Genomic DNA, 66,622 nt, shown 5'->3' on the forward strand with positions numbered 1-66,622 from the left:
TGAGGTATTGAGGAGTCAGTACAGAAAATTCAGAAGTAGTGGATCTAAATCCATTGCAGTTGTAACTGAGACACAAGCTCCTTTAAATCAAGAGTTCTTCGATGATGTTGAGAATATTGACATGAACTTCACCCAAGATGTAAGTTTTAATTCATAATTTGTATTGTGTTATATACATCCTTAACTAACCTCAAAGTTTATGCTTCACAGGTCATAGACCAATATGTGCTTTTCACTCGCACATGTCTTGGGAAAGCCAAAGGAAAAAACATGTCTACTACTTTAGTAGTAGGCACTGATTTTTATGTAAGTTTTACTATGATCCTTCATTTGTGATTCTTGTTTTCCTATCATAATTATTGAACTTGTATGTTGCAACTTTTTGTAGGTTGTATTGCATGCCGAGCTTACCCGACTGCATTCAAAGGATCCCAATTTTAAGAGGGAGAAGGGAAAGCCAACATATCCCAAATGGACTTTACCTGAAGGACTCGAACGCTTGGTTAAAGGGCTAGATACGAAAAATACAACTCTGTGGTGGAATGTAGATTTTGTAAATATAGTATACTAGTGTAATTTGCATTTGGTATTCTTATTGCTTTATTAAACTATAAGTTATATTTTTCTTTGAACAGATTGTTCCAATTTGAGAAAGTCGTCGGTGAGCTCCATCCGGACTAGCGTTGTGCGGCAATGAATTTTTTTTTTCGAACACTTCGTGACGATAAGAATATGCTGCTTTATAGAAGACCGTGGCCACTGTCTTCCCATAGGGCGTTAGATTTTTCAACAGATGGTGATAACACAGTCCATGAAATGCATTTGGATACACGGCTTGAACTGCATTCCGAATGCTTTTATGTTGGTCACTCACAATTAATAAATCTTCTGGAGGATTATAACACCGCCGTAGATTGTAGAGAAAATAAGTCCATGACTCATCGTTCTCTATTGGATCGAGGCCAATTGCTAGAGGAAACACTTGATCGTTCTCATCCTTTGTCACAACAACAAATAACATTCCTCTGTTCTTTCCCTTCAAGTGGGTTCCGTCTATTACAATCACCGGTCGAAGATACTGCTCAAAAGCCCGAATACTTTGCCCGAGGGCAACAAACATGTGGCAGAACACTCCCTCACGAGTCGTCTGCAAATCATAAACAATCACTGGATTACGTTGTTTCAATAGATAAAGATACGATGAAAGCCTCACATATGACATATTGAAGTCACCATACGTTCTCTCTATCGCCTGCTGTCTAGTTCTGACTGCGAAGCAATATATCATTTGAACGCCATACTTACTACGCATTTCAGCAATCATCTCCTTTGGCCTCAAAACAACCTTCTCATCGATTAATTTTTTGGCAAAATAATATGCAGCAACCTCGCCAATCACAGACCGTGCTGTAGTAGCACGATTCAAATCCGCCTGACATGTGTGATCCAATGTCAACTTAGTAATTCTCTAAAGAGTTGCAGCCTCTACTGCACATAATCTAAAAGTGCAGTTCTTTCTACCACTCTTGCATATGTACACTGCACGAGAATCTGTAGAACGATCGGTTGCAAACTCTAGATAGTGCTCCAAATGATAAATTCCTAAAGCTATCCTCAACTCTACTTTGGATCGAAATATGACCCCTACTTCGAGCAGTCCGTAGGCTATTGGATGATACTTTTCCCACCCCAACTGTAATATGCTTTCAATGTGCGGAAATGGAATATCTCAATCGTGCGAGCCATGTTCATGCTCAACAAAGCTTGCAGTCTGATAATCCGATGAAAAATATCGCAACTCATTGCGACGATCTTCCACATCGTCTTCAGATGTAGACTCTGCTTCATCTTCCTCATAATCCTCATCGAACACCTCTTCATCATCTTCCTCATGATACGGCATTCTTTGATCAAGATGTACAGCCGAGGTACATCTTCTAATAGTGTTGCGGCTCACATTACTATCGGGGCCGGAAGAACCGCCGTTCTCAATCACATAAACTTCTGGATCCTCTCTAGGATCTGCTAACCATCGAAGCAACTCCATATCCCCCCTCAATAGAACTTTTTCTTTAATACCATTGATGTTTGTGACGTACCATAACGTATATTCGGTCTCTTTTCGATCTCCCAAACCCTCTCTAATAAGATCCACGAGGTTAGCACGATTAATTGTACCAAAATTGATATACGCAACAAAGAATTCCCCATCTATATATGTTGATCGCTCCCAACGACTGCCATGATGTATCATAATACGTCGCCCCGACATCTGAAATTAACAAAATGTAATATGAACAGTCAGAAAACCATTAAAAGTACCTTAAAACATGGACTGCCAACCCCACGATCGCAGCACACCATCATGATCACGATGGCACTCACGATCGTGTCCACCATCGTGGCCACGATCGTGGAAACGATCGTGAGTGCCATCGTGATCATGATGGTGTGCTGCGATCGTGGGGTTGGCAGTTCATGTTTTAAGGTACGATGGTGGACACGATCGTGAGTGCCATTGTGACGACGATGGTGTGCTTCGAACATGTGGGCTAAACCCTAAACCCTAATAACATGACGTCGAAACATAAACTCTAATGTGTGATCTATTTGAAATAAAATAAACAATATTCATGATCAACATATATACTTGCATGAGATCAAAACGTTCAAACAACGAAACAATCATAAAAGCCATTTTTAGAATGTTTTTTCACTTTTTTTTTCATATTTCGTGCTTTTGAGTAGTAGACGGAGGAACAAAACATACATACCTTTATATGAAGCGAGATGAACGAAGGAACGTTCGCCTCTTGATGTGTTCTTCTTCCTTTATGGTTGATCTTTGGATTTCTTTGATTAGGGTTTTGGTTTTAATTCGTGGTTCTTTTTGTTTCTTTCTTTGGTTACAAATGAGAAGCTTAAGTTTTGTTTAAACAACTACAAGCTTCCACAATTATTATCACCAACAACCTCTTCATCATAAAAGTTATTCCTAGTCTCAACCGAAAAGATTCACCAAATCTGCACTTCATTAATGACATTTCGGAGTTCACGGCGGTCGTGACCACGTTCAGGGCCGGTCCTGGCAAAAATGGGGCCCTGGGCGAAACTAAAAAAATGGGCCCTCAATATATTTTTGCGCGCAAAATATTGAAAAATAAAAATATTTCATTACTTATAAAAATGACTTCGTCTAGCGTTTTTACTCGCAAAATCATCTACAACATCGTCCAAATCTTTGTTATCTAAAATCTCTTTTTCTATACATAATATTGCCAAGCCATTCAATCTCTCTTGGCACATTGACGATCTCAAATATGTTTTCAACAACTTTAACTTTGAGAAGCTCCTCTCAGCTGACGCAACAGTAACCGGCATTGTCAACATGATTCTATAAGCAATTGCAGCATTTGGATAACAATCTGCACTTTTCACAAATTCAAGAATTTCAATAGCAGATATTGTCTCATTTGGCAAAGTCACTTGTAATATTTTTAATTCCATAAATAGATCATCTAACTTAACATCAGATAGATTATCATGGGTAAGAGCAGAGTTCAGATTAACACAACAATTTCTCAATTCATCATTATCCAACGACTTTAGAACTTTCGAATCAAATAAAAAACCAAATATATGTTCAAATGATTTCAATTGTTCAAATCTAGATTTTAAAGAACCAATTGCCATGTCCACAATAACTACAAAATATTCAATTCTAAATGACTCCTCCGGTGATAATGAAACCTCAACATTTTCTCCTTCATCAAATTGTTTTTTTCTAGTAATACGACGTTTTGTTGGAAATATTGGCTCTATGTTCATATTAGATGCAATGCTTTTAGCAATATCCAAACTTGAATTAAAACCATCATTTCTATATTTTTCAAAATATGCAATTAAACCTTCTAACTGATTCATGACATAGTTAATGCACATAGATTTTGATTGCAATTTTTTTACTCACCATGTTTACAACAGATAAGATTTCATACCAAATAACCATACCAAGTAGAAATTCAAAATTTTCAATTGATGTAGCTAAACTTTCAGCTTCACTTTTTGACTTTGCATCATCACAAATATCACATAAATTTAATAAAGCATCCCTCAGTTCAACACATTGAAATCTAATTGCTTTAACACTATTAATACGACTTTTCCAACGTGTATTTGACAAAGATTTTACAGTCAACCCTTCAATATTATCGAGTAAAACTTTCCACCTTTTAGTAGAACTTGAAAACAATGTATATATACGTTGTACTATTCCAAAGAAAGAAACTGCTTTCACACAAGAATGTGCCATATCACTTAAAGTTAGATTAAGACTATGGCAAGCACATGGCATGTATAACGCTCTTGGATTAATATCAAGCAATCTTTTTTGAACTCCTTGGTGTTTTCCTTTCATATTAGAACCATTATCATAACCTTGTCCCCTAACATCTTCAATATTAAGATCAAGTGATTTTAGCACATTTTGTAATTCATTAAAAAGTCCTAAACCAGATGTATCATCCACCTTAATAAACTCTAAAAAATACTCTTCTATTTTCACTTTGCTATATGACATATCAACACATCGAATTATCAAAGTCATTTGCTCTTGGTGACTAAAATCTGGTGTACAATCAAGAATTACTGAAAAATAGTTTGCTTCCTGAATTTTCTTAATGATTGTATTTCTAACTTTATCGGCCAAAAGAGAAATTAAATCATTTTGAATTTTGTGACCAAGATAATGATAATGTATTTCCTTATTTTGTATACGTCTTATATGATCTTGCATAACAACATCAAATTCACCAATCATTTCAATCAATCCCAAAAAAATTTCATTATTGTCTTGATAAAGTTTCTCATTAGATCCACGAAAAGCCAAACAATTTTTAGAAAGACATTTAATAGCTGCTATTATTCTAATTAAAACTTGTCTCCAACGATCCTTTTCTTTAGAGATTTCTCGTTGTAAGTCCTTATCAATAGTCTCATTTGTACCTAATCTCATTTTCAATTCATACCAAGAGTTCATATTAGTGATATGTTCTACAGAATTTTCATGCTCTTGAAGCCGTTCACTAAGATGTTTCCAATCTCTATATCCATCAGTTGCTAAACAAGATGTATTTTGTTTATTTTAAAACAATTTACAACAAAAGCAATACACTTTGTCAACATGTTTACTATATACTAACCACTTTCGATCCTTCACCTCACCATTGCTTAACTTTCTAATATAATGAGTATAAGAGAAATGCCTAGAGATGTTGTCTAAAGGAAATACAAGGTTCATTTCTCTTATAGGTCCCTTCTCAACTAAAATATATCGTGCATTATTATCAATATTATCCCAATTTCTCGGATCATAAATATCAACTGGAGGAATAAATCGTTCATCATCTAAAATATTTAGAATATGTTCACTCTCATTCAAGTCATTTCTCTTTTCACTAGAATCTTCAATCTCAAGAAGCGCACCAACATTGTTCGCATTTGAAGTTCCAGCTTTTTCTTTAGAAGTTGTATTCTTAAGAATAAACTTATCCATATCACCCTTCTGTGATTTAGTGAGTTCTTCTATTCTTTTTCTTTTTTTCTTTTTCTCATTTCCACATGCTTGTTTTCTAGGTAACCCCATGTTTCACACAATAACACTCAAAGTAAAATGATAGAATAATAGCATTTGGAGGCTGGAGAAATTGGAGCTTGAGAGTTTGTAATAGGTAGCCCCAAACTTGATAGTCTGCAAATTATAAAAATACAATTAGAAAAAGGCATCCTTATATCTATCGAATCAATACCAAATTAGCATTAAAAAATTAATTTGCAGACTACATCCTATGATCCTAAATTAGTTTACAGAATACATGGTTATTGCTTATGATAGTCTGCGTATTGCGGCTATATCATAAATTCCTCCTAATGCCAATTGCCAAACTAGCATTAAAATAATAGAATAATTTGGCTTGAATTAGATAATGCCAATTAACTAACTTATTCGTCCTAATGCCTCCTAATGCCAGTCTGCCTTTTTTCGTGATGTATCATGTAATTTACCAGAATTTTTCCATGATGACTATATCCTAATATTTGCCGAAGCGGCGAAGTCGAAGATATTAAAAAATGAAAATCAACATTAAAATTTTAAAAGGAACAGAACAATCGAACAAACTTACCAATTACCACAATCCAGATTCCAGAAGACAAATAGACAATGAGGGTACAACAACAATCTTCGCCGCTACGAACCCAAACGAAGACAATCTGTAAATTACAGTGTGAATTTTTTTGCTCAACAACAAGAAGGACAATAATCAAAGAGTAAATTGGTGAGAAGAATTAATTTACCTCATTCTATTTATACAACTATATATGTGATTGATTCTGATTCAACGGTAAAAATTGAGAAATTGAAGAGATTAATACCTTCCCCATGAAATAAAATCGGCGTCTGCAACGGCTTGAAGCAGAAGACGAAGCGTTTTTTTTCCCCGAGAATTACGCCTGGAATTTGAAACAAATGAGATTTAATGTTTGATTTTAGATATCTAACGATTGGTATTTACAAATAACAGATTTTGGGCCTAATTAACAAGCTTAATATTTTTGTTTAATTATGGGCCTATAATAACTAATGAAATATAATAAAAAATTTGGGCCCTCAGATTTTTGGGGCCCTGGGCCGTCGCCCAGGCCCGCCCGCGCCCCAGGGCCGGCTCTGACCACGTTCGAGCCATTTATCGTGAGCTTCCATCGTCCCCTCGGCCCGTCGTGCCCACAGGCGAGGGCAATCGACCGTCGTGGGCACGGTCGCGGGTGTCGACGAGCACGATGGTGCGAAGAAACGACGGGCACGACCGCGCGCTTGCATGGCGGGGGCGGGGTGGGCACGTCGGGGGCCTCGTCGTCCGGGGTGGGCACGATGGGGCCTTGGGGCGGGGTGGGCACGATGGCTCGCATGCCCACGATGGGCACGATGGTCGTGTCCACCATCGTGCCCACGTTGGACACGACGGCTCGCGTGCACACGATGGTCGTGTCCACCATCGTGATCACGATGGACACGACGGTCGTGCCCACGATCGTCGCCATCGTGTCCGCAATCGTGGACACGGGTTTGACTTTGGCTTCAAGTGGTGGGGACCGTAAGGGGTATTTTAGTCCTTTCGCAGATTTTGGTATACAAAAGAGTTAGTTTTAAAGAGGAGCTAAAAAACTTATCTTTTTTAAATTTTGGTATTTGTTTATTAGTTTCCTCAATATGAAATAGTGATTAAAGAGTAAAATTTTTACCCAAAAATAAAAGAATCTCACTTTAGCTAGGACGCCCAAAAAGGAAAGTGTCTCACTTTAACTGAGACAGAGGAAGTATATTTCTATAATACAATGTACTATATTATAGAATATAGTCTTCTTGAATCGTGTTATTAAAAGGAAGTTGATTGAAAAAAGCATATAGTTAATGTATTATACTCCCTCAGTCCCATCAATTTTGAGACAAAAATTTTGGACAAGAAATTTAAGAAACTAGTATTTAATGTGTTAAGTGTGATAGGTGAAAAAATGAAAAGGTGAATAAAGAGTAATTTTTTTTGCCAAATAAGGAATTGTTTGAAGATAGGTAGGACGCCCAAAATAGAAATTGTCTCAAGGTAGGTGGTACGAATGAAGTATTATAATAGGATAAATATCATGAAAACCCTTGAACTATACCCACTTCATCAAAAATACCCTAAAACTTTCAAAATATTCTCTAAATCCTCAAACTATCAGGTTTTTATCAAATACATCATGCATCTATTTTTCGGTTACCAGAAACGTGATGTGGCTCGCCGAATGCCACAATGTAATTTATATTCTATTTTTTTAAAATGACATTTAAAAAACGACTTCGTTTCGTACCATATTATATCGTGTTTATCCATAATTCTAGGTTATTAGCGTGGATTTCAAACACGATAGGAGTGAATTTTAAATTTCAAAGTGAATTTTTTTTAATGATATGGTACGAAACGACGTCTTTTTGCCATTGCATTAAAAAAATAGAATATAAGTCAAATCACGTTTTTGGTGATCGAAAAATAAATGCTGGATATATTTGATAAAAACCTTATAGTTTGAGTGTTTAGAGAACATTTTGAAAGTTGCAGGGTATTTTTGATAAAACGGATATACTTCATGGATTTTCATGATATTTACCTATTACTCCATAATATTATCTCAAGATCAATTTATTAAAAAAAATTAATCGTATAATTTATTTACGACTCGTTCGTTACGGGTAATTACTAATTAGAGTATATACTATACTTATGACATACTAATATCTTTTTTGGTACAAGATGACCATTTATAAATCGAAAGTCAAAAATATTATTCAAATTTGAGTGATTTTAGATACCACATAGAGAGGTACCTAGTATATGTAATTCAAATCATTATTTTATTTTCTTGAAAGATAATACAAATCATTATTAAATTTATATAATCTTAATACATCGTACCAAACAACAGATTATATTTTACGAAACTTCAATGCATTTTACCGAATATAATATTAATATGGCATATGATAAAAGACGCCGCACTCAAATATATCACACAGTATCTCATACCGCGTACCAGACGAACCTCTAATGTATAATGTGTTAAGTAACATAATATAGTAATAATTCCATGATGTTAAGTCATGGCACATGTCACCCATAGAAAAATTGAAAATAAAATAAATAAAAGGGTAAATATCATGAAAACCCCTGAACTATACCCATTTTATCAAAAATACCCCGAAACTTTCGAAATGTTCTCTAAACCCTCAAACTATCAGATTTTTATCAAATATATCCTGCATTTATTTTTCGGTTACCAAAAACGTGGTATGGCTCGCCGGATGCCACAATGTAATTTATATTATATTTTGTTTAAATGACATGAAAAAAACGACTTCGTTACGTACCATATTCTACCGTGTTTATCCCTAATTCTAGGTTATTAGCATGAATTTCAAACACGATAGGAGTCAATTTTAAATTTCAGAGTGAATTTTTTTAAAATAATATGGTACGAAATGACGTCGTTTTTGTCATTGCATTTTAAAAAAACTAAATATAAATTACATTGTGACATCCGGTGAGCCATATCACGTTTTTGGTGATCGGAAAATAAATGCGGAATATATTTGATAAAAATCTGATAGTTTGAGGGTTTAAAGAACATTTTGAAAGTTTCAGGGTATTTTTGATAAAGTGGGTATACTTCAGGGGTTTTTATGATATTTACCCTAAATAAAATAATACTCCCTCCATCCACGAAATGATCCCATATTTCTTTTTTCGTCTGTCCACGAAATGGGTACCCATTTCTTTTTTTGGCAAGTGTACCTCACACAATCTTTAATTAATACTTTCAAAAAGTGGGACCCTCATTCTATTCACACTACACTCAATATATTTCTTAAAACTCGTGTCGTCCACAAATGGGTACTCATTTCGTGGACGGAGGGAGTATAAGAGCATCCGTATTGGGGTTACATTATAGCCTACATGATAGCCTACTTGATGAGGGGGGGACCACATGGTGTAAAGAGGCTGCATTGGTATTACATGATAGCCTACATGATAGTTTTAGTTTTGATTTTTATGTTTTTCACTTAAATTTAATTGCTCAAATTTAAATAACACATTTTACTAATAATTAAAATTCCATTAAAATAAAAAACCTAAAAATTACATAAAAAAAATCAAAACATAATTAAAATTACATAAATTAAAATCCTAGTCTAGATAAGTCCACGACGCTTGAGCATTTCTTGGACCATGTGCTCGTGGGCCATCCTTTGTGCATCGCTCATATGCGTCGTATCCAAACTGAGGAGTTGCATATCGCGCTCCCTCTCCTTGAGCTTGTTCTTTTTGGCATTCTCGGTGGTGATTTTTTTCAAGTTGTGGTCGGACCGCCCCAATGCCTCTTTGTACTCCGATGATTGCTCGGAGCTTGCCGTCTTCCCCTTTCCCTTCGCTTTCACCGCCCTCGCCGCCGCCTTTGCCGCCTTGTTCCCAATCGGCCGGGCACACGAGATCTCCTCGCCCGACACCGAGGTGGTGAAGGCGCCCTCCTCTGTAGTCTTTGTCCTCTTGGAGGAATGCACGTCTCCCTCGAGGTACATTGACTTGAACTTGTGATTGTGCCGGAGAATTTTCCACGCGTTCCAGTAGTTGAAGGAGGCGTTAGTTGCGCTCTGACTTTTGAAAAGAGTTTGGGCCTTGTCCCGGAGCATATCGTCAGAATGGCCGGAAGGCCACCGGCTGCGCGTCTCCACCCAAATACTCTCCCACAGCCGCACCTCTTGGGCCACTCGGGTCCAGTGTCCTTGAATCTGGCGGTGCTTGAGGTTGGCGCCGATGATGGGGTTGACACGGGCGACAATCATCTTCCAGTAATCAGACCCCTTTTGATTTGTCCCACGGATGGCGTCGTTTGTCTCCTCCATCCAAATTTGGACGATGATGTCCGTCTCCTCAAGGGTGTAGGTATGACGGACAGTCTTTTCTCCATCATCCTCCGCCCCCTCCTCCTCCGCCACCGGCGCCTGCCTGTCATGCCAGATCTTGTGGGCGACTTCTTTCCTCCGGCTGTCTTTCTTCGGTTTGGCGGCACTATGGGCTGCCGAAGGCATCTCCTCGCTGGATGGAGGAGCATCCCCTATATAAGTTACATCCCGACAAATCGGGATGATAGTCGTTGGATAGATCGGGGCACCAATTTAGGTCATAGTAAGCTGGGTTGTGTGGATCCATGGAAGGTGTAGAGAGAGGATGAAAAAAGAAGTGAGGAAGATGAAGAGGGTGAAGGAAGAAAGTGAGGAAGAAGAAGAAGAAAAAGAAGAGAGAAAAAAAATCGGTAAAAAAAAAACACGAAAATCGAGGCAGTCAAATTTTGAATTTTCCATTTTTTTTAAATGGCGCGTGTAAAACACGCGCCAATCACCAACGGTCGAAAGGGCTACACGATAGAACGTGTAGCCCTCGTGTAACAGTGGGCTGCATCGATTACACGATAGCAGCCTTACACGAGTAGGCCGCTATCCTGTAAACGTTGCAGATGCTCTAACACTTCATGTAAATATAGATTTGTCTATTTATTATCATGCATTGATGAATATTTTAATTGAGTGCCACTAATGAGAGTAGATATAAGATGAAGGTAGAGTTGTGTATGTGAAAAAGAGAAAAATAAATATTTTAACTGAAAATTGGGTTGAGAAAAAGTCACTGATAAGAATAATCTGACATGTGTACTTGAAAGGTATAATAAGCACCTACGACATATAACAATACAAATGAGCCCGCAGGCTCCCAACTCCACCCACTTCTGCAGACCCACAACGTGTATCGCGCACATTTTATTTTGAATTATAAAAAATAAAATTAATTAAATAATTAAACCACTCTAATATGATATCGAAACACATCTACTCTAAGAAGGCGTTTACTTTGCATGATTGAGTATTTTAATCCTTAATAGTAGGATTTCTCCTATCCAACCCTTTTAATATGATAAGAATAAAATAAAATTAGCTTAAATGATAGAAATAATCAAGGGCTTTGGGATATCTCAAAGTTTCAATCCATCTAAATAAACAATGGATTTGCCCTATTATGTTTATCTATCAAAGTTAATCCTCCAAAATAAGTGTTCCCTAAGATGGAGTGAAAAGGAGGGCTGATAAAGAGTAGAATTATATTTTATAGAAAATGAGGAAAAAGAAAAAAGAAATTTTAAGAGAGATTATTTTTAGAGTTAATATATAAGACTATCCACTTTCATATAGTAAAATTAAAATTTGGTCTATGAAATAAAAACATTAAAAACTGGCCAATTTTTGTGTAAAAAGTCAGAAATACCCCTCCCCTTAAAATATTAAAAACTGGCCAGTCATAAATACTCTCTCTCTACCTACCGTGTTCTCTCTCTATGCTCTATCCCTCCCTCCCTCCCTCCCTCCTTCTTTCTCTCCTCCGGCGAAGTGCCGCCGCCTGGTCTTGTCATCTCCACCCTAGCAGCGCCGAAAACGACGCCGCCGATCCAGAGTCCGTGAGGCGGTGCTATTCGAGGCTTTCGTTCTGGATCTCAATGACTTTCCTGTCGCCGCTCGCGCACCCATGGCTGCCGTTTGGATCGCCACACATGGTGGTGACGCCGCCGCGCCGATCGATCCCCTCTCCGCCGCGCTTGGATAACTTCTTCTTCAATATGTTTCCACCATTTCTGTTGAAGATCTAGGAATCGGTAGTGACGATGGGGACACAGATTTGAAGTGAAGGATTGATGGAGCCATCAACCAAGGACTCTGATTTGACTTATGGAAAGTGTAATTAGGGCTAGGAAGATGAACAATTTGGAACTGCCGAACCAGATCTCAATTAGCTTCCTAGGCGAGTCTCTCTCTCTCTCTCTCTCTCTCGTCCTCCACCCTTTTTGTTTCTCTCTCTCGAGCTCCAGTCGACGCGGCTGCGAGAGGTGGCGTCGCCGCCGCCGCCCCCTCTCATGCTTTTCATGATTCTACCTTGTACTCTTTGAATTTAGTGGAGAATAGTATTCCTGTTGGCTGTTTTGTTTGCATGTGAGAGAATCATAGAGTGCAAATTTATCCACACAAGTATCTTTCTATCTACTTTTATCTAGAAAAGAGTTGGCTGTTATATCGAATTTGATAAGTTAGTGGAGCAGTTTCTCCTTTTTTGCTGATGAAGATTGTGGAGGCGTGGTTTTAAGGTATGGTGGAAGCTGGAATTGCAACAATTAAATATTCACAAAAAAATTGGTTTGTGCAATAATTAAAAAAATATTGATAGAGAAAATTGTTGTAGATTTAATTAAATATTTGAAGTTGAGTACTATCAATCAGATTTATGAATTCATAACTAAATCTATGAATTCATAATTTAATGTTCTTGAATTCACGACCACATTTATGAATTCACAACTTAATGTTTTTAAATTCACAACTAGATTTATGAATTCACAACCAGCTCGATGAATTCACAACTTAATATTCTTGAATTTACAACCAAATCTATAAATTCACAATCAAAATAAATTATAGTTTTAATTGTGAATTCAAGCTTTAAAAACTCAAATTCACAACTACATGAATTCACAACCAAAATAAATTCTGGTTTATTTTGGTTGTGAATTCAACTGAGGTTGTGAATTCACAACCAACATAAATCTGGTTATGAATTAAATTCTGGTTGTGAATTCGTCTGGTTGTGAATTCACAACCAAAAAATTTTGGTTGTGAATTCGACTGGTTGTGAATTAAATTTTGGCTGTGAAATCGACTAGTTGTGAATTCACAAACAAAAAATTCTGGTTGTGAATTCACACTGGTTGTGAATTCAAAATTGCGGGATTTTTTTAAGGGGTGATGTAAAGTGAACATTTTTTTAATTTTTAATGTGAAAGGGTATTTTGGTAACAGTGACCATTTTTTTATATTTTTATCTTAGTGGACAATTTTTAACTTTACAATATGAAAGTGGCCATTTTAAAAATCCACTCTTATTTTTATCCCTTAGTTTATCTAGCAAATTTATCGATCAAAGATAACATATCTTTAGGGTGCGTTCTCTTTGGATGTAAATTTATCATAAGAAAATGAGGGATAAAAAAATATGATTTTTTTAGTATATCCGTATATTTTTTATTCCATGTTCTTTGAGATGAAAAGCATAGGTAATCACATCAACACTCTAAGGAATTATTATCACACCAATCCCCCATGATAATATTATCATAATTGGAGTGAAAATGAGAGAAAATGGGGGCTTTCGATTTTTTTTCATCTTATCCGAGAAAATTATCCTTCTTATAGAATATGTGAAAATAATAATAAAAAATAGTAAAAATATATATTTTCCACCATTTTTTTTTAAAAAAAAAAAACGCACCCCTACAAGTAAATTTTACAAAATAAATATAATTTATGACGTGTGTACTTGTAAAGAATAACAACAAGCACAATGGCATACAACAATACTCCTTCCGTCCCAATAATGAAGACACACTTTCCTCATTGGATTGTCCCAATAATAAAGAAACACTTCTAAACATAGAAATAATTAGGCATTAATTAAAACCCCTAATTATTCTTTAATTGTCCTATAAATTAAAAAACCCTAACTATTATTCCACACAATTGTCCGCATCCTTCTCCAACCTTAATTTCTCATCTCTCACAAACTCTCTCGTCTCAACCACCTGCCGCCCCAGCCTCTTTCGGCGACGAGCGATGCTGGTGACTTCCGCTGGACCTCCGGCGAACAACGCCGCCGTCCTCACCTTCCAGATCGCCGGACCCACCCTCGACATTTCTCACCTTTCCTATTGCTCCGATTAGTTAGCGATAAGGTCGTCGCTCTTGTTGACGCCAACCAGAGCCCTAGGCCCCAAAACCATACGCCAAATCGCGGTCCCTGACTTCAATTTTCTTTGGTGGCGGCGATGATATTCTCTCTCATCTCTAGAATCGTCCTAGAAATCAAATCCGGCAAAGAGAGACGATAGAGATGTCGATTTCGTCAATCAATGTCGCCGCTCGTGCCGTACTCTGTGGCAGAGCCAGCGAAATTGAAGGGCTGTGAAGACGAGGGGCCAAAGGAAGACGAGGGGCGTAATCAAAGCCAGAGGAAATGCGCCAAGTTCAATGTGATGATTTTTCTGGAAAATAAAAAAAAATCATATAGATTTATCAGATTTGATGAACATTTTCTTCTTTATCAGATTTTTCTTTTCGTATATAGATTTACAATTGTATATAAATTTGCTTCAATGAAGTGTGTGGTGGTGGACGGCGGTGGTGGTCGGTGACTTGGCGGCGATTCCACCGGAGAAGAAGAAGACATAAAGTTAATTGCTTATGAGATAGCTTTAAAACAATTTAAAACTTACACTCAACTCTCTACTTTAATTCTTCTAAATTCTCGTGCCAAAATGAAGTATGTCTTCATTATTGGGACGAAGGGAGTACAAATGAGCCACAAGCTCCCAACCAAACTTATCTTTGCATTGCTAACACATCGTGTCCACCGTCCACTGCATACAATTTACTTTAAAATTATAAAAAAAAAAAATTTAAATATTTAAATAATTACAATCACCCTAATACAAGGTTGAAACACGTCTACTCTACGATGATGTAATCAATTATTTAATTATTTTTCTTTTTATAATTTTAAAGTAAACTGTACAAGATAGAGGTTGTTTGTGAATTGAGCCCACAATCCCAACCGCACCCCCTTCTGCGAAACCACAACTTCCACCTAAATTCCATCTTTTTTTCATTTTATAATTGAATCTTGGCTTATACTTCCACTACGTATGCGCTGACTCACTTGCTTTGCTTTACTTCCTACTTGTATTGATCGTGTCGTTCTACAAAAATAAGTAAAGATTTTGGTATTTTGTATAATAAATTGATGGCCCCAATTTTGACCGTGGATGAATTTTTGACAATTTGGGCCACGTGAGTATTGGATCACTTAAATTTGATTCGAAGATTTGAAGATAAGTATTGGAGAGCTTGATTAATTTTTAAAGAAAATTTATGAATTTAAAATTCCTTGCAGCGCTTTTTGTGAGAGTAAAGTCCTTTGTAAAAATCGAATCCAACCAACGTTAACTTGTATTTTCGTAATATCTAAGTATTTTATATAAAAGAACATGGCCGAAAATTATGTAATAAGATAAAAAAATATATATAGCAATAATAACAAGTGATATTATTCAAATGTAAAGGTTTTCATGCATGTGCCCTAGCTCTAGGAGTGCCAAGTAAGTAGTGTTATCATATCGTGGTTCGAATCGACATGATAAAATTTACTAAAAACAAACAAAAACCGAAAGGTGTGAATCTTTGTGTATTTTACCGCAATTATCTATAATTATTTTATTTTTTTGAAGGAAAATTATCCAATTATTTAGTGAAACCAAAACACCGCATGCCAGTAGCAGCTACATAAATTTGGAGGAAAGCGGAAGTGACGAGTAAGGAGTGACGTCCTAACCGAAAACTATTCAAATTCAAAACTTAAATCGTAAGTATTTCCGCACAAATTTCTAGAATCTTCCACCGCCCTAAAGCTAAACCCCCGCGTTGCCGGTCCATATATAAACCGGCTCCAATTTCCCCATTTCTCTTCTTACCAATTTTTCTCAATAAAATCAAATTAAAAAAAAATAAAAGGAAAAACTCGAAAGGCGAAAAAGATGTCTTCATCAAATCCGGACTCGTCTCCGTCTCCTCCGTCTCTGGAGGAGCTGAGCACTAGAGGCGCCACCGCGCTCCTCCTCCCCTGGATCCTGCGAATGGCGACGGCGGCGGACTCCCCTCCCGGCGAGGTGGCGGTGTTCGTCCACCAGCCGACCCGATCGATAACCCTAGTGGAGGGGTCCTTAGACGTGGAGTCGCTCCTCCGCGAGCTCCCGTGGAAGGAGGGGCCGCTGCCGGCGACGAAGGCCTCGATCGAGTCGCTGCCGCTAGTCCGGGTATCGGAGGTGGGGGTGGAGTGCTCGATCTGCCTGGCCGAGTACGACGAGGAATCGGAAGTGAAGGAGATGCCGTGCCGGCATCGGTTTCACTCGGATTGCATAGGTAAGTGGCTGGGAATCCACGGATCGTGCCCGATTTGCCGATTCGGTATGCCGGTGGAGGAAAGGAAAGAGGGGGATGAGAGGGGAGGGTGGAGGATTCATTTGTTTGTGGCGCGGCCCGACCCGGATCCGGATGTGGATATGGATGCGGGTGCGGGCAATTGGGATGATGAGGAGGCCAATGATGACGAGTCGACAGCTCAGAATATGGACATTCATGAAAGCGATTGAATTTTTGTTGTTGTTGATGTAGGGAATTATATTTATTTATTTATTTTAGTGTAGTAAGTGGAAGACGTACATGTACAATCAATATATCAATATATAAAATCTAAACCAATCCTCAAAAATATTTCTCATCAATATCATCACTAATAACCATTAATAACAGTTAATTTAATTATTAATTATATTAAATGTCATTAATGGATAGTTATATATATTTGTTTAAATATTTTTCATATTTAAGTTAGTTAACCAACCTAATTTAGTGTCAATTAAGAGATTTTCTTTTCAATACATAATAATTTATGTAATTTTTTACATATTTTTTTATTTATAGGTAATCAATTTAAATATAAAATTAACACATTTTATGGTAATATTCCCTCCGTCCCACTATAAGTGAAATCTTTTATTTGTTATTATTTAGGTTGAGAAGCTTAATTATTTATCGACTTAATTTGCTCGAACTATTTTTTTCATTTAATACATAAAAAATAATTAAATTTCATAATTCTTGTCCATCTATTTTAGGATAATTATTGGTAGATTTTATTTGTTATTATTTTATCAACATATAAAATTTTAAAAAGGGTTAATTGCATATAATATCACGAACTTTGTCCGAAATCCATTTTCCCCACGATCTTTAAAAATTTCATTTTTTTTATTAAATACTATGAAATTTGTTCAATTTTCCCACGATTTTTTTACCCTAAAATCGAAATTGATGTGGCTCGCCGGCACACGTCATTCCGATAAATTAAACGACGCGTTTCAGTTTGAACATTAAAACTCTCGTTTCAACAATCAGCGTCACCAATGGGCGAAGCACCAGCGCCAACAATCGGCGCACTGGTTTGGAAGGTTGGAAACACGAAGCAATCGCGCTAGCAATTAGCGAGCAATCGACGCCACTAGTTTGGATGGCCTCGACACAAAGACTTCCGCATTGGTTTGGAGAGGAACCCTTCAACAGAGGTGGTGGAAAGGAAAACAATCATTTTTTTCTAGCGCCAAAAGCAATCTTTGATTTCCTTTTGCCCGATAAAAGTGAGAAATTAAGAGTTTTTTTATTATGATTTAATATTATATGTGTTATTTAAAATTCATATAAATTCCACGTCAGTGTTACGTGTAAAATTAAATCCATGTCATTGCTATATAATTTTTCCGGTCATCGAAAAAAAAAATTGTGGTGAAATTGATTAAATATCAAAGTATTTGATAAAAAAAATGAAATTTTTAAAGATCGTGGGAAAAATAAATTTTGGACAAAGTTCATGATATTATATGCAATTAACCCTTTTAAAAATTATTCTATAAATCTATTAAATGTAAAAATATTATAAATAGATATAGTATATGAACACACTCACATTCACATATATATAAATGGATTAAGGTGCAGATAGGCCCCTTAAGTGGAAGCCCTTATAGCGTTTCACTCCTCTTACTCACTGTGTGTGCAATTTAGCCCCCTAAAGTACCAAAAATCGAACATTTAACCCCCTCCGCCCTAACTCCATCAGTCCACCGTTAGTCAATTTTTTTTTAATTCGAAAATGGTCCTCTGATGGATTTGTCTCTATATGCCATGGTCTGCAGCAGATCAAGAGCGCTCATCTGCGCCGCCTCGTCCCTGCTCCCGGCCAGCTCCACCACCCCTGCAATGCCACCGTCTTCCACCATGAATCTCTTTATCTCCTCCACCGCCACTCTGATCAGCGGCGCAATCGCGCGGGCGGCGATCAGCTCGGCTTTGCAGGGCGGGAAGCCGGCGATCAAGCAGACGGCTCTCGCGGCCTCCTCCTGCACCTCCGTCTCTTGAAAATCAAGTAAATTGACAAGAATGTTTAAGAAACCTTAAATCTCGGCGCCAATCTTGACATACTTATCATCTTCTCGAATGACTTGGTTCAAGGCAAAGAGGGCTTCCCTCTTCATTGCCTTGCTCCCGATTTTGAGCCTGGAAACAACGTCGTTGAGGTAGAAACGCACGTCGTAGAAACGCACGTCGTCCTTGGAGGCGGAGGCGGCGAGCCTGGACACAACGAGGGTGTGACTCTACTCTAGCAGGCCGGCGGCATAGATTTCGCGGAAGCTGGTGATGTGGGCGTCGAGCTTCGCCGACAGCATGTCGAGATCACTCTGCATGAGGAGCTTCCCGATGTAGAGGACTTCGAGCACCGCCGCGCGAGGCCGTCGCAGCTTGCGATTGTGCTTAGAATATTCTCCAGCGCCTCAATTTTTGAATTAAAAAAATTGACTAACGGTGGACTGACGGAGTTAGGGCGAAGGGGGTTAAATGTTCGATTTTTGGTATTTTAGGGGCTAAATTGCACACACAGTGAGTAAGAGGAGTGAAACGCTATAAGGACCTCTACTTAAGGGGCCTATCTGCACCTTAACCCTATATAAATTGTGGGTGCGGCTAGAATTCCGCGCCTGAGATCTTACCCAATAGTGTTTAGATTTGTGCTTTAATGGACTCAATCAAAAGTCTTGTTTACTTTTTTTAAAGTCACATTTATTTATTTTTTAAAAAAAATAACTTGATTTGAAGAAAAGTCTTATTTCCATTTTGAAGAAAATTTTATTTATGTAATATAACAATTACTAGACTACCATTGTCAGCAATCACCTCAACCACTCAACCATCCATCTTTTCAATATTTAATTAATTTATCTCTTTTTTATATCACCAATATTCATCACAACCAACCACATATGTTTTGAATGGTTTATCAATGACCACAACCACAATATTTTATAAATTTATTTTGTTCTTAATTTTAATCATACTTCCTCCGTCCCAATTCAATAGGTCATGTTTCCTTATTCGGACGTTCCAATTCAAGTGGTCACTTCCAAAAATGGAAAGTCAACAAATAACAAATATCCTCATATAACTCATTATTTACACCAAATGTCATTATACTTCATAGTGTTCACACATAATTATATTTTCTTTATTCTCTCTCCTACTTTTTGGACACATATATCCTCAACAAAAGTTATTTTATCTCTCCTATTTTATTATAAATTAGGGTTAATTGCCGCTAAATTCAAAAGCTTTTTTAGAATTCGCGATATTCTCACCAACTTCAAAATCGGCGTATAAATACACAAATTGAGAATTCGTTTTTAATGTTCCCAAAATTATTAACTCCGGTGAAATGAGGTGGCAATCACTGAATATGTGTCAAATATATGGCAATTATGTATTACATGTCATTTTTTTATTTGTTTAATAATCTTATTTTAATAAAATATAATAATTTATTAATAAATTAATTTACAAAAAAAATAAAAAAATCCTACCCCCATCCCCAAACACCCGCCAAACATACCCCCTTCCCCAACCCCTCGACCACCTAATCCCCCTCTCCCCTCTCTCATCCCTCTCCTCGATCTGTCGGAACAAGGCGGCAAATGCCACCACCGCGCCGCCGTCGTTCGTCTGCCCAGGCAAACGCCACTGCGCCGCCGTCGTTCGTGGATGCGGCGTCGTTTTTGTGGGATGGAAGGGCTCGGTGGCGGCGGGAGAAGGAGGAGACTAGGAGGGTGAGGTGGCACTTGGAGGTGGTCGGGGAGGCCGGAATCTCTGTGGGAATTCGATTGTGATGAGCTTGATTTTGAAGCCGGAGTCGTGGGCCTTTTTCACTAGGTCGGAAAAGGCAGGGGTGGAGATGATGGTGGCTAGGGTGCGATTTCGAAAACCGCAATTTGGGGCCTAGGGCACGAGCGGCGTTGAGCGGCCCAGTTCTAGGAGGAGCAACAACGGTGAGGAGGCCGCGAGGAGGGGAGGGGCGAGTCGCTCCCCCCTTCTTCTTGTTGCTTGAATCCTTGATTTTCCATTATCGTTGCTCGAATCGTGAGCAACGGCAGCGGGGGTGTTCTGGTCTAGCTGGGGAAACTTAGCGTGAGAGACAAAGAGAGAGGGTGGCGAGAATAGAAAGGAGAGGGTGACCAGAGACGAGGGAGACCGCGATTTGGGGCTTAGAGCACGATTCAGGGAGGGAGCTGCGATTCAGGGCAGTGGCGGCTCCGCCATCCGAGCTTGAAGCTCTCGCCGGCGACCTGGAAATCACAGCCCCAATTTTTCTTTTTCTTTTTCTTTTTTTAATTGTTGTTGGAAATCAAAACGACGTCGTATTGTTTTAAAAAAAATGACGTCGTTTTCTTGCACCGCCGACTATGCCGCGTTGTATTTACGGTAGTCCACGTCACCTTCAATTTGGGGTTTTTTTCTTAGTTTGGGAACATTAAGAACGAATTTTCAATTCATGTATTCATACACCGATTTTGAAGTTGGTGAGAATATCGCGAATTCTCAAAAGTTTTTGAATTTAGCGATAATTAATGATTACTAAATTCTTAGCAACAAAAATGACTGCAACTAACACAGGTAATTGTAGCAAGCAACAAGTAATCGAGTATCGTATCCTCAGGGACTGAAAAATCGAAATCACCCTAGCTATCTCCTAAACAAACTAAAATAGTAGACAGACAAACGCAAGTAGAGGTTGATTTACTTAAACTAAAACTCAAATAAAAGAATAACAAAGCAAATTTCTAAATCAAATAATTAAGGAAAAATAACTGATCCTAGGGTAGTAAGTTCATTAACTAAATCTACGCAATTAATCTATTAATCCTATGTACCAATTTAATCCAGTTTTGATGAGAGATCACTTAATTAATCAATCACTCTCGCTAGAGCAGCAACGATCGTAGATTAGTAAATTCTCTATCTCTGCTAGGTCTCAAGAAAATCTACTAACTCCCAATAGCTCTTAAAAATAGCTCCCTATGATCCACCTATCTCTGCTAGGTCTCAAGGTTAAAATCATATCATACATAGTACAAAGCTCGAAAATACTGATAAAATCCGAAAATCCCGCAAAATCCCGAAAATTCGGAAATTCCCGTCGGGCAATATTCACTACTGCGCGCAACTTTCTTGTTTCGGCCATATCTTCCTTGTCCGAACTCGGATTTCCGAACCGGTTTAGCCTACGAACTCGTATCGAGACGATCTACAACTTTCCTTAAGACCATCAGTCCAAATTCGAACTCCATATTTCTGTAAAAATCATCAAAGTACGACCAAGTAACATATTTCACAAGATAAAATAATTTAAGCACAAAACAATCATTGAACACTCAATTTCCTATCAAATTGACATCAAGAGAACATTAAAAACCATGGAAACATGAGTGTTATCAATTAACCCTATAAATTATTCGTTTCTTAACATCTGTGTCCAAGGCTTGTGGCCTATTGAATCGGGCCAAAAGGAGTAATATTTTTAATTATATTAAATACTAATTAAAAACAATATCAAAATTAAAAGAGAATGATAAAGTTTTTAATAGTGAAAATTAATGTTATATATAGAGAGAATAATAAATTTATATTGTGTGTATAACTATAGCAAGACGTGTGTCTATTTATAGAGGATTAAAAAAAAATTATTTTTTCAATTTTTATTTTGATATAATACACTGTATAAAATATATTCAACATTTAACTTAATATCAAAATAAAATTGAATACATTAATAACAAATTGATACTTGTCACAAAAAGAGTGGAGAATTTAATTAATTGATGAGGTGATGGTTAATCACCCATTAAGTGATCATTGTTATTTGTAGTCTTAAAGCAATGACAAGTCAGTAAGCCAGGTCAAGTCTAGTCCCTTTTGTAAAATATTTTTCAAAAGCTTATAAACTCTTAAATAATTTATACGTTATTTTATGTAATGTATATATAATTGGTTATTTAACATTCATTATTTTTAACTATATGCCATGCTAATTTAGTCATTTTCGTTTGTTATTCGTATCGACCTTAGTATTAGTTTTGTATTTTCATTAATCATTATCCTTTTTTTACTTCTGTTTTTAAAATTTGAAAATTGCATATAAAACTGGACCTACAACAAAGATCTGTTTATACGTTATTCTGTTTTTATAAATCACTAGTACGTTCGCCCGTGCGATGCACGGGGAGCACTGAAATATATAAATATAGAACATATAATAAAAACATAAACAAAAGAAATTTTTTTAATTAAAATTATTCAATAAAAAACATGAATATAAGTACTTAAATTACTCAAAATCAAAAGCAAGTATAAATAAGTAATAAATATCAATTATGTGTCATATAAATATAATTGATTCAAGTCATATTTTTGTATTATTATTAATATCTTCAAAAGAATAATTTTTAACCATTATCACGTTTGATGAAAACATTTTTTTTCTTTCTTGAAATTATAGAATAATGAAAATGGGTATTTTTTTTTTCTTTCAAGTTGACATGGGTAGTTTTCATTATTAATACAATATTAAACTGATTAGCCCCAATAACTATATCAAAATATATTTCTAAACCGTAGCTTTTTTTTATCGTTCCTACTCAGCTTCTTGTTCTCCATATTAACGCCGCGTTCCTTTTCTTATTCTTTTTCTTCTTTGGTCCTTTGCTTCTTCTCCTAAATGTTTCTTCTCGTGCTTTTCTTCTTCTTACCTCTTATGCTTCTTCCAACTACTTCTTCACATCACTATAGTAATTTTTATAATCTTTAGGCTTCGAAGATGAAAGTTTGAATAGAATATAACTTCAATGAAAGAATAAAAGAAGAATGTCCAGCTGTGCTGCAAATCACATCTAATTTTTTTTTATTCACTCTACATTTTAAAGTTTCCATATTCTCTTTCAACTAATTAAGAAAGAGAAAATAAAGCAGTTGATATATTATTTCAATAAAAATATGTTATTTTAATTATTTTGTCCCTAATGTTCCAACTTACAATAGCTCATATAATTAAACCTCATAAATGTATTTATGGACAATAGGTTTGGAAGAACTTGGTGTCTTTACATGCTCTGGAAAGAACTAAAACTATTAAAACTCACCTTGAAAGCTTCTTCCAGTCATGCCCTAAAATAGATAAATAGAAGTTACATTAGAGAACTACATTTGCAACACTTATATTACTTTGAACTTGGAAATCGGAAGCAAGATTTATTCCAATGCCACTTAATGGAACACCTTACTTTGGAGAAGGTTTTATTGGTATGTCAACACCCTGCCAAACACCAATGAACTAAATAATAAGCAAATGAGTTAATGTCTTGGATTGACAAAATTAACGTTTTAAACATATTTAAGTCTAAAAACTCTAAATCAGTGAGAAAAATAGCTAGATAATTGAACACAAAAACAATTTAGAGCCACAGACTTTGTTCCACCAAATAAATAGATTAATTTAAATCATAAAATTCAGAATCATAGCACTGCCTAACATTGCCTATGATGAACAAATTCTTCCAACCACTAACTTAACAGCTCAAGTTGTATATCTCTCTATCATCACTTCAAAGCTACTCGCAACTTCAGTACTGGAAGCTACAATACTACATCCAACTAAATGAACTCTATAAAAAGACACAGGACTGAATAAATGCAAATAAAAGAGATAAGAGATAGAACGTAATTACCACTCTCAATTTGAGGATACTCCACGCCTAAAAATTTCTCCTTCTTTTGGCTTAAAATTTGGGGCAACCTCTATCAACTTTAAAATATGGGTTAATTTCATATGTGGGATTAGAGAGATGAGAGGCTGTGCTACGGCCTACGGGAATACAGAGACGGTGAGACTGCGAATCGCAAGCTATCTTATCCATGACCTGCAATAAAGACCAAAATTTGTAAGGCCCTTTATGACTGAACAGATGCATGCTTTCCTCTCGTTCGATTCAAAGTTGAAGAAAATAAAAAGAGGGATGAGAAAGAATTTAACCGATAGATTTCTTCTTCTGCGGTTTGGCATCCCGATCATCCCTAGATGCACTAAATCTAGTCTCATGCTCTTTATCTATGCTTCTTCTCCCATTATAACATTAATTGTGCTTCAATTCGATAACAACTGCATGCTAATGCATAAGTGGATGGAGAGCAGTTGGAAAAATTAAATTGATTTCTGAAAAATAATAGTTGCTCCAGAGACATTGTGATAGAACCGTGTGAGAGAGATAAAATTTATATTGTGAGAGAAACGTGAGAGAGAGAGAGAGAGAGAGAGATAAAATTGAAATTCTGAGCGAAACGTGCTAGGGAGGGAGAGAGAAAGCTGTTGTTGTGAAGGAACGTGTGTGGGAGAATTTTACCAAATAACTGCTGCAAACTATATTTTCATATAATATATAGATAGATATATAGATAATAATAAATAGATATAGATTTATTTACAGAATTGCCACAAACTGTGTTTTCATATAATAGATAGATTATCCTTGTTTAAATGTTCGTATGAGAAAGTTTTAAATAAGATCTTCAACCATCCAACAAAGAAGATTTTTGCTATAGTGATGATCTGTAAGAGAGTGGTAGTATTTCTGATGTAATTCGAGTTTTTCCTTTCGAGATACAAAATATTTGTAGTAGAATTGGACATCTACATGTGAGGAGAAATGCACAAGAATAGCTGTGCCCCAGTTCTCTACTTTCCTTTTGAGATACAAAATAGCTGTTGTATGTATATATATTTTTGTGGTTTAGGATTTTATTTATGTATGTTTGATCGATTGATTGGAAATTTAGTATTGGACCTAGCGTGTGTAGGATATTTCCTAAAATTGCACTAATAACTAATAAACACCAAAACCATATACTTGTACAAAGAAAAGCATAACAAACATTCACCATAAAGTAATACTTCATCAATCCTGTAAAAACAAACCTAATTTTCTATATTTCGTTGCATCCACAAAAAATAATACTACTCTTTCATTTATAGACACTACCTCATAACAAATCAATATATATTATTAAGAGAAATAATGTAGTCGGATGGCCATAATGAAGATTGAAAATCAAATTTTGGCGTCTAATCTTCAAACCACAAAGTCTGACTATTAATTAGGCGGTATGCCTAATATACCCTTTTTACTCGGCCGATGGGGACTTTGAGCGCTCGCGCGGTGCTCGTGGGTGAATAGCGCTACCGCTGGGTGATTGCGCGACCGTTGGAAGCTTATGGGTGAGTTGCGCGCTCGCGGGGAAAAGCCAGCGCCCGTTGCACGTATGGCACTGATAGTGCCATAAGTGCCAAGAGGATCATTTTACTTGGTTTTATTTTGAATTTCCGTTGGCACTTGTGGCACTATTTGGCACTTATGGCACTAATAGTGCCACAAGTGCCAAAAGGATCATATTAAACACTTCCCCGTAGGCTTTAGCTGTTCCATTTAGGGTTTAGATGATCCATTTAGAATTTTTGTTTGTTTGTTTGTTTCATGTGCTTCATCTTCTTCACATCATGATTTCTTGATTCTATTGTTGTTGTTTATGTATTTCTGTTGCACGTATGACATTTATGTCACTATTAGTGCCATGAGTACCAAAATGACCATTTTACTTGGTTTTATTTTGGATTTCCGTTGGCACTTATGCACTAATAGTGCCAAAAGTGTTAACGGAAATTCAAAATAAAATCAAGTAAAATCTTGGCACTTATAGCACTATTAGTGCCATAAGTGCCTAACCCGACCCAGCACACAACCCGCGTGCCTGATCCTACCTGGTCCGCCTCATTAAGGGTAAAAACGTCCGAAATCAATAAAATGGCCAAATTTTATGTTTTTTCAATGAGTGGCCATAAATTGTGTTTTATGCTTCATTTTGGCTACTTCAAAATTTTACTCTTATTAAGATATGTTTGCTTTTTATCCTTCTAAATGGAGGGTTAATATAATAAAATATAAAATTATCACTTAAAGTAGGGACCACAATTTTTTTTATATCTTATTTGGTTTGGATGATAATATATTTATTCACTCCTCATAAGGTGGTATAAAATTATACCATTCTCCCTTAAATATAAAACTATCCTTTTTTGAAGGGAAAAGGTGCTCCCCGAAAATTTATACCATCTGCCCGAATTTTTTATTTCATCAAAGCAAATAAGGTATAAGGTGATAAATGGAGCTTATCTGTCCCTTATACCTCAAAGCAAACACACCCTTAATACATAAACTTATTTACCTATTCTATTACATATAACCACCACTTCAATTTAACCTAAACCCTATTATCCACTAAGGTTGGTCCCTTTATCCACTTTAACACTATCCTTATAATATATCACTTTCTCCGTTCACAATAAACTAAACTATAATTACTAAAATTCGTGTCACTCATTCCTATGACTATTTTAACAGAATGTGGGAGTATCCCTGTTCAAAAATCAAAAAATTTATAGAATTTAACTCCCTGTGTAGAAACAGGTCATTTATAGGTGAATGCAGAAAAATCTAAGATAAAAACCGTGTGACATAAACTCATCAAACTCCCTGAAAAGCAAGAAAGATTCATCACGTCCAAGAACTGCTTAAAGCATCACAACAACAATCAATATCTGATACACAATGTAATCAATCACACTCAATAAAAGGAAAAACAAGCCATCAATTCACAAAGTTAGATCACACTGTCAAAGCAACAGAGGATTTCTCTACTTACTCGCATAGTTTCTTCAATAATATAGCATTATCAGCCACCAAAATCTGATGTAGGAATGCTCAGCTTGACTTCAGCGGCAGCGACTTTTAAAGCGAAGCTGGCATCGGACAGGCCTCCCGTGGGAGAAAAAGAGACAGATATTGTCAAGATGATCCTCTTGGAGTAAATAAAGGATTCGTAAAAAAGGCAAACAATAATCTCCTCGACATACAGCAAGAATCAATGCCAAAAATCGCATTGCAGAATTCTGATTAGCTACATAAATATGATTTCAAGAAAGTCATTAGATGGCATTCTAATAGTTAACAGCGCATGAAGCTTCAAAGCATCAAAATCTAAACCGCCGTCTCCCATCAAACCTTACTAATAAGTTCACTATGACGGCTTGCTCAAGAGCACTAGCAAGTCGAACAATCAACAAGCATAACTCAAATTCACTACTAAGGGTAAAAAACCTAATAGATCATTGAAACCAACATAAAGCAGAGCAAGACGAATCATCTTTCAAATTCAAACGGCATCCAATATGAAGCAATGTAGCATTGCAAGAAGACATGACACTTTCCCAACACTCAAGAGCATCAAACATGGATTGAAAATGATTAAACTAATGTGAAAAGTTCCCATATATATTCCTCAATCAACCGGTTTATATATATATATATATATATATAATTTGTCCTTATTCAAATGAGCCTAATTAATGAGCTTATTCAAATCTACAATGTCCAAATGAACTCAACCAGGAAATGGATATGCTCATCATCATTATCATCACAACTAAAGCAACTTTCACCATATAACAATAAGCTACTATAACAAAGAAGAAATAAAGCATATGAAGATTCAAGACTACTTCTTAAGCTTCCGAGACGACCTCCTCGGCCCAAGAACCTCCATTCTCCCCACAGAGCATCCACACCTAGCTCGGAACACCAGCACCGCTCTCCCATTAGGTGGCGCCATCTTCTTGAGCTCGGCCTCGAGCTCCTTATGGTGATCACGAGGCAATTCAAAGAGGCCCTTCTTCAAGGAAGCCTCTGACAAACAAGCACACTTCTTCAAACTCTCCTCTGTTTCCAATTGAATGTCGAATTCTGCAGCCTTAGTTAGGCCTCGACACCCCGGCTTCCCGCACCTATTGTCTGTGCACACGGCGATGGCAACGAGAGCCATCGCCTGCGAACAGAATGCTGAGCCCTAAGCACCCAAACACCATGGGCGCGCGGATGATCTCCTCGCTCACCACGTCGACTACTTCCTCACCTAGTTCGACGGTTTTGTGCGCGAGGATTCGAGCGTAGGGGTAAAACAGGAACCCGCAAGAGGCGACCACAGCGATCAAGATCGCGACATCGATCACGGCGTAGCGGGATTGATCGCAAGCGGGGATGTTTAGCTGATTGAAGGAGATTGAATTTCTCTTACTCTTGTGCAAGTGGTTGTTGATTTGCTTCGATTTCGAACAGGGGTCGGCTGAATTCACGGATTTAGCCATACCTATGTGCTGCTCAACCGAAATCGAGCTATCGAAACAGACCATTTGGATTGGGGGAATTGAGATATCAAGATTGAAACTTTACCGAAACCCCACAACAAAATTGAAATCCAACTTCGATGATTTCACAACACCCACGAATTGGGAAACCGATTCCTTCGCGCGCCGATCAAATCGCAATCAAGGAGCGGGATCGGAATACGAGGATGATTGGATTGTTTGGGATTTTGATGTGAAACACAAGAGAGAGCTAGGAAGTCTTATAAGTGGGAGTCACGATGCACGCGAACTGTTTGATTGATCAATTATATGGGTTTCTTGAATCTGATGAACGATGAAATTCCGTCATGTGAATTGAATGGAAGGTGAGACACGGGTGTGGAAAAATTCGAGTGTATGAGAGAAGAAAAAAAGGAAGGAAATTTTCGAAAAAACAAAATGAGGATGAGAGGAGCAAGTGTCTATTCTTCTCTTGGAGTTTTGTGGGCTGTCATTTAATGGGCTGTTTGGACTAACTTTCATTCTGGTTTTTGGAATGATTGTTAAATGATTAATGTGGTCTGCTTTGTTATGATTTTTGGGCCTACATTAGGTGAATTTGGGACCTGCCGACTTAAGAAATAAAAAATAAAATAAATAAATTTCACCTTCCTTCTTGGTGAGGGGCGTTTATCAGAACAATTGGAAGAGAAAATGGAAAAAAAATAAGTTAATAGTGGTATCTAGGGGTGAGAATTTAGATTCGGTTAATTGGTTGATTTCAAAATTGAATTTGAATTTTTCAAATTCAATTATGCAATCATCCAAAATATTTTGTTTGGTTTGATAATCGGTATATATATTTTGTTTATAAGTTTTGATATTCGGTTATACCTATTAACCGTTCGGATATAATCGATTAATCGAAATTATATATTAATATTTTAACTTTTAATTAAATAATAAATCTAAAAAGCCTGAAGTAAAACTCTTATTTTGATTTGATGGATGAGATATGTAAGATTGATAGGATTTGAAGTGTAATTAAATAATTTATCCAACTTAGACCGATAAACATTACCATCACTCAATTGGATGATTAGGTGTGAGTCAGATTATCAATCATTGATTTAATCATATAAATCAAACTCTTAAGTAGTTAAGGTGCGTGGATTATTTTATAATTATCAATCATGAATATATCATTCAAACCAAACGCTTCCTTACGTTCATGGATATACGTGATGTGGCAATCTTATGTTTTAAAAATAAAGATGTTAACTAACTTATGAGAAATGCATAGAGAGAGCAATTTATACCAAGCTTAATAAGATAGATATGAAATATTCCCGAGCTTCCAAAATTATTCATCTTCTTCATTATGAGGGATGAGTACGAGTGTTAACGAATATTTAAGTTTGTGAACAAACTAATTAATTAATTAATTCTCGATCCCAAAATATACAGGAGGCCATTTATCTACTGTGAGGCAAGTGATCAATCACTTTTTCTATATATATACCTCTTTTTCTAGCTCTAATTACAGCAGAAATTTTCATTGGTCATTTTCTTAAGCTATAGTATTCTTAGATATTCACTGATTCAAATTTACTTGTCTCTGCTCTTGTGTTTTGACTTCGAATAGAGTTCATAACCATTGAAGTTTTATTTTGTTAGAGCCTAAGAAGAAGAAGAGAAGAGGCAGATTGGCTAACAAGTAGAAAAAGTGGATGATTACACTAGCCTCCAAGTAGATAAGTGGTCTTTTGTATGTATATATGTATATATAGAGGAATTAATTAGTTTGAGAATAGCATGAATTATCAACCCAACAAATGATTCTGGTGATGTGTGTAGTTTCGAGTAAAAGTAGAGAGTAAGCTTAACTTGCTGATGGATTTTGCATTTTATCTTGAATATTGGTCAGAGATATTGTCAGAAACATGCGTGTGTATACAAGAATAGCTTAATCTTTTTGGGTGCATATATATGTTTAAGGAGATTTTTGTAGCTCAATATACAATTATAACTTATAAAATCAATACTATAATCTTTTATATATATATCTGATCTACTTTTGTTTTTCTTTATTTCCCAATTACACCTTCAATTCCTGCAACATATATATATATATATATTTAGATTTGTGTGGCGTTCAGTTGGTGCATCCTATCCAAAATAGTAGTATTTTCATACACTATATACATCTATCTATACTTAACAGAAAAAGAGCCTAAGGCAATTTATGGATTGCCTATTTTATCCCTATTATATATTTTATTTTAAGATTATTTTACATATTATATATTTATAAGAATATATTAATTTATTAGATATTACACGTAATCTATGTGATATATATCTATAGCTATTGATAAGGCTTATAGATAAATATATCCATTCAATAAATTATCTAATAAAAGTAATGAATTAATAGATTTTCTAAAATAATAAATTATCAACTAAAAATAATATTAATTACACGCACAATATACGTTCTTTCTGCTAGTAATGATAAAAGAATGATGTCTTCTTCCTCAATTTTAAAGGTTTGGAGGTTACAATTTCGTCTGAGCCCACAAAAATCGTATTTTTTTTTCGCGGCCACGGCTGTGACAGAGGTCTAAGAACATAGGTAACACCTCCAGGGCACCCGCAATCATGCCCACAGTCGTGGGTGAGACCGTGGGTGCCCCCTGGACTGAAACACCAGTGGTAGCGGTCCCACCTGCGGCAGTGGTTGTGACCACGGGAGCTCTGCGTAGTCGACTTGCTTGGCTTTGTTCTCCCTCATTTAAGCTCTGATTCGATTGCTGTTAGCCCTCACAGATTCCTCATGAAATGTACTTCAACCCCATGCTTTCACATTTCTCCAAATTTTCTTTAAATGTTCCTAAAATCACAGCAAAACTACAATCAAGCATCAAATCATCGTAAATTTAATCTAATTATTAGAGCAGAAACATGTATTCACAAGTTAGATACAAAGCAAAATGACAACAATTTCAATTCATGATAGATTGATGCACAATAACCATGTTTGTCACAGGTAATTCCGTCCAAAATGCTTAATTTTAACTGTTATTTGAAACGATGTTTGGGGGAGAACTATTGATTTTCACTATTTTGAATGGCTACAAAAACCACTTCTACAAAATGTTTGATAAGCATATATCAAATTAAAGATTGATAAACACTCATTTTGCATCATTTTTTGTTGATCTTCTTTGCATAATTATTGAGATTATGCACTTGTGTGGTGTCTTTTGATTTGTTTTCATTATTATATGGCTATATCACATTTGAGTGTTTTGGAGCATCTAAAGTCACATGATACTTGGAGGTCGAGAGTACATAGAATGAGACAAAAATTTAAGAAGCTTGGAATAGATCAAAATTCATAGTTCAAATGAGAGAGATATGACCAAATAAAAAATACGCGAATTTGGCGAGAAAGTCCTATTTTGACTCAAACTCTTATTCATTATCTTGATCTACTTAAGGAGTTTCATACCTATAAACACCTCTTCGAAGAAATATACCTTTACAGTTTACCATTTTATATTTCTACCTTTAGAATTTACTATTTATCTAGTTTTCAGAGTTTGGATTCGATTTCTGGAAGATTAAAGGTCATGTTCATCCTGAATTCTTTTTGGGTGTTGTTTATTTATTTAATTCAATTATTGTTCATTCAATTTTCTCTTCTATTTATTTAGTTATGTCTCACCTAGTACTTTTTCTGATTCTAGGTGTTTATATATAGTTGATTGAATTTATGCTATTGACTTGTTGATTCCAGCTTATGATTTACAATTTCCGGTGCCTAATTTTTTCGTGAATGATCTGATGAATAGTTTACATATTTAGTTATTCACTTTGAGACCTAGTGGAGATAACTGTTTAGCCAATTTAGGAATGTATAATATGATTTTAACCTTGATTCCATCTTATGATTTTAACCTTGTAATTTCGATTTATCAATATTTCTAGATACGACACTCGACCTACTACTTGTTATTAATTGCACCATTTAGTTGGGGTAAATATCATATTAAATCATGAACTATATCCGTTTTATCAAAAATACCCTGAACTATAAGAAATGTTCTCTAAACCCTCAACTATCAGGTTAATTTGTATCAAATATATCCTGCGTTCATTTTTCGATCACCAGAAACGTGATGTGGCTCACCGGATGCCACAATGTAATTTATATTTTATTTTTCAAATGACATGGCATAAAACGACATCGTTTCGTACCATGCCATTTAAAAAATTAAATTCCTACGCTGAAAATTTGAACTCTACGCTGAAAATTAAAATCTATGTTTACAATTAAGAATAAATTGAAAGAGAATTCTCAAAACTCTCTATCGGCATTGATCCTAATCTCCCTTAAGCTAGCGCGATCTTGGGATGGCAGTCGAAGGCCTGTAGCTTTGACGGGGAAGGAAAAGCAGAGAGGCAGCGGTTTGGACCGACATTACTACTGCAAAATCGGCAGCTCTGATTCTTGTGGAATATCCAAATGCCAAACATCAAAATCTTCAAGGGCTACGACATAGCCGTGAATGATACACGCATAATCCTCTTCAATTGCCCAAGATTCATGTTGGTGAGGCTAGAAATCATGAGAAAATCCGCAAAGAAGGTGGAGGAAATGAAGGCCTCGTAGAGCTCCAGAATGTTCATCTATGGTGTTTGATCATTTGCCTCAATGAGCGACGAGACGTGGCAGCACAAGTTGCGGGCCTTAAGCGAGATGAGGTTTTTTGACGGGGATGTGGCGCGATGTTCGGGAGTGTTCCTGGTGAAGAAGATCAGGAAGGTGAAGCCGCTGCTCATCGCGACTATTTCAAACTAATTAAGAGTTTTGGGAACTAATTTCAATTAGGGTCTGTTAATTAAAAGCAATTAATTCTTATAGAAGTTATGGGAAAATCACGGTTTAATTCAAATTCCAACGTAGATTTTTATTTTTTAAATGACATGGTACGAAACGACGTTGTTTTATGCCATGTAATTTAAAAAATAAAATATAAATTACACTTTGCATCCGACGAGCCACGTTACATTCCTGGTGACTGAAAAATGTGCACAATATATATTTAATACAAACCTAATAGTTTGAGGGTTTATAGAACATTTCTTTTAATTCAGGGTACTTTTGATAAAATGGGTATAGGTCTGGATTTAATATGATATTTACCCATTTAGTTGTAGTATTTTAGTTATCAAAGATCACAACTATAACTTTAATTAATACTAGCATTTGCACTCGTGCAACACACGAAAAGTATTTTTTATATTTGATTATATATGAAATTGATTATCATTTGATTATTATATAAAAATTCCAAATATAATTAAAAATACTACTCCCTCCGTCCCTGAAATAAGTTCCTCTTTTTTCATTTTGGGACGTCCCCCAAATAAGTTCCTCTTTCCTTCTTTCTATTTTTGGACAACTACCCCACCACTAATAATACTTTATTTATTCTTACTTTTCACTTTTTCACCACTCCCAATACTAATTATAACAATTTTTCACATTTTCACCACTCTCAATACTAATTATAATATATTTTTCTCCACTATCAATACACTTTACCATTTTCCTTAAAACTCGTGCCGTCCCCAAAGAGGAACTTATTTTGGGGACGGAGGGAGTATAATTTAAGATAAATATATTTTAGTTTAATATAAAAATAATAAAGAATAATTCATATTAATAAAAAATGATATTGTGAAAAAAGAAAACAATATAAGTTAAAAGATAATTGAAAAAAAACAGATTTATTCAACAAAAAAAAAGAGGAGAGAGGAGAGAGATTTTTCTTAAGTTTTAAACTTTAAATAAATATAATTTTTATATTTTAAATCTAATATTTACATAACATATATCAAATTAAAGCTCTTGTTATGATCTTTAATTTAATATGCATATAAAATATTTTATAATTACTCGAATTTGCAAATTTAAAAAAAAGAAATAAAATAGAAAAATAAGAAGTTAAAGGAAAAGAAAAAAAAAAGATGTATAGGTTATGAATAAACCGTCAATTTTATTCTAACTACAAAATTGCCACTCAATTTTGAAATTGATTTGAAATCAACTTGAAATTGAAAACTTCCTTTTTAATATAGTATAGATATTTGAATGGATTTTAAAAATAGTCTATTTTTTTTAGCAAACTTAAAAATTACTCACTAAAATAAAAACTTTAAAAAAATACCCACACTTACCATTTTACCATTTAAACACAATCCTAATATATATATATATATATATATATATATATATATATATATATATATATTTTACTCCCCCTACCCTGCCCCCCTCCCCCCAAGCCAAAACAAAAAAGATTTTCTTTTACTTCTGCCACCCCCCCCCCCCCCCCCACCAAACAACCCCCAAGCAAAAAAATAATTTCTTTTACTCCCCCACCTTGTCCACCCCCCCCCCCCCCCTCCCGCGACCACCTACCCCCAAGCAAAAAAAAAATATTACTTCCCCATCCCTACAAAATAATTTATTAATGTTTTGAATTCATAATTAAATTTTCTTGAATTCACAATCAGATCTATGAATTCACAACTTAATTTTCTTGAATTCACCACCAGATTTATAAATTCACAATTTAATGTTTTTGAATTCACGACCACATCTATGAATTCACAACCAGATCTATGAATTCACAACTGAATCATTAGTGTTGGTTGTGAATTTGAGTTTTAAAGCTCGAATTCACAACTAATTATTTTAGTTGTGAATTCGAGAATTCACAACCAGTTTGGTGAATTCACGATTGAATCGCTAGTGTTAGTTGTGAATTCGAGTTTTAAATTTCGAATTCACAACTAACTCTACATATTACTAATTATGAATTCAAGTAGTCGTGAATTTGAATTTTAAAGCTTGAATTTGAGTTTTAAAGCTTTAAAACAATAGACTAACAACTACGAATAGTGTTAGTTGTGAATTTGAGTTTAAAGTTTTAAAACAATAGACTAGCAACTAGTTGTAAATTCGAGCTTTAAAACTCAAATTCACGACTACTTGAATTTACAACTAGCAATAGAGTTGGTTGTGAATTCGAGATTTAAAACTAGAATTCACAACTAACACTAGCAATTCAATCGTGAATTCATCAAATTGGTTGTGAATTTCAAAACAACTAGTTGTGAATTCGAGCTTTAAAACTCGAATTCACAACCAACACTAACGATTCAGTTGTGAATTCATCGAGCTGGTTATGAATTCTAATTTTAGTTGTGAATTCATAAATTTGGTTGTGAATTCATAGATGTAGACGTGAATTCAAAAACATTAAGTTGTGAATTTATAAATCTGATTGTGAAATCAAGAAAATTAAGTTATGAATTCAATAACAACAAAAAAAAATTTGGCTTGAGGGTGGATGGTCGGGGAGAGGGAGAGGGGGGCAGGGGAGGGAGTAAAAGAATTTTTTTTTTTGTTTGGGGGTGGGTGGTAGGGAGGGGGGTCGGGGGTGGGCAGAGGGGAGAGTAAAAAAAAATTAATTATTTTTTGGCTTGGGGGTGGGTGGTCGGGGGTGGGTGGTCGGGGCTGGGGAGTGAAAGATTTTTTTTTTTGTTTAAATTTAGTCTTAGGGGTAGTTTAGTCATTTAACACAAAAGAGTGGGTAATTTTTAAGTTTTTATTTGAGTGGGTAAATTTTAAGTTTATTAAAAGAAAATAGCTACTTTCATATATTGACTCTTGATATTTTATATAAATATTGAATTTAAAATACAAACATTATATCTATTTAGGAATTAAAATTTAAAATAATTATCTCTCAAGTCTCCTCTAGATCTATTTTTTAATTATTTTTTATTTCATTTTTGTTTTTTTCTTTTAACTTGTTTTATTTTTTTAATATCGGTTTTTATTATTATGAATTTTTTCCTATGTTCAACTCAAATATATCAAGTTGAATTATATTTTTTATTATATTTAGAATTCTTTATATGATACCTGAGTTTTGAAATTAAAAGTAAAATAAGAAGCATAGGTTACCATACACGACTCCAACTCATGAATTTCGAGGAACTTTCATTAATCAAATTAAAGACCCTAATTTTCCTGTTGAAGTCAACTACGACTCGCAATAATTCCACAATTGTTGCACTTAAAATAGTATAATACGACTACAAATCCAAATCCAGACAAATAAAATCAGGCCAGCTCCCCATATTAATTTCCAAGATTTCCCACTCAACAATAGAAATTTCCTATATACTTTAACTAATTCCCATTTTGTGACCATTCTAATCAATTTCCACCTTCACCACCTGCACCACACAAGCAGCTTCCTCCACTTTGAATTCTCAAAATCTCTCTCTGTGTCTCTCTCTCCCTCACACACACAAACACACACATGTTTATATACTATATAAGGCTAGCTGATCAGACCTCAAAGTCTTCAAATCATCTCCAACAATTAAACTCAAGTTTTTTTGCTTGATCATATCGTTGCCCTAAAACATGTCTGCAGTCACCAATTTGAACGAGTTCCCACTTCACGAAATATCCACAAACATGAGCACCATCAAATTGTGCCTTCTGATAGTGGGGCTGATCAAGTTCTCGCTGGTGCAAATCCTCCTCCACAGGAGAAGGATCTCCCTCTTCTTTCGATCATCGGAACCCCGCGATCATCGCGATACGAAGAAAACTGCTGCTGCTGATGATGATGATGAGAGCGTGTGTGGAGGAGAAGACGTGGAGATGATCATGACAAGGTTGGGATTTTCTGGGCAAGAGAAGCTCCCTGCGAAGATGGGCGCGGGCGAGATATTCCAGATTTTTGAGGAGAGAGAGCCGAGTTTGGGTGAAGTGAGAGAAGCTTTCGACGTGTTTGATGAGAAGAGAGATGGGTTTATAGATGAGAAGGAGCTGCAAAAGGTTATGTGTGCTCTGGGATTCAAGGAAGGAATGGAGATGGAGAATTGCAGGAGAATGATTGAGGCGGTTGATCAAGATGGAGATGGAAGGATTGGTTTCCATGAGTTTCTCAAATTCATGGAAAATACCTTTGCTTAGATTTTTTTTCTTTTCTTTTTTTGGTTGCAAGAGAAATTGATGATTACCTGTAAAACCTTAGGAGAAGTTGGTGGAATTAATTCTTTCTTTAATCTACTGATTTTTTTATTATCTCAATTTTGGTCCAAGTAAATTAATTTCAATGTAAAAGGATTACTTACTTTCTTTTATTGTAAGTGGAGTTCGGGTCTCATTATTATTATGAGTGGAGTATGTGAACCATACTGCTAAAATTGAAGTGAAAATTATATTGTGGACGGACCAAAATTACAAAAGTGAAAACGATATCGTGGACGAATGTGATATATATTATATTATCAAAATAAGACACTATGTCGCAATCAAGACCTCTATGTCACATAAAGGTGAGAAAATACATCGCATGTGGGCGGAACTTCTATATCACCTACAAGTGGAAAAATATTATACTCTCACTGCACAAAAGGTAAATACATATCATCAAAATAAGTCACTACACCGCACGCAAACGAGACTTCTACACCACACAAATGTGAAAAGAAAAAAATACTATATTCATGCAGACCAAATATCTACATCACATAAAAGTGGAAAAATATTATACTTTCACCGTACGCAAGCGATATCACACAAAAGTAAGAAAGTACTGCATCGCATGCACACGAAATTGAACTTAAGATCTATAACAAAAAAATAGTCTTCAAATATTTCAATTTTGCCATTTTTTTTAGGGATCAATTTTGCCACTTGAATCACGGTGTTATTGACAAAATAATTACTACTTACTTTTGATGAAGGGTAGTGTCGGGGATATGCAATAAAATAATTACTTACTTTTGGTGAAGGGTAATGTTGGGACATGCGCGTGTGAGCTTGATCGTTTGAAAAAAATGTACAAAAACGTGCTTTAAAAAAAAAAAAAAGATTTAGACTATATATCGCCTGTGAGTAGGCATGTGTGTAGGGATGTTAAATTCAACGCTAAACTTATACGTACATTGGACCCATTAGATTGAATAGCCAAAAGATGAATAGAGTTCAAAAAAATTCGTATGATTTTTGTTTTCCAAAAAAAAAAAAAAGAATATTTTGGTAATCTAATAGAATTGGTCGAAAAAAGATTGACTTAAAATTGAGTGAGTTGACCGAACCAATTTTTTTCTCCTTACTTAATTTCAATATATTAATTTTCTTTTAAAAGTTAATAAGACTTTTCTCCGAATGCTGTGGAATGCATTTTTATTTAATATGTAAAATTATACTTATTATTTTACTTTTCTGTCTTCTTAGTCCAATTATTAATATAAAATGTTTAACGTGAAAATTAAAAAGATTATTAGTATTTGATAAGAAAGGAGAATTAGTCCAATCAATTCTAAAAAAAATGTGGTCAATTGAAAGAGTTACGGAGTATTTTATTATGTAGTCAAGATTGAAACAACTCTTACTCCCTCCGTCCCGCGAGTCTTGACACGTTTTCCTTTTTGGGCCGTCCCACGAATCTTGACACGTTTCCTTTTTGGGCAATAATTATTACCTTCTCTCTCCTACTTTATCACCTTTATTATATTCTCTCTCATACTTTATCACTTTTATTAACTTCTCTCTCCTACTTTATCAATTTTATACTTTATTAATTACACACTTAAAACACTAATCTACAACTCCTTAATTCCCGTGCCGAACACAAACGTGTCAAGACTCGCGGGACGGAGGGAGTAACTTTTTGTGTATTTATTTTTCATAATATAAAATCATTAAAAGAAATATATAAGTTAAGCTCTCTAAATCGATTTACTCGACGAATTAGCCCAAATCTCAAATCTCAAAGGTTCCATAACCCATAACGACTCATAAAAATCTATAATTCACTGTTAGGTCGAGGACCCAACTCGGGAACTCTGACTCCCAAATCCTTACATCATCGCAAAAAATAGCGAAATTCGCTAAAGAATGAGCTACACAATTAACTTTTCTACGAACATGATAAAAATTAACTACGCAAACTTCTTTGACGTGAGAGAAAGCCGAGAACAAATCATCACACAGAGCTTCAGAGCTAACCCGTTCGTCATGAACTACGTGAATCGCAAGCACTGGCGGATCCAAAGTTTGCACCATTATCCAAAGTAAAAAGAGAAATCCAGTTTTTAAAATCCTAAATTCTATCGGCCCAACTAAAAAAATCCATCATCTCTTTCTTTTTCTTTCTTTTGATGGAGCACATCATTTAATCAAATCCATTACCTTCTTAATTAAACAAAAAAGTTGCAAGTACACATCACTTTGGAATGCAGAGTTTTACTTTCTACAGAAAAAAAAAAGGAAAAACAGTTCCAAAGCGTGTTCTTTTTTTTTTGTTGTTGAAATAGTTGAAATAAAGGAGGAGAGTGTTTTTAAAAACGACTTACAACAAGAATAAGTTGGAAAATAGCATGGAAAATCAAGCTTTAAATAATTGTTTGATTATTTTCATTAAGAAAGATATATTTCTACAAGTTTCTAATGACGAAGTTATCAAACACTTTGAAGAAATGAAGACTCATCGAAAAATAAATTAAATAGTTATGTAATTTTTTTTGTTTTTTGACAATATTTTAAAATGTATTATTTTTAACATTAAATATATTTTCCTTCTATGTTTATGAAATTATTTTTTGCACCACCCTCAATTTAAAATTCTTGGATCCGCCACTGGTCGCGAGGAGGGAGTCCGAAATAACCATAACTGGACCCAAGTCGTGATGGATACACTGACCAATCCCAATGAGCATAGCATGCAACGTTTATCGTGGTTCTATTTCTAATGTAGTAGTAATATCTTTTGTTTACTTTTTTTTTTTTAATTTATAAAATCTACTGTTTCATGCTCTCTAGTACTGAAATTTTAATATAAGCAGTATAGTTTATCTATTAATTAGCCAAAGCAAGCTAAATTCACCAATAGATACGTACTTTAGTTTTTACTAATAGATTATTCGAATTTATATTTAAATTGTGTATATTCTACAAAAAATATTGTGATCTTCTACTATCATCGGTTACCACATGATTTATAAGGTAGAATATTATGTTGGAAATATGGAAAATATATATGTGGGAGAATTAATTAATTTGGAGAAAGTTTAATTAATAAGTGCACTTGTGTGAGTGGACGTGGAAATGAAAGAAAAAAGGGAACACTTTTTTTATTTTTTAAGCTTTAACTTGCTTTTTCTCATTCACTATACTTCACACATTACAAATGAACATATATAGTATCAAATGTCGGTTTATTAGCCGACTTTAAGAGGTACTAGAATTGTCTAGTATTACAATATTCTAGATAATTCATGCAAGTTGCATTTATAAATTAAATTCTAGATTATTCTACTTAGCTCCTATTTTTATTCTTGATTCTAGATTTTTCTTTTACAAATCAAGTTTTATATTCCAACACTCCCCCTTAAACTTGATTTGTCATTCCGAGCAAAACTCTGATCTTGACGAAATCCTCAAATTTGAGCGGCTTTGTAAAAATATCGGCAACTTGATCATGTGATTTTACATACTCCACTTGAACCTCCTTCTTCTCAATGCATTCTCTGATGTAGTGAAAGCGGGTGTCAATATGCTTGCTTCGATTATGAAACACCGGATTCTTTGAGAGCGCGATTGCCGACTTGTTATCCACACAAATAGTTGTTGGCTCCTTTTGTGGCCATCCGAGCTCTTCTAGTAAACTTCGTAGCCAAACTGCATGGCAAACACTGGATGTAGCAGCCACATATTCAGCTTCACATGTTGACAGTGTGACTATAGGTTGCTTCTTCGACATCCAGGTGAAAGCAGTATCTCCCATGAAAAATACGAATCCGCTTGTACTTTTCCGATCGTCATTGTCTCCGGCCCAGTCACTATCACTATACCCGACAAGATTATATTGATTAGTACTTGAGTAAAATAGGCCGTAGTTGAGCGTACCTTTGAGGTAGCGAAGAATTCTCTTTGCCGCCTTAAAATGCGTAGTGGTTGGATTCTCCATATAGCGACTCACGAGTCCTGTCGCATAAAGAATGTCCGGCCTTGTGCAAGTTAAGTGCCGTAAACTTCCAACCAAGCTCTTGAACAATGTCGGGTCCACTTTTTCTCCTCCATCATTCTTGGATAATTTTATCCCGCATTCCACTGGCGTGTTGATTGCTTTGCAGCCCTCCATTTTGAACTTCTTGAGGATTTCCTTGGCGTATCCTTCTTGTGTGATGAAGATCCCATCTTCGAGTTGCTTGACTTCCACGCCGAGGTAGTATGCCATCAGCCCAATGTCTGTCATCTCAAACTCCTTTGACATGGCCTTCTTGAACTCCTCAATCATCTTTGAATTATTTCCTGTGAAAATCAAATCATCTACATACAAGCACACAATTAATATATCCTCCCCATTGACTTTAACGTAGAGGGCATGCTCGTGAGGGCATTTGGTGAAGCCATTCTCCTCCAAGTACTTATCGATCCTGCTATTCCATGCCCTTGGTGCTTGCTTTAGTCCGTATAGGGCCTTCTTCAACTTCAAGACTTTATCTTCTTGCCCTTTCACCTCGTAGCCCATTGGCTGCTTGATATAGACTTCTTTGTCTATATACCCATTCAAGAAGGCTGACTTGACATCCATTTGATAAATCTTCCATCTATTTTGGGCTGCAAGAGAGAGTATTAGTCTGATAGTTTCTAAGCGAGCGACGGGAGCAAATACCTCATCATAATCAATTCCAGCTCTTTGGCTATATCCTTTTGCGACGAGCCTCGCTTTATATCTTTCCACTTCACCCTTGGAATTCTTCTTAACTTTATACACCCACTTGACACCAATAGCCTTGTGCCCTTTCGGTAGTGTCACGAGCTCCCACGTATCATTCTTCTTTATGGCCTTGATCTCTTCATCCATCGCGACTCGCCAATTTTCACTATCTGCTGCTTCTTCAAAGCTAACAGGCTCACAATCAGCAAATAGGCAAAATAAGGTAAGATCTTCTAACCTTTCAGTATCCTCATATATCTCGCCCAAACTCCTTGCCCGTGGTGTGGCTCTTTCATTTAAGAAAGATGGTGGCGAGTCTTCAGTAACTGGCACAGGTGAAGCTGGTGGAGTTACTGGCTCTTGTTGGACTTCTCCAACTTGCTCTTCTGCTCTTTGTTCTTCTAACTGTGGGATGAAGGTGAAGTCACCGTTGGAGCTGAAATCCCAAACTCCTTCTTCGTCGAACTCCACGTCTCGACTTATCACTGTTTTCTTGGTATTTGGATTATATAACTTATAGCCTTTAGAGTTAGAGTCGTACCCGATAAAGATGAATGCTTCACTTTTATCATCGAGCTTCTTCCTTCTCTCATCTGGTACATGCACGTAGGCTTTACTTCCAAATACCTTTAGGTGGGAAATTCCTGGCTTTCTCCCGCTCCAGGCTTCTTGTGGAGTCATTCCCCACACGCTCCTTGTCGGCGATCGGTTGGACAAGTACACCGCGCACACCACTGCTTCGGCCCAAAACTCTTTAGGCAGATTCTTCGTCTTTAGCATGCTCCTCGCCATCTCCATGATTGTCCTATTTTTTCTTTCTGCCACTCCGTTCTGTTGGGGGGATCTCGGAACACTCAGGGGCCGCCGAATTCCATTTTCTTCGCAAAATTCTAGAAACTCCCTTGACGTGAATTCTCTGCCTCGATCGGTCCTCAGGGCCTTGATTTGTCGTCCGCTCTCCTTCTCGACGGCAGCTTTGAATTTCTTGAATGCATCAAATACTTCTGATTTCTGCTTCAAGAAATATACCCACGTTTTTCTAGAAAAATCATCAATGAATAGCAGAAAATAATTATTTTTACCCAGGGAGCTTGGATTTATTGGCCCACACACGTCAGCATGAATCAACTCCAGTGGCTTTTGAGCTCTTGAGCTTGACTCCTTTGGGAACGGCTTTCTGAACTGCTTCCCTAGTAGACAACCTTCGCAGAGTTGATCGGGATGCTTGATGGATGGTAAACCTCTCACCATCTCCTTCTTTGACAGCAACTCCAAACCGCCAAAATTTAAGTGCCCAAACCGAAGATGCCACAACCAAGACTTATCTTGGTAACACGCTTTTAGGCATTTTGCCATGTCATTTCGAATATTCAATAAGAACATTCTATTTTCAGACATTGGCACCTTGGCAATAAGATTATTTTTGCCATCTCTTATTGAAAGGTTATAATCTCTCATGTGAATATCATAACCTTTCTCCAAGAGTTGTCCCAAACTCAAGATATTATTTTTCATATTGGGCACGTAATAAACATTGGAAATAAATTCATGACTTCCATTCTTCAAGCGGATTAAAATTTTTCCTTTTCCTTTAACTGGAATTTTAGATTCATCACCAAAGGAGACGTTGCCACTTACCGACTCATCGAGCTCCACAAACATATTTCTTTTCCCGCACATGTGGTTGCTTGCACCGGTGTCGAGGTACCACGTGTCATCTTGTCTTCCAGCTTCTCCTTTATATGCCAGAAGCACACTACCAATATCTTGATTTGTACTTTCGGCGTAATTGGCCTTCTCTTCAATCCTTACTTTTTCACTTCTGCACTCGGAAGCATAGTGCCCAAATTTATGGCAATTATAACACTTTATTGAGGATTTATCGTACCTCGACTTCGGGTTGCTCCTCCCCCGACCACTTGTAAACTCATTTCTTTCACCACTGTTGACGAAGCCTCCTCGTCCTCGTCCACGTCCACGGCCTCTGCCTCGATCTTGTCTTTGACCACGTCCTCTCCCAGACTGTCCATAGCCATTGCTCGGACCTTCTTCTTTCTCTTTCGGGCTTACTTGCAACTTTAAAAGTTGCTCTGAAATCTCTTGCTTCTTCTTTTGCTTCTCCTCATATGCTTGCAACGACCCCAACAAAAGATCGATTGTCATCTCCTCCAAATTTTTAGTTTCTTCGATCGTCACCACAATGTGCTCAAACTTTGGGGTTAGCGAGCGCAATATTTTCTCAATAATTCTTACATCCTCCAATTTTTCACCATTTCTTTTCATTTGATTAGACACCGCCAAGACTCTTGAAAAATAATCTGATATCGATTCGGACTCTTTCATATGCAAAGACTCAAACTCTCCTCTTAAAGTTTGAAGTCGTACCTTTTTTACTTGCTCCGCTCCTTTGCACGCGTTCTGGAGCTTCTCCCACGCTTCTTTGGCGGTGCTCGCGTTTGAGATTTTCTCGAAATCGTCGTCCCCCAGCGCTTGATAAATGAGACAGAGAGCTTTTTTATCTCTCTTTCTCGCATCTCGCAATCTATCCTTTTGTTGTTGGGATAGTGCGGCCTCATCCTGCGGCTCTTCGTAGCCGTTCTCCACGATCTCCCAAACGTCGTGGGCTCCCAATAGCGCCTTCATCTTGATGCTCCAATTGTCGAAGTTGCTCTTGTTGAGCATGGGGACTTGAAACGATTGTAAATTCGCCATACCACAAGTAGAATCTTGTGGCTCTGATACCACTTTGTTGGAAATATGGAAAATATATATGTGGGAGAATTAATTAATTTGGAGAAAGTTTAATTAATAAGTGCACTTGTGTGAGTGGACGTGGAAATGAAAGAAAAAAGGGAACACCTTTTTTATTTTTTAAGCTTTAACTTGCTTTTTCTCATTCACTATACTTCACACATTACAAATGAACATATATAGTATCAAATGTCGGTTTATTAGCCGACTTTAAGAGGTACTAGAATTGTCTAGTATTACAATATTCTAGATAATTCATGCAAGTTGCATTTATAAATTAAATTCTAGATTATTCTACTTAGCTCCTATTTTTATTCTTGATTCTAGATTTTTCTTTTACAAATCAAGTTTTATATTCCAACATATTAGACTATTTACAATATAATTTGACAATAAAATTAAATAGCAAACTATGTCTGAAAAAATAATAATTTCTCATAAATAAAGAAATAAGGTTTTACAATATCTAGCAACTCTAAAGCATAATATTCTACAGTATATAAACCCTAAAAAAATCATTATTGATATATATTTTAAAAAAAAAGTATAGAAATATATCTACATTCACAAGTGTCAAATATATGTATATATGTATGTGTTTCCAGATACTCTCTGTATATTTTACATTTAAATTATTCTTTATGTATGTGTGTGTGTGTTACATACACGGTACACTCTCTTTGTATAATATCCTACTATTCGTCCAACTAAACATAACTCAAATTTTTATTTGGATTGTATATTTAAAGATAGTTTATTTTCATAAAAGACAATATTTAATTCTTGAAAAAAATGTGAGTCCTACCACTTCTATCCAATTTGTATATTTTTCTTAATCTCTGCGCGTTGAAAATAAGTGAGTCATATTTAGTGGGACGGAGGGAGTATAATCTTAATAAATCTACATTGTCTCTAAACTAAAAATCAGCGACACGATTTTTATCCCACCACTATTCTCTATTTTCTTAACGGTGTAATTCTGTTTTCTAATAATAATAATAATAATAATAATAATAATAAATGCAAATCTAGTCTACAACGTAATTAAGTACGCACGTACTGCTGACTCAAGCTTCCTTCAACCTAATAATTAATCTTTAATTTGTGGTTAAATATAGTACTACGATAAAGGCTATGTGCTACTGATATAGGAAATAATTTTCGAATTATATTTTGATGATCATTATTGATCATTAATGAAACTAAAATTATTACTATTTATACATTGAAAATTCTCACCAGTACTTACTTATACCTCCCAAAGTGTACATTACATGTATTTATTTTGTGGTCAACTTAGTCTACATTAAGGAATAAGGAGTATTTCCAATTGAATTGAATTACTGTACAGAAGGAATTGAGCTACAAAATAATTCAGTCAATACATCAATGAGCAATAATTAGTGAGTCGTCTCTTTCTCTTTTAACTTTTGAGGTCGATATCTTTCCATTTTTATTTTCAATTATATTCACTAATCTTAAGCTTATTTATTTAAAGTAATATTATACTTGTGCCTATTTGGGGATATATATATATATATATATATATATATATATATATATATAGGGTGTGGTTCTAGAGAGAACTACATTATATGTGAGAACGTGAGAACCATCAAATCTAATGCATTCACAGTAAAAATTAATGCATTCGCTGTTAAAATTAATGCACTCAAAAAAATAAAAAAAATTGCTCCCTTCAGGATTCGAACCCAGGATCTGCATTCATCCAACAAGATGATACATCCACCGTAAATCTTGATGATCGAATGACTGAAAATAGTTCTCCGTTCTTTTTTTATTTATGGTTCTTTCTTGAACCTCTCCCTATATATATACATACATATATATATATATATATATATATATATATATATGGGCGCGCTCCAGTGAGACCCCCTATTTTTCGTGTAACATGAGTACAATGAATAAGACATATAATACTAATTAACAAAACGTATATCTAATGAACAAGATGTATATACTGATGAAAAATAAAATTTAAAAAATTCGTAATGAATAAGACATATATACTGATGAACAATGCAGTTGTCACACCCCAATTCTTGAATGAATAAATATAATCGAGGTGCAACTAATTCATAGAAATAAACAAGGAACAACCTTGTTAAGACTCGAATAATAAGATAACGAGTCGGGCTAGGCCCCTTTGGATCACAAGTTTTGTTTCATGCTTCTGATAACCAAAATTCATTAGCATAAAACTAGGAGTTAAGTGCTTAGGCTCAATCATAGATGTCATTCTAAATCTGATATGAAAGTCTTAAGTTGAGAAAACAAAAGACAAAATATTATTTACTGCTACAGCGGAAGTCTTAAAAGGAAGTTGAACCCTAGCCTCAGCTCAGTCCCGTCAGCACCGGCCAGCCAACCTGAAAACATTTGAAAGTATTTTTGGGCTAAGTACTAATGTACTCAGTGGGCATGCATTTTCATAAACATTTCATATTTTCGTAAAGACAGTTTATCCAATCATAATTTACATAACTTAGAAGGTTTTAAAATGAAATAACTTCTAAGCATGTTAAAATATTTTCTTTCATTTGTGCGCACATGTCACACTCCCTTTCCGTTACTCGATGTGATCCCGGACCTTTTAGCCACCGACGGATCCATTTCTCATTCTTACTTGAACTGAGGGCGTAACCCAGTCAAGTTCCCATTTGGGACCCAATGCTCCGGAACACATCCCGTCGAGCACCCTTATAACGCCTCATACATACATGATTAGTGCCCGAATGGAGATCAACCCACCGAGTCAGCTAATAGGTGTACACAATTCTCAAATAACGTGTTAGGTCAAGAGAGAACCTCGATCGATTCATTGTTGCGAGCCTTAAACAGAGCAGAGTGCACATAAACATTTTATTGGATAAACAGTTTTCATTACATTAAATAAACAATTTGCATTTCATTGAAACATTTGGAGCTTAATAACTCAATCATACTTTGTACATTTGGAAAGTAAGCCCACCTGGATAGGCAAAGCCTGAAGATCATACACATAAAAACCTGTCTTGGGAAAGCAGCGTTAATCCCCCTGGTCACAAAGCCTACAAGAAATTCTATTCTTAATAGGTCTCCTTAATCTTATCTTAAATCATAGAGGACGTGCTAGACATTCTTTGATTCATCACGCCGAGTTCTCAAAATTTAATAAATAATTGAAAACATTTCTCTTGAGTTAAGAACACCAACAATATTCTTACTCGTCTTTCTTTAATAATTGGAATTATAATTAAAACCAATTTAAATACTTTTATTGCAAGTAAAGATGCAACTTCATGTCATGCTTAGCATATAATAAGTAATTTACTTAAAATATGCACATAATAATAATTTAATATTATTATGAAAACTATTCTTTGAATAAATTAATTAAACTAATTAATAGTTCAATTAATTAAAATAGGGCAGCTCAATTAATTTAATTAATCAAGACAGCCCAAAGCTTTAAAATAAAACTGACCCAATAATATAATTAAAATAAGGCCCAGCTGAAAATTTAAAACAAAAGAAAAATCGGCCCAACCCAAAGCCCAAGACTCAAAGCCCAACCCTAACCCAACACCCTTTTCTCCCCCTCCTTCATCATTCACGCGCACACACACATATCATTCTCTCTCTCTCTCGACTGCTCTTCCGCCAACGAGCAGCAGCGGAAACTGCCTTCTTCCCCGACTCCGACGAGTAGCAGCGAATAGCTGCCGCTCCACCGTCCTCCGCTCGGACCCAGTACACCCCTCTCCTCCTCGGCTTTCTAACACACACACCCATACACATGGACGGAGGTAGCACGCAGCAGCCATCCGCCGATCGCGACTCCCATTTCTCTCTCAAAACTCCGGTGGTAAATGAAGCCTTCGTGCTCTTCATCTCCAACCCTCTAGCTTTCATCTATTTTCTTACTCGACCAGATGGACAGCAGCAGCTTCACGCTACCACCGCCGTCTGCCGGCTCACAGGACGCTCACACACGCAGACCATGACTTCCCCTCTGCCCAATCTTTCGCCCTTGGCCGGACAGCAGCAAGCTACCACCGACCGTGACTCCGACCTCTCTCTCTCTCCAGTCGTGGCCGGGCAGCAGCGGCACCGCCGCCGTGCCCTGCCTCCCTCCGCTGAACCCACAGCCGCCCATATCTCTCCACCCCCCTCTCTCTCCGGCCGACAGCAGTAGATGGAGCAGGCTGCCGTCGATTCTCCCTCAGCTCTCTCTCAAATCTCCCCCGTTAACAGATCCGACGGCCCAGCAGCAAGAGAACCGCCTCCGCCTCCCTCGATCCCTTTCAGACCCGACACACGACAACGACTCCCACCCGACAACATCAACGGCTCAAGCACAAACAAGTTCAAGACTCCGACTCTTCGCTTTTCTTCTTTTCTATGCATTCACCGAATATGTAAAATCATTTGACACTTTGATATAAACAAATGCGTGTATGCACAGAATATGTATGCATATGTATTTTTGTAAATGTCATTTGTTCAAAAGTCTTTCAATCCATATGTGAATATAACATAAGAGCAAAATTGTTGCCTGCTATCCATTAGAGATTTGAATACTGGAAAAAGTGCTTTACTGAATTTGGGGTGCTAACCGTGAATAGAGATAAAATGGGCAGAGTGACTTGTAGATGAAGCATTGAGAGCTTTCGGTTGAGGTTGTGGAGCCTGAAAAAGGATCTCACATATTGCTTTCTTTGAAATCTGAAAGATGGACTATGGAAGGAAATCAAAGTTCACAGCTTACCTTGTTCGGTTGTGTTTTTCTTGGTATAAAAGAGAGAGCTTTGAGTTGTGGGAAATGTCAAACTAATATGGCGCATTTGATTTGGTAGAAAAGTTGGGATTGACAGCCTGACTTTTGGGGGCTGGAATTGGGCTGTAGTAGGTAAGTAGGGTGGCTGATGGATATCATAGGGGTATGGGTAGTTGAGGTTATTGATTTGACAAATATAATCCCTCAGGATAAAATTGTCGAAACTGTAAAAATTCTTCAAGGTTGGCTAATTAAAAGCTCGTGAAAATGCTTGAATGTTAAATTAAATAAATATGCAATGCATATAAATTTAATAACTAAATTTACCAAAGCTTTTGTAAATCATTTTTGTTGGAATTAAAATAAATTCATTTTCTTTTATTCGGCGTGAATCATCTTAAATTCTAAGTTTGAAATCTACTCTAAATTTAGCTAGGGAAAAGCGGAGCGTTACAGCAGTATATACTGATGAATAACAAAATTTAAAATATTCTGCTCCCTCCAGGATTCGAACCCTGCGAAAAAAAATCACCCTCCATATACAATATCAGCCATAGGATTGATAAAATAAACGCACCAGATCGTGCCCTAGATCTCACTAAAATTAGGGGGTCTCATTGGAGCGGCCCCCTATATATATATATATATATTGGTAGATGTTCATATAAGAACCACTAAATATAATAAGAACGAGAATTATTTTTAGTCATTCGATCCTCAAGATCTACAGCGGATGCATCATCTTGGTGGATAAATGTAGCACACATGTTCGAATCTTGAAGGGAGCAATTTTTTTTCTTTTTCGAATGCAGTAAATTTAGCAGTTAATGCATTAATTTTTACTGTGAATGTAGTAATTTTAATGGTTCTCAAGTTCTTACAAAAATTATACTATTTCTCACTAGTTTAAGTAATTATCATGTAATTTGAATAGTTTAAAATGAACTACAATAAATTAATATCTTAAAAGGTTCGTTGATTATTTTGAAAAAATAATTCAATTTGCGGATTTTTCATTACTTATTTACCAATCGTGGAAATAAAATCAATTAAGAAATTACCCTTCAAAACCATGTGGATATATATCAACCATATGAATTCTATTACTTGATCAATTAAATCATTTCTCATCATAATTCCATGTTTTACTTTGTTCAATATTGTTCTTCTATATGTGCAATTTCATTATTGAATTCTAGTTATATATCACCTCAATCTTCTTTCATATATTTACCTTATATATTAAATAAATCACATCTATTTGTGTATTTGATGTATATTAGCTAGTGCCTCAAATATATTACATACATTATATATCAACACATTGCTAAAGTTAACCACCCAGCTGCTATAAGTGGCCATTAACTTATTATACTGCTTACATTCATTACTTATATGGATGTAGGATCATAGCAGAGTTCGTTAGTGCTACCAGTCAGTCCCTACCCCATACTTAATCAAGATTAATAAATCGTAATAAACCCTAATTAGATGTTGTCCTCATGCAGGATAACAGAACACTTTGTCTCTAAGGGTGTGTTCTCTTTGGTTGTATATTTATCATGCATGGGAAAAGGAAGGATAAACAAAAGTTTACTTTTTAAATCCTTTCTTTTTTTCCCACATTTTCTACTTGACCCTTACTCATTCCTCATTTACACTACAAATGAGAGGTACACCATTTTTGGATGGATAATATTATCCCTCCTTTGTAGTGTAAATGAGGAATGAGTAAGGGTCAAGTAGGAAATGTGGAAAAATAAAGGAAGGATTTAAATGGTGAAATTTTGTTTATCCTTCATTTTCCCATGATAAATTTACAACCAAAGAGAACGCACCCTAATAGATAAAAATAAAGATAAAAAGACAATCTCGGCCATCTCGATTTTGTTATTTGACTTTTAATTAAACTATAATAATAATAATAATAATAATAATAATAATAATAATAATAATAATAATAATAATAATAATAATAATAATAATAATAATAATAATAATAATAATACTCCCTCCGTCCACGAAATGAGTACCCATTTGTGGACGGCACGGGTTTTAAGAAATGTATGGAGTGTAGTGTGAATAGTTTAAGGGTCCCACTTTTTGAGTGTATTAATTAAAGAGATGTGTGGGGTACACTTGCCAAAAAGGGAAATGAGTACTCATTTCGTGGACGGACGAAAAAGGAAATATGGGTACTCATTTCGTGGACGGATGGAGTAATAACTAACAGTGCTATTCTTTATTCCGACTGGGGGGGCATGTAGAGATTTTCACAATTTGATGATCATATTAAAGACTTCAAGCTAGCTAATAGGAGCAGCAGCAAAATACATGCTAAAAGAAATTAATGAAACTAAAAACAAAAAGAAAAGAAGATTCGCAATATTCGATTTCATTTAGAGAAGCACCAATTTAATTAACTGGAAATCTCTTGTGACTTGCTCATATATCATATAGATCCAACTCCAAGAAAATCTATAAATGTAGGCGCTTCCACACTCTCAACATAACATGGAGCATCTTGGTAATGATCGGCGGCCGACGTCGACGACGATATTGGAGCAGTAAAGGATCTCTGCGACGTTGATCCCGGTGAGTGTGAATTCCCTGCTGCAAACAACCACACGAGTATCATCAATTGCTTCACTAAATGAACCAATTTGTGAGCTATTCATATCTTGACTCGATAAAAGCTCGTTCGAGCTCTTTTGGTGAATCTTGTTAGCTGAACGAGCCAAGCTTGAGTTTGGCAGTATTCAAACTCGTTAGAAAATTATGTAGATACAGATTATATTATCTACATTATAATTGGTGATAACTCTATTAAATCTCTAACGCAGCCAACTTGATTTGTTATAAGAAAATAACGAGTGTATTATATTATGTTAAATAAAATAATCTACATTTAAAAATGACCTAAATAATATTCTAAAGATAAATCTAAATTTCAAAATCATGTTCGAGTTCGAATAAGTTCATGAGTCTCGAGGTATTTTTTAAATAAAGCTCGAAGCTCTGCTCGATAACAAACAAACTAAGCTTGAACACGGTAGTATTTGGCTCGGCGTAACCCTACTAAATGTGCTTCAAATTTTATACAGCAGGGAAACTCATTTGATGTTTCTAGGGTTAGAAATGACAGTGTCGGTGAAGAAAGTGATGATGGAATTCGAACAAACAAGCAAACTAACTAATGTAAAGAATAATCGAACAAGCTAAGGAAGCAAGTAAAGATCAATTTGAGAGAAAGAAATTAATACCATGATTAATGAAGTGTTCATAACCGGAGTGAGATGCATAGTAGTAATTGGGGATTTTTGTGTGATCAAGAGGTGGAGGCTTGGAGCAAGCCCATTTCATCTTCATGTAAGATTTGGATTTCTCTCTGCTCCTCCTCGCCATCAACACATGCCAATGGTTCTTCACCGAGTTGTCGGTTCGACCCGGAAAAAGGCGGGAAATCAGAGCCCATTTGTTCCCATAGATTCTATGAGCCTCCATTAATCTCTCCTCCTCATCCTCTGTGAACGCCTTCTTGTTGATCTTAGGGTCTAGTTGATTATACCATCTCAATCTGCAGCTCTTTCCTACAAATTAATAATGCAATTTATCTTTTCATGATCAATAATGTGTAGTATAAATTTATATGCATATAAAACAAATTAATTACCTGATCTTCCTTCAAGTCTTTCTGCTATGAGGTTCCAATTTTGGGGGCCGTAGGCGGAGACGAGGTCTTTGAGCTTTTCATCCTCTGAGGGTTTCCAGTGACCTCTAGCACAAAATTTGGTGCCCCGATTTTCCCTCTTTTTGCAGCTCGAATTAGGGTTTTCTCCATTTTTCTTGAAGCTTTTGTAGGTTGCTTCTTCTTCTTCTTCCTCCTCCTCTTCCTCTTCCTCTTCTTCGCGGTCGTGGATGTTACTACTCTGAAACCCTAGAATTATCTGATCCGGAGGGTTGGCGGAAAACCCTAATGAAAACATAGGGCTGAGCAGCCTATCTATGAGGGAGGCGCCGCCGTTTTCCCGGTGGCGCCGGCTTATGTGGTGGTGCTGCTGCTGCTGCATGGAAGACGGCGAATTCGAGAAAGACAAAAGGGCAAAATTTTTGCATAGAAAGGAAAAAAATGGTGCAGTAGTTTATATTTGAGAGAAAACTAGAGATGGTTTAGTGAGTAGAGAAGCATGGGGAGGGGGCCTGGGTGTGGCTAATAATATAAGTGGGGATGACCCTTAATTTGACTTGTTATCAACCTCCATTAATGGTTGTACAGTGCCATTATCTGCACCAACTAAAACACTTAATTTAACAGGTGCAGTTCTGATTAATTAATGAGTACTATATATGGTAACGTTGTTTTTTGCAAAAAACAGTACTCTTGTTCTCTTCTCCCTCATTCCTTGGAAGAAAAGAAATGGATAGGTTTAATTATTGAATTATTGAGAGATGTTAGACCATATGTGACACACGTACAATTGTGCAATTGCAATCATGTCCGTCATTTAATCTATGAGATTTAAATGCCAATTTTGACCGAATTGAAGAATATATATATATATATATATGGTTTCTAGCTAGTTTTGATTCTTTTTGTAGTATATTAATTCAACCTATATACCAATGTATAAATGGTTGTATATAATAATATTATACTGAGAATTAAAATAAAATCTTCAATCAGGAACCAATATATATATATATTTGAATCATTGATCTTTATATTATGATGATATACGATTATCATAAAAAGAAACATTCATAAAAATAAGGGTCGGGTGCAGCAGATCGAAGATATATGTGTTCAAAACTTCATGTTGCGCGTGCGGATGGATTTGGGGACGGTGGCGTCGATTAGGGAATCTAAGGTTTCTAAGCCGACAAACTCCGCCATCTTGGACTGGTCCTCCGGCGTGACGGAGTTGTGGTGGCGCGGGAAGGTGTCGCTGGGCTTGAGGGCTTCGACAGAGATGGAGCGGGCGCTGACGAACTGGGCGAGGTTTCGCGAGTAGAAGCGGTGGTTGACGGCGGAGGCATTGGCGGCGCTACTGGAAGAGAAGAGATGCTGAGGGAGATGTCGGCGGTGGATTGAGGAAGAGGTGACCGGCGGCCTCGTCGCCGCCGGAAGAGGAAGTTGGGGGTAAAAAAAAATCGAGCTTTAGAAATTGGGGGTAGAAATTGGAAGATATGAAAGAAATTGAGGGTTAAAAAAAATTGACTAACGTTTGACTAACCGTTGTTAGTCAAACGGGCTTAATTGATTTTTTCGGACTTCGGGGGCTTATTTGATCCAATGTCGACTACGGGGAGCAATACGCTATAGGGGCCTCTACTATAGGGGTGGATCTGCACCTTTTCCTGACCCGAATCCATTCAGGACTCGAGAACCTGCGAATCTAATGGATCTGGACATGAATCTCGTTTTTTTGGACCTAATGGATTTGGACCGGATCCTGACCTAAGTAAAAAAATACGGATATAGATTTGGACCAAGCAGGATTCGATCCAGGTCCACATCTGGAGTTGGTGATGTTGCTGCATGTTGGCGGTAAGCACTCGACGATCAAGAGATTGAGCGCGTGCGAGCTGACAAAGTGTAAGTTGGAGCCGATGAGTACGGGGGCGGTTAAGTTGATGACGGGGGTGGGTTGCTGAAATTATAAAAAAAAAAATAAAAAAAAAATAAGGTACAGATCCACCCCTGAAGTAGTGGGTGCAATTAAACCCAAATGTTAACGGACACTTAACGGCGTTAGGTCAGAGGAGGGAAATTATTCGATTTTAATTAGTTTAGGGGTTTAGTTGATACCCATTCGACTATAGGGGACCAGACGTGAAAAGGGCCACCACGACGGGGGCTTATTTGATACTTTTCCCCCTTTTTAATGTCTAAAATACTTAACTAATTCAATTTCTTAACTAAAAAATTATTAAAGCATTCTTTTACTAGCTAAAATAATCTTGTCACATGTATGTGAAAATGATATGTGGGTCAATAAGTAAGGATGTACAAAATAAGGTAATTATATATATAAATTATGATTTTCAAGTAACAATATTAATTAATTAATTTTTTTATCTGTGTAAAATTAATTAAAATCAAGAGACAATTACCGTTGCACGGTGAGTGTATACATCTCTTTAAGTGATAATAAATGCGTCCAAAATTGCATTTTCTAAAACAATTTTAATTACTTCCATTTTATGTAATCGTACAAATCTTTAGGAAAAAATATCCAAAATTGGTGATAATTACAAATTAAAGCTACTTGCAAATGCTTGCTGTTAGAGTGTCGACCTAGCAGAGGTATTTGTGAGTTTCAAGTACATATTGAAACTCGTTATAAACTAAATTAGTATATATTGACATATATAGAAAGATGTTTAAAAAGGTCTCAAGTTAACGTACAGCTTCAATCCACCAGTGTACTACTCGATCTTAGCACGTTGGGATTAATTTAATCTTCGTAGTCTAGTTAAGCTTACATATATAATTAAAATTTTGTGTGGTGATATGCAGATTAAACAGTAATTCTTCACAATTTAGGTAGAGGCATTAGGAAGGTTGGTATTTAATAGGCCATAGACACCCAAATTCGACAGGTATCGTTAGTTAAGGTTGTTTGCTCGATATTTTCGTTAATTATAATTTGATCGCTGCATCTTATTGTAGGATAAATATTTCAACCACAAGATTTCTATAATTAATTAGGCAGTATGCTACGTACGTAAACTGAGCAGACAGATAAGTAACGACCAAGTCAAACCATTAATCGAGTTAATAATAATTAATAGGGTTAGTTGTAGTTTTTATCCATTAAAAAAAAGCCCCACATAAACTAAAATATATAAATAAAGTAAATGTTATATTAAACCTCAAATTATACTCACGTTATAAAAAATGTCCCAACCTATAAGAAAGATATATTTTTAAAAATCCCAAATTATGAGTTTTGTATCAAAAATGTCACTCTTCCATTCCTCGGTCCCTAAAATCATGATGTGGCTTGCCATATGTCAATGTGTAATTGATATTTATTTTTTTTAAAACGACATGGCACAAAGCGACTTTGTTTTATGCTATACTATTTTTAAAAAAATTAAGTCAACGCTGGATAAATTGATCTTCAAAGCGATTTGAATCAACTGATGTGACACAAAATAATACTCCCTCCGTCCCACCCAAGATGCAACATTTTCCTTTTTGGGCCGTCCCAACCAAGATGCTACATTCTTTATTTGGCAAAAACTAACACTAATTAAATATTTTCTTATTATATTCTCTCTCCTACTTTATCATTTTTTTATTTTCTCTTTCTTACTTTATCACTAATTAAATATTTTCTTATTATATTCTCTCACCTACTTTATCACTTTATTACTTCTTCTCTCCTACTTTATCACTCCTTCCTTAAATCTTGTGCCCAAAAGCAATGTTGCGTCTTAAGTGGGACGGAGGGAGTATTTTTTTAATGATGTTGCATAAAAGTCGTCGTTTTGTGTCATATCATTTAAATAATAAAATATAAATTAGGGTTAATTGCACCAAATATCACTAACTTTGCCCAAATTTCATTTTTCCCATAATTTTAAAAATTCCATTTTTTATCACAGATTGAATTAGTCGTTCATTTTTTCCACGATTTTTTCCCCCCCAGATTGGAGTTGATGTGGCGCTGATGTGGTTCACCGACACACGCCACACACGTTCCACTCCAGCAATTAAAAAAGTTGCATTTTTTTATTATACCAAATATCACGAACTTTGCCCGAATTTCATTTTTTCCATAATTTTTCATTTTTTTTTCATTCTTCACCCACGCTGCCCGGAGCTTCACCAATTTGAATGGTGGCTTGCGATGATTTGCGGGGACAATCCGATTTTGTATTTTCGAGCTTGGGGGCGGAGAACGGCGGAGCTACGACTGGCTTCAGCTATTTAAGCCGATGGAAGAAACAAGATTGATGGGTGGCGGTCTGCGAGATGGATGGCGGCGCGATGGAAAACAGGCTGAGGGCGGCGCAATGGAAGACATAGGACTGGAGGCGCGATGGAAGACAAGCTGCGGTGGGTGTCGACGGCCTACAGCCCCCTGACGGCGAGATGGGTGGCGGCCGGCGAGATGGGTGGCTGCGAGAATGGGATGGAGGAGAAAAAGACAGCCGATTTTTGTTGAAGAGGAAAACAGCCGATTCTTAGGGATTTTTTTTTCTAATTCAAGTGATATTATGGCTTTTTGTGTGATTTTGTTATTTGAGTAATTTTAAATTATTATATATTCCACATTAATGTTATGTGTAAATTTAAATCCACATCAGCGCCACGTCAACATTCCGGTAACCGGAGTTAAAAATTGTGGGGAAAATGAACGACTAATTCAATCCGTGATAAAAAAAATGGATTTTTTTTTAAATTATGGGGAAAATTAATGAAATTCGGGCAAAGTTGGTGATATTTGATGCTATTAACCCTATAAATTATATGGTACATCCGGCGAGCCTCGTCATGATTTTAGGGATGGAAAATGAACATGAGACATTTTTTATACAAACCTAATAGTTTGAGATTTTAAAAAGATGTTTCTTATAATTCCGGATACTTTTGATAAATCAGATATAGTTTAAGGTAGGGTTGTATACGAATCAAATAATTTTGTTCGATTCGGTATTCGTGTTCGAATTTTTAATATATGTATTCGAAAATTTACGAATCGAATCCAAATACAAATAATATTTTTGATTCAGTTAGTTACCAAATACAAATTGAAAATTTTGATATTCGATTCGATCAAATATTTATTATAATATATATATATATATATATATATATATATATATATCATATGTTATTTATAACTATCTAATCTAATTATAATTGAATAGAGATAACTAATGAAATAAACGTATAACAACAACCAACTTAAACCTTATGATTAAATAGATAAGATAATAAATTACAGAGTAATTAAATGAGTTAAACAAAAAATAAAAATAATTAAAACTAAATCTTAATATCTGTAAGCCCTAAACTTAAAAGCAAACACTCACTTTTCTTTCAGTTTCATATTTCTAGGTTGAATATAAAATTTTATATTGTTTAGAATATTATTTTAAATATTTTTTTTTATAAAATTTTGAATTGAATCGAATATTTGAATCAAATACGAATAGTTCGAATATTAATTCAAATCAAATACGAATCAGATTTATTATTCGAAAGGTATTCGAATCTTAAATAATTTCATGAATACAAATCGAATACAGTGATATTCGCTTCGATTCGATTCATTTACGACCCTAGTTTAAGGTTTAATATGATATTTACCCTATAAACAATATCCACTTTTTGAATAACTTGACATATATATCCTTAATGAAATTATAATAAAAAATAATAAAAAATAAAAAATAAAAAAATAAAAAATAAATCCCTCAAACTCACGACCATCTTCTCTCTCTCTCTCTCTCCAAACTTGTTGCCTCTTCTTTCTTTGCGCCACCTACGCCTTCGCCTCATATCATCACTGAGCCAAGCCTCGTTGCCGCTGCATCTCACCTCACCTCATAACGTTATCGTTGCGCCAGCTCTCTACTATCTCTTTTGGACAATCTGTCATTTTCTCCTCCGTCTTCTCTACGTCGCACCTCCATATCTCTATTACGCCTCGCCTTGCCGCCTCATTCTGCCTCGTCATGTTGTTGTCGCGTCTCACAACGTTGAGACTTATGCTGTGGTGCCGCTGTCTTTCTCAAATTTAAGTTGTTTTCAGTGCTCGATGTTTGACATTTGACTCTTGAGTGTCGAGCAATAGTTTAAATTGCTTAACGGATGCTCGACATCCGACGCTTGAGTGTCTAACAATAGTTGCTTGACGCTATCGAGCAATAGTTCAAATTAATTTTTTTCAACATCGATGTTCGACGCTCCAGTGTCTGAGCGACGCTCGAATGCTCGATGCTCGGTCTATCATCAAACATTCGAGTCGAGTTGTATGATGTTGGTGGTGGATTTGTGGATTGGTGGCGTCAATGGCGGATTTGTGATCGATCTGTGAATTGCAAGCAGTCAGTGGTGTAGTGGATGATCTGAGAAGCATAGCAGTGGTAAAAGTCCGACAGTCGGTCGATGGTGTTCGCAGGCCGAACATCGTCGACCGGCTGTGGCACGATGGGTGGGGGGAATTTTTTTTAATTTTATTCAAATTATAATTAACAAATTAATTTTAAAATGATAATCCCTTCGTCCTATAAAAATAGTCCTAATTTTTCTTTTTGGGGTGTTCACAAAAAATAGTCCTATTCTATTTATGAACACTACCTCACAGTAGAATACCCTTCATATATTAACTTATTTATATATTCTACCACATGGTGTGGCATTCTCTCCACTCACAATATAATTAATTATCATTATTAATATTACCTTTAAGGTGAGATCCTTTCTCCACTTATTATAAAAATTTGAAACATGTGGAACCAAAATCAGAAAGCATCGCCGAGGGCCTAGCTTAAGTGGCAAAGTTGAGGCATCTAAAGACTCTCCTTTGTGAGAGGTCTTCGGTTCAATCCCGCTTGCGTGCGGGTAGTTTTCCCACTTTTGTGTGGGTAGTGTTCCCACCTTTGTGTGGGTAGGGTTACGCCTACGTGCAGTTGTTTTTCCACCTTCGTGTGGTGTAGAGGTCTCGCCTGCATGCGAGTTGCTAATTTGTTTATATATTAGATTTTCTTGTAATTCTAAAAAAAAAAATCAAAAATCATAAATAATCATGATAAAAAAATAAAAATAAATAAATAAATAAAAATAATAAAAAAGGTAAACTTAGAGAACCAAAAAGATAAATTTCCCTCTAAAATTTGTTACCATTATTACCCGCGGAAGTACAAATAAACAAAAAATAAAAAGAAAACAAGAAGACAGAAACCTTCATCAATTAATTAAAGCGGTTCCCGGTGATTGAGGGGAAAAGTTGAATTGTTTCAATCAAATACTACAGTATTTAATTTTTCTGGTTAAGATTGGAGTCTCAATCAATTTATAATCCGCGAATATGGTTACTCAATTTATATAGCACACCTCAAAAATAGAGTGATAATATTATCCATTTAAAAAAAAACAGAAATAAAAAATAGTGAAATTATTTTTTATAGAGAAAAAAGAAAAAAAATATTTAAAGACATAAATTTTTGTTATCGCTCATTTTCTCATGATAAATTTATCAATTTAATAGAACACATCCTTAATGTAAAAGTGATCAAGAAGAATGAATAAGAAAATGAACGAATTGTTTTTAAAAAACAAAGAAATAAAAGAAGTAAAAAAGGTGTGCCAAAAATAAAGATGAAAAAAATGGGAAAAAGCAATTTTCAATGTGGGATTAATTTTGATGCATGCCAAAAAAAAATTTTAATAAAATAAAATCAAAGTTTGTGTATTTTAGTGATCAACAGTTTATATAAAAAATGACACTTAAGAAAATTCCAACGTCCATGTAAGAGTAAATGTGACGAAATTTTAATTCGAGGAAAATTCCAAAAAGTTTAAAATTTATGTATTAATTAATCAAAAATAGTAATATTAATTAAAAATCAAACTCTGAGTATATTTGTTTGATGTATTTACAAATAATTAACCTTACACATTATAAAGTACTGTAAGATGATATGATATAGCTAGGAGAAAATATTCGTACAAACTATAATCACTTCAAGCTCTTATAATATACTTTCAATCATATCAGAAAATATTCGTACAAATTATATTCATTTCACCTCTTACTTTCAATTGTTTGCGTTACATTTACACATCAAGCTCTTTGCAACCCGATTCTTTTTATTTGCAATCAAAATATGCACCATAGTAATATACCATTAAGCTAATGCGCATTAGAGCTTAATGCTATTTTTTTTTCTTAGTAAAAGTGAGAAGTCAAAGTATGTACGAGTCTCAATTCTCCATTTTTTAATTAAAGAAAATGTTATTTACGTCCTTTCAAGATTATAATGATTTTCTTAATTTAAATCTAATACATGTGTTTTATTTATATACAAACCCATCTTATATATGAATTAAATTTTCTAAGATGATACATATTCATAGCATATTGTAGACTACTAGAAATAGTTATCTCTACAAAATACGAGAAAAGTAAATAAATCACATCCGAAGCAAACTTCAACCAAAAATACGATTAACTTTTGCAAAATTTGATATCCAAATTATTACAAGTTACAACAAATATTTATAGCAAAGTGTAAAATCAACCATAATTGGAAAAGTGCATGCATGGTTTCTCTCCACAATATTATTTAATTATTAAAATTTAATTTACTTTTATGGTGATGGGCACTAATCATATGAACCATAAGTAGGAAGCTAGGTATAGCTCGAGTGTTGGCTATTGAGGAAGTGGTCCGCGGGGGGTGGGTTGGCTTGTACGAACCCTATGCCATAAAAATGGAATAGGGTCTTTTCTGCCTCAAACTCAATAATACAACTAACATTAATAATATTTGGTAATGATACTCTAATACAGTCGAGCACAAAGAGGAGGAGTATGAGAAACGACGTCACTGCATACACGTGATTCGCTACGAAATTTAACGACGATAACATATCCATTATTGATGTTTCGAGCTTAACGACGGATTGCCGACACCGGCCCGTTATTGTATAAATTAATTTTATTTATCTTTTATTTCTTTAAATTTTTCATCGTTGTGACATCATTCATAATGAATATAATTTTGGGTTAATTAAACTATAGTCATTTTCCGTTTTTTCCCTCAATCTTTGAACTTTCCACAAAAAACCCTCAACTTTCAATTTTTCCTAATTTTCCCATGACGGGTTTTCCGGCCAAATCCGAAGTCCGAATTTTCCTATGTGGCGTTATTAATTCATGCCAAATCTGTTAGCCAAAACATGGAGGCTCCACCACCACAACTTTGAGAAAGTTGTTTGCCACCACCACAACTTTGCCACCACCAAAGAGGAAAGTGCAGCCCCATTAAACTATGAGAAAGTTGGGATGTGAGGTGGAATCAACTTTGAGAAAGTTGGGATGTGAGGTGGAATCAACAAACATGGAGGCTATAAATGGGTGCATCGCAGCAGCTTGAAGAGCATCCCAAATTCACAAAAGAAGTCTTGTGAAAGAAGTGTTAGAGAGTGAGAAAATATAGTGAGAGAAAACTTCAGTGTGGAAGTTAAACACGAGTGATAAAAGTGAGTCGAGAGATAGCCTCTGTGTAGGCAAGAATACAAAATACAGTGTGGTATTGTTGTACTCCTCCTTTGTGAGATTCTCTAATATATTGGGGTGGGTCCGTGGACGTAGGCAGTTTGGCCGAACCACGTTAAATATCGGTGTCATTATTTTTTCCGTCTTAGATAATTTATATCTTTGATATTGCTTTCGATTTGATAATGGGCGGAAGTATTTGTGTATATTTCCCAACAACTGGTATCAGAGCCACGTTTGTGGCGGTCTGATAATTTTCTTGTGCTGTTACTATTCATCGTGAATAGTTATTTCGTTGTGAACAGTGATTGTTCTTTTGTAATTCTTAGTATGCTCTGTGGTTGCAGTAATTACTGAACCTCCACATCAGAAAAGAATTACTTTGAGAAAATTATCCTGTTTATCAATTGGGAGCAGTTACGATGGGCGACGGAAAGATTACGATTGAGAAGTTCGATGGTACGGATTTCGGTTTCTGGAAGATGCAGATCGAGGATTATCTTTATGGAAAAGATCTACATCAGCCCCTCAAAGAAAAACCAGATAAGATGGATCCGGACGAGTGGGAGCTGCTGGACAGAAAGGCGATGAGTGCAATACGTTTATCGCTGTCCAGGAACGTTGCCTACCACACGACTGGAGCAAAGTCAACAAAGGAGATGTTGGCGATTCTGGCGGAGATGTACCAGAAACCATCAACTGCAAACAAAGTACATTTGATGAGACGATTGTTCAATCTAAAAATGTCCGAGAGCACACCAGTGCAGAATCATTTGAACGAGTTCAACATGATCACCACACAGCTGAGCTCGGTGAAGATCGAGTTTGATGATGAAGTTCGTGCCCTAATAATGCTATCTTCTTTGCCAGAAAGTTGGGCCGGAACAGTGACAGCAGTTAGCGCTTCATCGGCAAAGGCAAAGTTGCGCTTTGACGAAGTAAGAGATCTGATGATCAGCGAGGAGATTCGCAGGAAAGAATCTCCATCTACTTCAGGGTCTGGGACTGCACTGAACACGGAATATCGAGGAAGATCGAAAGGAAGGCAGAACAGGGGAAGGTCAAAGTCCAGAGGAAAGAGCCAATCCAGGACGGATAAGGGTTCAATCCAGTGCTGGAACTGTGAAGAGTTCGGGCACTTTAAGAATCAGTGTAAAGCGCCACCGAAGAAAAAGGATCACAAAAAGACAGCGAACGCAGCCACAACAGAAGATGTAGGCGAGGCGTTGGTCCTGAGCGTGACCAGTCCGATGGAGTCGTGGGTGCTGGATTCTGGAGCGTCTTTCCATTCATGCAGTAATGAAGATATAATTGAAAATTATGTCTCTGGCGATTTTGGACAGGTGTATCTTGCTGATGATGAGCCCCTGAAAATCGTGGGAAAGGGAGATGTGCGAGTTGTGACATCCAACGGATCCGAGTTAAAGCTGAATCAAGTCAGACATATTCCTGGACTGAAAAGGAACTTACTTTCAATTGGGCAGCTTGATGCAGAGGGCTACACAGTGACATTTGGCTGCAGTAATTGGAAGATAATCAAGGGAGCTATGATTATAGCTCGTGGAAAGAAGGAGGGCACGTTGTATATGACAACTAACTCCAAAGATTGCATTGATCTTGCAGGAGGAGTGAACAATGCAGATTTGTGGCATTGTCGGCTTGGCCACATGAGCGAAAAGGGGATGAAGATAATGTGTTCGAAGGGTAGGCTGCCTGGCCTGGAAACTGTTGAAGTTGGCCTGTGCGAGGATTGCGTGTTCGGAAAGCAGAAAAGGGTAAGCTTCTCGAGAGGCGGCAGAACCTTGAAGACGCAGAAACTGGAGCTGGTCCATAGTGATCTATGGGGACCGGCGCCTGTAAAATCCCTTGGTGGCTCGGAATACTACATAACCTTCATTGATGATTCCACTCGAAAGGTATGGGTTTATTTTCTTAAAAATAAATCCGACGCATTTGATACTTTCAGGAAGTGGAAAGCCCTTGTAGAAACTGAAACAGGGCTGAAAGTAAAGTGTCTACGATCCGACAATGGAGGAGAATATGAACTTAAGGAGTTCAAAGACTACTGTGCTGAGAATGGGATTCGCATGGAGAAAACCGTGAGAGGAACTCCCCAGCAGAATGGTGTAGCAGAACGGATGAACAGAACACTAAATGAGCGAGCAAGATGCATGAGGCTGAAAAGTGGGTTGCCTAAGATGTTTTGGGCAGATGCAGTTAACACAGCTGCATACCTAATCAATAGAGGTCCATCAGTTCCATTGGAGTTTCGGATACCTGAGGAAGAATGGACAGGAAAAGAGGTAAACCTATCTTTTCTACGCATCTTTGGATGTGTTGCTTATGCTCATATTGATCATGTTAATAGAAGCAAGTTAGATGCTAAATCTCTTAAGTGTACGTTCATTGGTTATGGTGGAGACGAGTTCGGTTATAGGCTCTGGGATGAGCAGAACCGAAAGGTTATTCGAAGTAGAGATGTGGTTTTCAATGAACAGGTGTTGTACAAGGAAAGAGTGAAAGCATCTAGCCCTGGCAATTCTGATTCCCAAGTAGTCGAGTTAGACATCTCAAACTCGAGTGGGAGCAAGGAGAGCCAGAATTTTGAAGAGGTTCCAGATGAGGAGCCAAGAACCCCACCACCAAATAATCCGCTGCCAAGACCGGTTAGAGAGCGACGTGCACCTGATAGGTACTCGCCCTCTAACTTTTATTTACTACTTACTGATGGTGGTGAGCCTGAATGCTATGCAGAGGCAGATACTGGTAGTAATAAGCGGATGTGGAGAGTTGCTATGGATGATGAGATTGCATCTCTTATCCTAAACGGTACTTGGGAACTTGTAGAGCTCCCAAAGGGGAAGAAGGCATTGCATTGCAAGTGGATCTATCGAATCAAGATTGAAGCTGATGGTAGCAAACGCTACAAGGCAAGGCTGGTTGTCAAAGGGTTTGAGCAACGATACGGTATTGATTATACCGATATTTTTACTCCTGTTGTGAAACTAACCACTATTCGTTTAGTGTTGAGCATGGTAGTTGCAGAAAACTTGTTGTTACATCAGATGGATGTAAAGACAGCGTTCCTTCATGGTGATTTGGAGGAAAACCTGTACA

The 66,622-nt window shown here is 36.1% G+C and overlaps 3 protein-coding genes, 3 long non-coding RNA genes and 2 pseudogenes across 7 annotated transcripts; 2 read left to right on the forward strand and 6 right to left on the reverse strand.

Annotated features, from left to right (window-relative positions):
- Positions 1-3,931: 3,931 nt before the first annotated feature.
- On the reverse strand, positions 3,932-5,842 carry LOC130990922 (uncharacterized; annotated as a pseudogene).
- Positions 5,843-13,945: 8,103 nt separating this feature from the next.
- LOC130989550 (uncharacterized) lies at positions 13,946-15,096 on the reverse strand. The gene is made up of 2 exons (XR_009090680.1): positions 14,959-15,096; positions 13,946-14,727 (listed from the first exon to the last, which is right to left on the reverse strand). It is a non-coding gene; the product is annotated as an uncharacterized LOC130989550 (long non-coding RNA).
- An 858-nt stretch (positions 15,097-15,954) lies between these two features.
- LOC130989551 (E3 ubiquitin-protein ligase MPSR1-like) lies at positions 15,955-17,009 on the forward strand. The gene has a single exon (XM_057913524.1). The coding sequence runs from the start codon at positions 16,276-16,278 to the stop codon at positions 16,888-16,890; it is 615 nt and encodes a 204-aa protein (XP_057769507.1). The 5' UTR covers positions 15,955-16,275; the 3' UTR covers positions 16,891-17,009.
- A 6,643-nt stretch (positions 17,010-23,652) lies between these two features.
- Positions 23,653-24,099, reverse strand: LOC130989554 (uncharacterized). The gene is made up of 2 exons (XR_009090681.1): positions 23,956-24,099; positions 23,653-23,839 (listed from the first exon to the last, which is right to left on the reverse strand). It is a non-coding gene; the product is annotated as an uncharacterized LOC130989554 (long non-coding RNA).
- Positions 24,100-28,054: 3,955 nt separating this feature from the next.
- On the reverse strand, positions 28,055-29,418 carry LOC130989552 (uncharacterized protein At5g19025-like; annotated as a pseudogene).
- A 7,998-nt stretch (positions 29,419-37,416) lies between these two features.
- Positions 37,417-37,974, forward strand: LOC130990923 (probable calcium-binding protein CML46). The gene has a single exon (XM_057915148.1). The coding sequence runs from the start codon at positions 37,417-37,419 to the stop codon at positions 37,972-37,974; it is 558 nt and encodes a 185-aa protein (XP_057771131.1).
- Positions 37,975-47,533: 9,559 nt separating this feature from the next.
- On the reverse strand, positions 47,534-50,347 carry LOC130989555 (uncharacterized). Its single transcript, XR_009090682.1, has 3 exons — positions 50,104-50,347; positions 48,477-48,555; positions 47,534-47,874 (listed from the first exon to the last, which is right to left on the reverse strand). It is a non-coding gene; the product is annotated as an uncharacterized LOC130989555 (long non-coding RNA).
- A 2,137-nt stretch (positions 50,348-52,484) lies between these two features.
- Positions 52,485-54,451, reverse strand: LOC130989556 (transcription factor CSA-like). Of its 2 annotated transcripts, none has more exons than XM_057913527.1 (3): positions 53,938-54,451; positions 53,528-53,854; positions 52,485-52,874 (listed from the first exon to the last, which is right to left on the reverse strand). In XM_057913527.1, the coding sequence occupies exons 1-3, from the start codon at positions 54,332-54,334 to the stop codon at positions 52,717-52,719; spliced, it is 882 nt and encodes a 293-aa protein (XP_057769510.1). In that variant the 5' UTR covers positions 54,335-54,451; the 3' UTR covers positions 52,485-52,716. The 2 variants fall into 2 exon arrangements, with proteins under 2 accessions (XP_057769510.1, XP_057769509.1); XM_057913526.1 differs by having other exon boundaries at positions 52,485-52,877.
- Positions 54,452-66,622: the final 12,171 nt, after the last annotated feature.

This window comes from Salvia miltiorrhiza, chromosome 6, assembly GCF_028751815.1.
Source record: "Salvia miltiorrhiza cultivar Shanhuang (shh) chromosome 6, IMPLAD_Smil_shh, whole genome shotgun sequence".
NCBI lineage: Eukaryota > Viridiplantae > Streptophyta > Magnoliopsida > Lamiales > Lamiaceae > Salvia > Salvia miltiorrhiza.

Coding starts and splice junctions, on each gene's coding strand:
- LOC130989556 (XM_057913526.1), bottom strand. CDS start 54,334: ATGCAGCAGCAGCAGCACCACCACATAAGCCGGCGCCACCGGGAAAAC. Junction 53,855..53,937: donor AAGACTTGAAGGAAGATCAG/GTAATTAATTTG, acceptor ATTAATTTGTAG/GAAAGAGCTGCAGATTGAGA. Junction 52,878..53,527: donor TGAACACTTCATTAATCATG/GTATTAATTTCT, acceptor GGTTGTTTGCAG/CAGGGAATTCACACTCACCG.
- LOC130989551 (XM_057913524.1), top strand. CDS start 16,276: ATGTCTTCATCAAATCCGGACTCGTCTCCGTCTCCTCCGTCTCTGGAG.
- LOC130990923 (XM_057915148.1), top strand. CDS start 37,417: ATGTCTGCAGTCACCAATTTGAACGAGTTCCCACTTCACGAAATATCC.